Source organism: Salvia hispanica, chromosome 3 (genome assembly GCF_023119035.1).
Source record: "Salvia hispanica cultivar TCC Black 2014 chromosome 3, UniMelb_Shisp_WGS_1.0, whole genome shotgun sequence".
Classification (NCBI taxonomy): domain Eukaryota; kingdom Viridiplantae; phylum Streptophyta; class Magnoliopsida; order Lamiales; family Lamiaceae; genus Salvia; species Salvia hispanica.
Genome location: NC_062967.1, coordinates 36183500 through 36235299, shown reverse-complemented (window position 1 = coordinate 36235299; position 51800 = coordinate 36183500). Strand labels below are relative to the sequence as shown.

Genomic DNA, 51800 nt, shown 5'->3' with positions numbered 1-51800 from the left:
CAATTTCCGTTGCTTAGTATGTAACTTTTATTTTCTATTGCTTAGTATGTAATCTCCAATTTTCGTTGCTTAGTATGTAACCTTTAATTTCTGTTGCTTATGTAATTTCCAGTTTATGTGATAAGCCCTTCAATCAAAGCATGAATAGATAAAATGTGCTCACAAGTGGTGGTGGAATCAAATAGAAACTCATGTGATCACGAATAATAGAAGTATTCCTACATGACAAGTCATTTTCCACTCACAAGTGGTGGTGGAATCCATTAGAAACCCATGTGATCACGAATAATGGAAGTATGCCTACATGACAAGTCATTTTCCACTCACAAGTGGTGGTGGAATCCATTAGTAACCCATGTGATCATGAATAATGGAAGTATGCCTACATGACAAGTCATTTTCCACTCACAAGTGATGGTGGAATCCATTAGAAACCCATGTGATCACGAATAATGGAAGTATGCCTACATGACAAGTCATTTTCCACTCACAAGTGGTGGTGGAATCTAATAGTAACCCATGTGATCACGAAAATCAAAGTATGACTACATTACAAGGATTTTTTATCACAAGTGGTGGTAGAATCCAACCCATGTGCTCACAAATATCAAAGTATGACTACATGACAAGCAATTCTACATCACAAGTGGTGGTGGAATCCAATAGAAACCCATGTGATCACGAAAATCAAAGTATGACTACATTACAAGTCAGATTTTTTATCACAAGTGGTGGTAGAATCCAAGGAAAACCCATGTGCTCACAAATATCAAAGTATGACTACATGACAAGCAATTCTACATCACAAGTGGTGGTGGAATCCAATAGAAACCCATGTGATCACGAAAATCAAAGTATGACTACATTACAAGTCAGATTTTTTATCACAAGTGGTGGTAGAATCCAAGGAAAACCCATGTGCTCACAAATGATAGTAGTGGAAGCCTATGCTCAACAAATAACTTCTATATATTTACCTATATGCTTCACGAAAATTACACACAAATCCTCTCACAATTATTGAGCCAACTCTCCCTAAAAAATGTCAACAAGTTCTAATTTTGAAGCTTCCAATCTTCTTGAAGACAATGAATGAGAAGAAAAAATTGTTGAACAAAATCAGCAACTCGATCAACTAATCCAGGATATAGCTATGTGGCCAACAACCCTGTCTTCACAACCTACAACCCAGACGGTTAGAGCTAGAAGGAGATACATTGAAAGGAAACGCGAGGAGGGTCATGATATTATTTTCGAGCAGTACTTTGCTGAAGATCCAATCTATCCTCCAGATTTTTTCCGAACAAGGTATCGCATGCGAAAACCTTTGTTCGAAAAAATAATGAACAAGCTCGTCGAGACCGACAACTTTTTTATGCAAAAGCGTGATGCTACTGGTCGGCTTGGTATGTCTGCCATTCAGAAATGTACAGCAGCGATGAGGGTGTTGGCCTACGGGACGGCGGCCGACTTGCACGACGAATATTTGAGAATGAGCGCACAACTCATTCGCAAATCTCTCATCAAGTTCGTTGAAGGTGTAATTTCTAACTTCGGCGATGAGTACTTGCGAAAGCCCACCGAAGAAGACTTGGCAAGACTTCTGCATATTGGAGAACAACGTGGGTTTCCAGGCATGTTGGGTAGTATTGACTGCATGCATTGGGAATGGAAAAATTGTCCCACTTCATGGGCTGGACAATATGCCGGAAGAAGCGGGAGTCCGACAATCATCTTGGAAGCAGTAGCATCTCAAGATCTGTGGATCTGGCATGCTTTTTTTGGAACTCCAGGTTCGAGAAATGATATTAATGTCCTTGATCAATCTCCTGTTTTTGATGATATTTTGGAAGGTCGAGCACCGAAGGTCAATTACATAGTAAATGGCCACGAAAAAAATATGGGGTATTATCTTACTGATGGCATATATCCTCAATGGGCGGCATTTGTCAAATCTATTCCAGGTCCACAAACGATGAAGCACAAGTTGTTTGCTCGACATCAAGAGTCCGCGCGAAAAGATGTTGAGCGAGCTTTTGGTGTTTTGCAGGCTCGTTTTGCTTTTATCAAATGCCCATGTCTTATTTGGGATCTGTGGTCATTAGGTGCTATCACTCTAATGCTATATAGGAGATTTTTGTTCGGATACTGCAATCATTCCACTAAATACTCCCTCCGTCCACAAAAGATAGAGCACAATTACCATTTTTGACCGTCCATAAAAAATAGAGCACATTCATTTATGTAAAGTTTTCAACAAATAATAATCCTACACATCATTCCACTAACACTACTTCTCACTTTTTTCTCATTCTCTCTTACTTTTTTCCCTCTTCTCTTATTTTACCAATTCTATATTAAAACTCGTGTCATACACAAATTACTCTATTTTTTTTGGACGGAGAGAGTATTTATTTAATTTAAGTTGGCTAAGTAAGAGACTTAAGTGAGACGAAATCACTATTCACTACAATATAGATTACATGGATTTATGTACACAATTATAATTATATAGTAGTATTATAATTGATCAAGATATAATTGTTCAAAATAAAAAAACAAACCTTGTATATCCATCCGCCATTAAATGTCTCATTTTTCCTTTTACCGCCTGTCCGCTAATAATTATTTCATTTCACTTACTATATTCCTTAAGGGGATCCTACATTAAACTTACTCATTCCACTCAAATTTTATTATAAAACCAATATAAAAGTAGGTCACACATTCCATTATCTTTTTCTACTCATTTTACTTTATAAAATTAAACAATTTCTTAAAACCGTGCCGGTCAGATACGGGACATTAAACAGTGCGGGCTTGCCAACAAAACTTAGGCCTACCAGAATTAAATCATGGAAGCTGAACATAAGAATTTGAACAAAAATGGGCCAAAACATGGCATATATGGAACACTGAATAGGCCTTTAGAGTTACGAATATATGAGTAGCTAGGGAGAATTTTTTTATTGCATGACAATGACACAATGCTCTTAATAATAATAATACAAACAAAGACGTACATCTACTTCAACCCCTTGGCTACAATCGCTTCATTCATACTCCATCCATCCCATATTACAACACTTTTCATTTTAGGTCGTTAATTTAGAATTAATTTTTTAATATATTTAAATTAGTATTTTAAATGTAAGGAGAGATCACTTAAATATTATACTACTATGATAGAGATAGAAATGCTAGATTATACAAAGTAGACTATATACGTGATGGATTATGTATTTGCTACAAGTTTCATCATCATCACTTAGTAAATTAGTCTTTAGAAAAAGCTAGAGTTAAATTGAAAAGGAAAAAAAACAACTCCATGTAAATTGCAATCCAATACTACAATGGAAAATGAAAGTTTCGGAAATTTTGATTGTATTCATTGAATAGTCCAGGCATTGACCTGGAAGACTTTGACTTTTATGATTTTCACTCATTAATATATGATGCTTGCAAGTTGTATATAGAGTGATATTAGAGGTATGAGTAGATGATTAAGAAGAAGAATCATACATATACAAACCAGACAATATAAATGATGGGTGTTGTCTTTGTTACTAATGCTATGATCATTGTGAGCATCTGCATATTATTGATCAATAATGTAGTTGCATCTAATGTTTCAGAATCGAACAGAGAAATGAAGGCGTTGATGGATTTCAAGTGGCCTTATATCAACTCCACAGCTCATCACTGCAACTGGAAAGGCCTCACTTGTGATGATCATGGCCGCATTGCAGAGTTAAGCCTCAAATCTCGAGTAAGATGCAATACGAGTAAAGCTTGGTGCCACGATGTTGGCTATTTGGATCCGCTTGTTTTCACGTCACTCACTAGCATTCATCTCACCTCATGCGGTCTCTATGGATTTATCCCAGAAGAAATAGGTTCCCTCTCCAACCTATCTTATCTCAATTTCTCGAATAATCAACTCAATTCCCGACTGCCTCTTTCTCGAATAATCAACTCAAATCTGAGTGAGTTACGTGTTCTAGACATTTCTGATAACCGTTTCATTTATGGTTTCATGCCACCTGATATAGGAAGCTTATCCAAACTTACTTATCTCAATTTGTCCTACAATCGTTTAGAGGGCCAGATTCCACCCACACTGTGGCGTAAATTTGGGATGGAATCGTTCATCGGGAATCCCAAGTTACTAGAATCAATTGATTCTGAAGGAGAAAGCAAACATATAGATAAGTCAGTTATAATCTATGTGGCAATAGTATTTGGCTGTGTGTTTCTGCCTTCAATTTTACTTGGAATCTGTTTCATAAGAAAGAGAGCACCAGCATCAAACAGTCCTGATCTAAGACATGATCTAAGACATGGTGACATATTCAAGATATGGAACTATGATGGCAACATTGCATATCAGCACATCATTGAAGCAACATCAGACTTCGACTTCAGATACTGCATTGGAACTGGGGCTTATGGGAGTGTCTACAAAGCTCTACTGCCCACTGGAAGAGTTGTTGCGGTTAAGAAGCTTCACAGATTTGAAGGAGAGAACCCTACTTTTGACTCCTCTTTTAGGAATGAAGCCAAGTTTCTCTCTCAGATTCGGCATCGCCATATTGTCAAGCTTTTTGGATTTTGTCTACACCAACGGAGCATGTTTCTCATCTATGACTACATGGAAGAGGAAGCCTCTTTAGCGTGTTGAAGTATGATGATGAAGCCGTGGAGCTGACCTGGAAGAAGAGGGTAAATGTGGTGAAAGGCATTGCCAATGCGTTGTCTTACATGCATCACGATTGCAGCCCTCCTATTTTACACAGAGACGTATCGAGCAGCAACATACTCTTGGATTCAGAGTAACTGTTTTCAAGACGACGACATGTTTGTTGGCTGCAGAGTTGGCCTTCACAATGGTGGTTACAGAAAAATGTGACGTATACAGCTTCGGAGTGTTGGCATTGGAAGTCATGTTTGGAGATCATCCGGGGGATTTCCTTTCCTCCATAACGATGACAAAGAGATGCACGCAGTTTGCTCAAAACATGATGGTGCAACAACTCATGGACAAGAGGCTACCATCTCCAGGTGAAGATGTTAGAATGTCGAGGGAAGTGGCTGGAGTGATCAAAACAGCTCTGAAATGCATAAGCTCTGATCCAAAGTTGCGACCATGTATGAAGGAGGTGTCTCAAGAACTCGCTAAGCACCCACCACGGTTGACTATGCCATTTCGCTCATATCAGTGCTTCATCTCATGCATTCAAACTGAGCTTATGTCATGATGTTGCTATTACGTCGTGTTCTATCTTCTCCCATTTTGTTAGTGTTTTTCCGATAATAATCAGTTTCTCATGTCAAACAAAGCATAAAGATCTCTATCAATCAAATCAAGTCACCTCTGTTTATAGAAGAGCTTCTAACCAAAATGTGGAGTGTTAAGGCTTTTCCTATCCTAACATTTGTCTATTTCATTCAGTATTATGATCAGAAGATTGTGAGTTTTTGCTTCAATTAAAAGAAGGTAAAAACAAAAATTACTAGCAAGGACTTCTCTATTAAGTTCGTGGTAAAATCCTAAATACGGCAATAATTCATAAACCCTTTCATCATATTAATTTCCTCACCACATAAATTTCAGCCTCAAGAGCTACCAAATTCCAGAAATCGATGCTTAGATTCAAAGCTTGAACTTATAAACATACCTCTTATCAGCAGCCAGCCATGGATGATGCTTCAGAGCCTCTAAGAGAAGACAAGGTCGCATCAATTCGCAGACGCAACAAAATCCTAATCGCAGCTTTCTTTTCCCTAATCATCCTACTAGCATTGATCACCGGCCGCACAAATCACAATCACCTCCTTCCTTCAAAACCTCAACTCCAAATCAATCGAATCGAGCGGTTATCGAATTCTGCTACACTTCCGAATTCCAATCCGACTGCCTCGATTCCATATCCTCCGCCAATCAATCACTTCGCCGCCGTGAATTCGCAGCTCCGGTGGGGGAGGAGAATTTAGTTACATTGATTTTAATATTTAGTGTTGATTTTCTTATTTTGCTTGCTTTTACGAATTTATTAAAAAAATGTTTCTTTTTTGCATTTATTATTGTGTATCAATTTTAGTAGTAATTGGTATACATTTATATTTAGCAAAAAGCGTGATTTTTTTATAATAATATAGGCTAAATCATGAGTGTACTTAAAAAATAACTCAAATTAGAATCACGATATCCTTCCAGCTGTATGCTGCCACGTGGTTATATAAGTAATAAAACAACGTTATTAAGCAACAAAACTAGTGAATGTCTTTTATCAGTTTATGCAATTCGAGGTCATTCTTATATGTCATCCTTTGTTACTTAATATCGATACCTGCCACATGGCAGCACGTGGTTGAAAGAATGTTGTGACTTTAAGGATGAAAGGACACTAGTGTTCCCCGGCTAAAACTTATACGTATTGATATTTTTCAATTCATATACTACCTCCGTCCCTGAAAGTTTGACACAGTTTATCATTTCGGTGTTCCCTGAAAGTTTGACACACTTCACTTTTACTATTTTTGATAGTGAACCACATATTTCACTAACTCATTTCTACTCACATTTTATTATAAAATTAATACTTTAAAAGTATGACTCACATCCCACCAACTTTTTGAACTCACTTTTCCTTGCATTTCTTAAAACTCATGCTGGGCAAAGTGTGTTAATATTTAGGAACGGAGGTAGTAGTGAGCATCCGCAATGGTGCTTCGGCCAGCCCATTCTCTCCCCTGCCACGTCAGCAACACTAAAAAAACCACCTGCCACGTCAGATTTAGGTCGGCCATAGGCCAGGCCCTTAATAAAAACAATTCAAAATATACTACATTTACGGAATTAAAATTGTGATATACGGAATTTAAATTTACGACACATATACGGGAAAAATAATCCATTCCATTAAAAAAAAGTACAAAGATTTAAAAAAAAAAGTACATGATTTTTTTTTTTAAAAAAATGGCTTCAACACACGAGTTCCGCCACTCTCTACTCCTCATCGCCGTCGCCATCGTCCTCGTCGTCGCCGCCGCCGCTGCCGCCACCCGTGGTATCTGAGCCCACGTCGGAACCCCCAGCCGTGACCTCGCGATCTCTAAATCGGCACGCATGCTCTCGAGCATCTCGTAAAGAAACCTCTTCTCCGTGGGGTCGGTGGCGTTCTTCCACTCTCGGAAGACCTGTAACATCTGAGCCCGCGTTTGGTTACGCGAATGGAGAGTGTACTCGAGTGGGGCGGGGTGGGAGGGCGGAGGACCCGGACCTCGCGGGGCGATAGGGGGATCCGCCCCTCGCAGCCCGCTGCGCCCGCTGCCGTCCAGCCGGGCGGGGGCGACGGATGCTCTTAGTATTCACGCTAAATGATTCAACTAAATTTTATCGTCTTTCACAATTAAATTGCAAAGCGTTAGCAATTTAATTGTGAAAATAAAAGTAGACATTGTATCACGGTGGTTCATTAAAATAGCATATTCCTCAAGGAGATCATAGCTAGGATATAAAACCAAAACAAACTGTTCTTTTTTTTATAAATTTAAGGATTGTATTAAAAAAAAATTGTAGTACATGTTGCCAACTAACAGTGAGATCAAAATAATTTGTCTTTTACAAAATAAATGCGGAGGGCGTACCGCTAATATTGACTATATAGTCTGTGTGTAAAATGTTTTATTTTTTCTAAGATTACAATTTATATACACTCACAAGTGACAATCATGCCTTACCGACTTTACTTAGTAGCTTGATTAAGGGAAAATTATCAGCTAAAACACAGCATGATTAGGGCCTAAGTTCTCTAATTTACACTTGATTATAAATTAAGTTCCATCATTGGAGATAATATATAGTAGTGATATACTCTATATAACACCATATTGCACAATTTGCAATCTCTCAAGTAATATATATGTCTGATATTTGGATTTAACTGTGATATTTCTATGCTATATTTATATCCATAAATTATCGCTAGCTATACTTGAATTTATTAATATTCACTATGAATCAAGATTGTTCAGATGGTCATCAAATTTCAAATTAGTGAATCAAGATTGTTCAGATGGTCATCAAATTTCAAATTCATGATAGTGAATTAACTAATACTCTCTCCATCCCACGTTACTTACTTGAGTCATTGTTTTAGCATTCATTTTGGAAAATGATAATAAATAGTTAAATTAAAGTGGGAAGATATATAGTAAAGTAAGAGAGAGGATAATATATAGGAGAGTCTTCTCATTTATATTTTTCTCTTACTTTACTCTCTCTTCACTTTGACTACTTATTAATTTTTTCAAAACGAGTGCAAAAAATAAATAACTCAAATGACGTTGGGACAGATTGAGTATATAAGGACTATTGGTCTTTCTAATACGAATTATTCTTTGTTTCAATATTCCTTTTATACATTATTTTATAAATTGAGGAACAAATTGGCGGCGGATTAGCTAGATTATTCATGTAAATCTTTTGAAATGTATTAGAGATTGTAGTCAACTAATAGTGACAAGAAAATCCAAGGCATCAAATTTTGTTGGCTATACAATTCTAACTTTATACATGTTGGTCCCAAAAATCAATTATCATTATATATTTTGCTAGGGAAAAGACCAACTGTATGTCCATAAACAGTAGTGACATTGAAAAGAAATAAATAAACCAAATTGAAATACATTATATTCATATCCATGTATTATTAACTAATGCTATCTATAGCTTCATCAAAACCCTATTAATATTGTTACTTATATATGCATCCTCCATTTCAATTTTTGTGTTACATCTCATATTTAATTTGAAAAGATATCTGAAAATACGAGATATAAACAAACACTCTACAAATTTAATGTCGGAGGAGTGCCCTAATAGTATCTTCATCCACATTTCCAGAAGCAAGAAGCTGAGAGAGTCTCTCACTTAGATCATCCACCTCTTTGTGCAGTTTCTTGAGGTAATTGCATGTCTCCTTCAAAATCTTTGCTGCTGAAACCTATTTTTAATGAACAAGAAAAAAAATTTACAAATTTATTTTATTTCAAACTTCAAAACACATGCATGAATATGTAGTGCCTAAATGTTCATATTTAGCTAGTGAAGGTCACCATATCAACTTTTTTTATTTAAAATTTCTCTTATTTTTCATTTCTCCAATAGTTTAGAAATATGATGATGGGTCTCTTTTGACCTATTTCCAATTGTCTCTTTCATATCTTGAGGTTTGGTTAAAGAAAATCTTTATGTGAATATTAGCTCTTTCTTTTTTGTCTGAACCTTGTGTGTCTATATATCATAAAATCAATGTTTCTATGAAGATGAAATGCATAGATGGGGTGGTCTTAAGTTTATGGAAAAAATTTCTTTCTTGGGAAAAATTTATATTAAAATTCAGAACATTAATTTAATTAAGGTAATACTTCATATTTAGAACTTAATTACCTTTGTGTTACACCTTGAACTTGAATCTGGCAACAATGGATGCAGCTTCAAGATGAGATCATTGATCTCATCTTCTGTAATTCTTGAACTTCTTTCTCTTCTGTTTGTCATAATCTCTCTCTCTCTCTCTCTCTCTCTCTCTCTCTCTCTCTCTATCGCTCTTGTTTGTGTGGAGAAGTGGGAAGATGAAAGGAGAGGAAATGAAGGTCTTAAAAAGGAAATGAAAAATAGTGAGGGTTAGTTAGAAAAGGGAATAGACAGTTGAAATAATACAAAGAAAATTATTGCTATTTGCCCTTATGCAAAGATAGAAATTAGAAAAAGAATATCTATATTTTCAATCAAGTTAATTCTATTTAATTTCGGTTGCTACTATGTTTATTACCTTGGGAATATATTATGCTCATCTATGTAAATTAATTCGCAGCCAAATTTTATGAGAGATGCAAATTAAGCTTATATTTATAGGGAAAGTTAGGTATACTCTATAAAATTCAGTTACATGTCACCTCAAATTGCAGCAAAAAATAACTTGCAAATAACAAATAAAATCATAGCTAGTTACAAATTTTCACACTTTTTTATTTGGCGAAGTAAATTAAAGTCTATATATCTTGGATGTTCACTTTAAGGATTCAATTTAAAATCATATTTGAACCTAATTTACAAAAGCATTAATAATATGTATTATAACCCGACAGTATAAGAGAAGATCCTAGAGGAAATAGAACACGTGTATGCATTGGATTGGTTAAACAGGATTGCACCAAATAGATTCCTTGTTTGTTTCTCATTTTCTTGCTGTAGTTGGGATTGGATTTGGGAATAGGATTTCTTGTCCTTTTTGTTGACATCTCTCTCCCTGTGATATTGATATTGTCTCTTTTTTTATGTTTATTACAGACTTAAAGTTGAGATAATGGCACTTGAGCTTATTTTAAACATATACTCCCTCCATTTCTTCATATTTGAGTCATTTTTTCATTTCGAAATATTTTTTAATAGGTGAGTCATTTTCATATATGGTAACTTTTTTCTCTTTCTTACTTTACTCTTTCTTACTTTATTCTCTCTACTTTATTCACTTTATACTTTATTCTCTCTATCTTTTCCTCTCTCTTACTTTTTTACCTATTTATTTAACACACCCAACAAATTTCTAAAACTCCATGCCCAAAAGTTCCGCCTCAACTATGAAGAAACAGAGGAAGTACCAAGTAAGAAACTAAACGTTGTTTGGACAAAATGTCACTATTATATTTAATTTTGACATATTAGTTTCAATTTTTTTTTATTATTTTTGGGACAATTAAGAAAAATTAAAAAAATTATGATTTTATTTCTATTTTATATTATAGTTTCAAAACTTACAGGACTGATCCGAAGTTAATCAAAAGTTGTGATATAAATACAATAAACATCTCATTAATAATTACTCCCTTCGTCCACGAATAAGTTACAGGACTGATCCGAAGTTAATATTGTGATATAAATACTATAAACATCTCATTAATAATTACTCCCTCCATCCACGAATAGGAGTCTCATTTCTTTTCGGCACGGGTTTTAAAAAATATTAAGAAAAGTGGGTGGAAAAAAATTAGTGGAATATGGATCTTACTTGTACATATTAATTTTAAATGATATGTGAGTGGAATGAGTTAATAGAATGTGGGACATTTTTACTATTCATGGTAATTATGAACCGGAACTCCTATTCGTGGACGGACTAAAATTGAAAAACGGGACTCCTATTCATGAACAGAGATTCATGAACAGAGGGAGTATTTACTAAGTGCTTGTATTATGAATTAATTGAGCTTATTATTTACACTTTTTTTTGTTCGTCTTAGGCATGATTACCGGATATAAAAAGCAATAAAATTATTGGACCTCGGCAGCATTCACCAACCAAGAAATTTGGCCCTAATTTTTGGGAGTTCTCTAGTTTGGTACATTTAATTTTGCATTTTTCAAACTTGCACAGAGCATAACTACCCAGTATTACTATATAAGTGCTGTTGCAATAGAAATTAATTAGCTGCCAATACAAATTTTACGTACATATCCATTGAACCAAGTGTTTTGTTTTCTGTCCATCAGTTAAAGTCCTTATTTTATTAGGGATGATTAGGAATTGTCTTATAAAACGTGTACAAACTTTCTTGATAGTTATTTTATTGTAAAGATTAGAACTTTGTTCTATCAATTAAACATATAATTTCGTATTGGGTACAAGAATAACTATAATTTCAATGTTAATTTATATGATAAACCAATAAATTACATGATTTGACACTCACCTAACACAGCTAATTACCCCCAATTTTTATGTCATGAAAATATTTACTGAGCGTAGAAGAAAATTTAAAAAAACCTGTAGAAAAGAGCTGATAAACTTAGGAAACATGCTAGGCATTACTGCTTGCAGAGCCAGTGTAGTTCGTGTGGCGCCTCCGGCCTTCCAGTTTCGAGAATGTTCCTTTCGTCCGGTATATCCTGTAGCAAGGCTACAATTAGCATGAAGTTATGAAAGAGTATCCATATACTCTAAATTTGCCTAATCAATCTATACTCATATAGTAAAAATCAAACGTTACCGGTTTAGGCTCCCTCTCATTGTGTGAAGACAGCTTGCAGATCTCTTCATGCTTCTGTATGCCAGTTTGTTTACCAATAATCTTTACAAGAACAGCTTCCATCTTGGAAATGATGGAAGCGGTAGGCATCCCGTACAACGATAGGCCGATCGACCACCTTTGAGATAAACTTAATCCAGTTATGGCAATCATTACAGACGCGAAGATTCTTCATGACATGCAAGGGGATGATATCAGGAAGGCTTAGAAGTCCAAAAGCAACAGCCAACTTTTCGCTGTGAATTTGTGCAGTCGGGTCCTTCTGCCTAAGCTCCGCCTCGTTCCATAGGCTACTTTGATCTGGTACATAACCAATTGCAGCCACTTTCTTGGTTAGTTCATCCAAGTAGTTGTATATCTCGTCTGCAAGAGGATGGAGTCTATCACCGACAAAGAATGCATGGACTGAATTTTTCACTTCAATCCAACTACGACCAGCCTCTTTCTTCACGCCTCTGTCTCTCATGAGGAGTCTTGTGCGATCCCGATGACCCCATTCACCGGTAACAGCATACATGTTTGACATGAGGACATAAGTAGCAGAATGGTCAGGTTCAAGCTCCAAGAGATTCTTCGCTGCAACTTCACCAAATTCTCTGTTTTTGTGGACCGTGCAAGCACTTAAGAAGGTCCTCCAGATCATAGCGTCTGGTTTGATTGGCATAGACTGCACAAATGCTTTTGCACGACTGAGCTGACCTGCCCTTCCAAGAATATCGACCACACAGGCATAATGTTCCTGTTTAGGTATTAAACCATGTTGTTTACTCATGGATTTGAAGTAACTAAGCCCCTCCTCCACCAATCCTACATGGCTACAAGCAGTCAAAACTCCAATATACGTTATATGATTTGGCTTCAGCTCGAGCATATTCATATCGTCAAAGAGCTCAATAGCTTTTCTACCGTGTCCATGTTGAGAATAACCGGTGATCATTGAATTCCATGAAATTTCATTCTTCTGAGGCATCTCAATAAACACCCTCTTGGCATCATTAAGGCATCCACACTTTGCATACAATGTTACTAAGACATTGCACACTTCAGTCTCACTATTATGTCCTGTATGAATTGTCCTTCCGTGAATTTGCTTACCTAGTTTAACATGTGCCAAATTTGCAGCAGCACTAATAGCAGAGCCATAGGTGTACATATTAGCCTCCTCTCCAGCTTGTGTCATATGAGTGAAGACCTTCATTGCTTCTTCGTGGTTTCCACTCTGTGAAAATCCTGATATCAAACCATTCCATGTAACGTTATCTCTAGAATGCATTTTCTCAAATGTCAAGTGTGCTTCTTGTATACAACCACATCTAGCATAGAGACATACAAGTGCATTTCCAACTGATATATCTGAAGAGAAGCCGGAGACAATAGACTGACTATGAATTTGACGTCCTTGTTTTAGAGCTAGAATTCCAGCACATGCACTGATAGCACTTGCTAATCCTATATTATCTGATTGAATCCCTTGTTCTTGCATTTCCTCAAAAAGTTTAATAGCTTCAGCAAACATGTCATGTTGAGTATAGCCGGAGATCATAGCTGTCCAAGAAACTATATCATCTTCATTAAGACATCTCAAAATTTTCAAGGCAGTTTCAAGTTCACCATTTTTGGCGTACATATCTATAAGCACACTACAGACATACACATTTGGCTGAAATCCAGTTTTTATAGCCTGGGTATGAACTTGTTGTCCTAGATCAAGTTCTCCGACAGAAGTGCACGTTCTTAAAATGCTAGGGTATGTGTATTGGTTAGGTTTCAACCCCTTAATTTGCATACAAGAAAAAAGGTTAAAAGACTCATGGAGATCTCCTAGCTGCCCATACGCCACTAGCATCATATTCCATAGCACCACATTATCTGTTTGCATTGCAAGGAAGAGCTTATGAGCTGTTTTAACATCAGAACATTTTACATAAAGGTCTAGCAGAGAACCCTCGATAATGATATCCGCACATATTCCAGCCTTGATTGCATACGAATGCAATTGCATTCCCTTATAAAGATTCCCCATTGAAGCACAGCTACCCAGCAGACTCGCAACCGTAACACTATCTGGTTTTAAGGACTCAGTCTGCATTTTCTCAAACAATTCAACGGACTTACCAACTGATCCTTGCATAGAGAACCCTGATATAAGAGTGTTATATGAAACTTTATCCCTTTGCTTCATTTCACTAAAAACTAGTTCAGCAGATGTTATGTATCCACATCTAGAATAAAGCGAAAGAAGAGAGTTGCACACATATACTTGTGACGAGAACCCCCACTTGCATACTAGAGCATGAAGTTGCTGACCTACTCTATACAAGCTTATCTTAGTGCAAGCACTTAATATGCTTGAAAAAACGTATGGAGTTGGATATACTCCTATCCTTCGCATCTCACAATAAAGTTGAATACTCTCTAATTCATGACAATTACGAGACAAGCCTGATATCATGGCAACCCAAGACACACTATCCCTCGCACGCAAAAGTTTAAATACGCGAACTGCAGAATCTACACATTCATTCTTCAGGTATAAGTCAATCAGAGGATTGCAAACATGAGGAATTTTACTTGAACCACAGCAGATGATCTTAGCATGAAGCAGTTGGATAAAGTGCAAAGAAACTTTAGCACCGATGCAAGCCTGCAGAATATTAAACACGGCGTCATCCTCTAGAGTAGCAATCTTGTCGAGCTCTCGTGAAATAGTGAATACTTCCCTGTGTGAATCCCTCCCAACATAAAACGATCCTGTTTTCTCGTAGAAGCTCAAATTTCTACATTCCGAAACTTCATCATTTTCACACAGCTCGGTTTTCAATTTCCCTCCTTCAATCTTATTTCCATCTATCGAGTCTATGATATCCAGACACTGCTCTAGAGCACCTACATTGTAAGTTCGATGAATTTTACGAATTTCCTGCAGCAAGCCAAGAGGCACAACCTGTTAGATTTCTTTTTTTTTTTTTTTATCCTAATCTGCACCAACTTCCATCAGCTGAATTTTGTGATCATCACAAAAATTGATCAATACATAAACTTCTACAAAGGATTTAACGTCTGATGCAATTCAAATACTTTTACATACAGCTCAATACAGCTACCCTAGTTTACAAAAATGAAGCAACGAGTTAAAACGAACCTTGTTGAGGAAGTTCACTGAAGCTACTAACTGCAATCGCTGCAAGGAGAAGTGCGCAAAGTAGCCACGTCGAGCTAGCAACATCCAACCACTCTCTACTCCCTTGAGAAATGTAGTTAACGAAACGTAGAAACATAGATGAGGAGGAGGAACTTAATCATTAATAGAAGGAATGCGGAGGCGGCGGTGTCGACGGACTGTATCGGCGACTTGCCGGATTCCGATAAGGAAATCAAATTTGCAGATTGGGGATTTTGGAGAGAGAAAGGAATCGATTGTTAGAGAGAAGGAGATTGGGCTCTTTCAAAAATGTTATTGGGCTTTGCTAATTATAATATATTAGGCTAAATTTGATGATGATTATGGCCTTGTTTTAAAGTAATTAATTTTGGGCTGCATAATTTTAAAATTATTTTTTAACTAAATGTTGGACAGAAAATAAACCGATTATGGGACCAAATTGAGAATTAATTTAAATTATGGTTAATTAGATTAATCATGTAAAATTTTTGGAATTAGATGGAATTAATAATCATTCAAGCTAATTGGACCAGTTAATTCAACCTTTAAGTTAATTCCATCACTGAATAAATGTTACTCCAGAAAGTATGACTTGCCCCAAGCCTGACGTATGTCTTCGAGAAGCGTATTTTGTCCTCACGTCACACTTTACCTAATATTACATTCACATTCTATCATGAAATCAATATATAAAAATAAGGCTCGTATTGCATTAACTTTACCTGTTCATTTTATTTTTCGAAATTAAATAATTTCTTAAAATCTACGCTATCATTATATAACTTTAAATTGTAAACGGAAAAAGTACTTTTTTTTATATGGAGAGCTATAGTAAATAAAAAGAGGAATGCGAATAGAATCACCTCTTAATTATGGGGATATGTTCACGGTCGATACCTTATAGGATGGGATCCTCTTTTGTGCAAAAATGCACAGCAAGAAATCGGGGACGGATCCAACATGTATCAAGAAAGGGCAAATGCCCCTTCTCCATTTTCCTCACGTATATATAATTTATATAATATAAAATTTATTTAATATAATATAAAATTTATTTAGTTTAATTTCTCACTAATTGCCCCATCTAAAATACTTGAATTTTGCTTATATATATTTTTGCCCCTCCCAGTATAAATTCCTGACTCCGTCCCTGCAAGGAATGATGTGCATTTTTTAACAGAGGATCACGATCGATACCTTATAGCTTTAAACTACTACGATTGATAGTTTTCGAGCACTTCAATGCGATTTGCAGCATCATCTAAGATAAAAGCATAGAGAATTTAGCTAATTTAGCAAGTGATACCTAAGATTGAGGCATCACACGCCTAAAATGAACTGACTCGTTAATCTAAGGAAACAATTAAGACCGAAGTAAGCTGCAATTGTCGCTAATTTAAACAAGTAATTAAATAGAAACAGATAACAATAATGTAGTAGTACTAATTTGCAAACCGTAACTAAATCAAAATCCTAAATTGCGTTAATCAAACATTTTCGAAAATTTAAATGCATACTATACTGCGCTAGTAGCTCAATAATTAATTCAAATTGAAATGACCCCATTTACATAAACTAATGAACTTCTCGATGCTAGAAAAAACCAAAACCGTGAATGGCATCACATACACATTATTATTCTTCTATTCGTAGAGCCAAAATATCATGTTAAATTATGACACAATCCAAGATACTAATTGATAATTAATTTATTTTAAATATATCATCAACTTGCTAAAAAGTTTAATTAATCCCCAATAACTAATTAGCCTTCATTCGCTGTTAATTATGGCCATATGACATGTTCTTGGTTAAGGATGAACGAGATGAATGTCTCCACGTATGAAGCAAGTACCAATTGATTCTGTTTATACATTTATTACTGCAAATTTGCAGCCACCAATCGTCATTTAGAATGTCAGAGAAACTATATATATCAAGTTGTATTATAGTAGGAAATTTGATTGCAACTTGATTTATGTGACAGAGTCACAGAATACTTAATTCAATGCAAAAGCTTGTTTATTAAGTTAGTAGTACTAGTTAATTCCAATCCCATGGAAATGAAAATATTCGTCAAGAGAAAAAAATTGAATTTACGTTTACATATAGACAAAGTTTTAACTAAATATAGTGTAACAAAATTTCATAGAGATTACTAATATTTAAACATGAATATTAATTTCTTTGTGTTAGATGCATATATACATCTTAATACTATATGGGACTATACAACACAACTTAGGTGGCGTTCGGTTGTCATGACTAATAATCATGAGACTATCCATCTAGGATTAAGTTGTGTGATTATTTTAGTTGGAGGGGGAGGCTATGACTAATTATCATGAGACTATCCATCTTGGATTAAGTTGAGGGGATCAATCTTATGAACCAAACAAGATACATATTTTATCATGGGATTTAGTCTTGCCAACCGAACACCCTAGGACATTTATCTATCATTCTAAGGGTCAGGTCAATTTACTACTTTAATGAACGCTTTACTTTTTTTAAGTTTGGGTCTATTTAATAATTCTAAATTTCAAGAAAAATCATGAAGTGTGATTAAATTTTGATTAGTTCTTCGACTTTGAAAATCAGAAATAAAAATCATAAAGTTTGGATTTGTAGTTGATTATCTGATGGTGAAAAATTATGGTTGCTAATGTTTAATATAATTTCATATTTTCAACCAAACTGTGTTGCTTATGTTTAATATACAGTAATCCTTGTTTAACTCAATATTCGACTGTGATATTTGATACTAACTTTTCCAAAAAAATAAAATTATAGATAATTGAGAACAAATCAAAATTGGAGTATGATCTTTCCGGCTGATAAATAGTTATATGATGGATCAGAATTTGACCAAATTCCATAAGTTTCTAGCAATATAATTTGATATTTTATTAATCACTAATTCACTAGTTCATGTTAAGCCATGAGTATAATTCAATTTTGTACATCCATATTATTCAGTAGTCTACAATCTAGAATTGATACAACAAACTAGAGTATGATTTTTCCGGCTAATAAATAGTTATACGATGGATCAGAATTTGACCAAACTCCATAAATTCCCAGCAATATAATTTGATATTTTATTAATCACTAACTCACTAGTTCATGTTAAGACATGAATATAATTCAATTTTGTACATCCATATTATTCAGTAGTCTACAATCTAGAATTGATACAACAAACTAAATTAGAAATTACTTCTATGTGATTCGACCATTCTTTCCCCACTTGAGCAAGAGCTACTTGTATGTGTGGGATGAATTTTTAATACGCATAATTTAACGATTGGGGACACTAATTTAGAAATGATCATATTGTCCTAATACTACAACATATAAATAATTTTTATGTTATTACCATTGTTAATTAGTAATATGATATGATGTGGTCATGAACCACCTGGGAACTTGTGAATTCATATTGTCTCAAGCTTCAACAGAATAAATAATTGGAATCTACAGAGAGATAAGAGTCAGAGATTGATTCAAATTATACACAAATCTATATTAGAATATAAAACTCTCCATAAATTGATTAACCAATCGTTATTTCTACTGTGAAAAGCTTGGAAAGAAGAAAACAAGAAGATGCTAAATTAAAGCCAGTCACATGCTTCACTAATTATTCAACTCTTGTGGCCAAAACAAGCTTTTGTTTTACTACTTCATTTTCATAATTAATTTATGTAGCACATGAAGAAGAGAGAATTACCTGCTTTGGATTCCTTTGTAACAATCTCTCTCTCTCTCTAATTAAATTCTTCATTAGGTTTTTATTATTATTTATTAATTCTTAATTGAAGTCTACTAATTACGAAATAACCAAAATTTAATTGCAGTGATGGCCCTTCCATATAAAGACAAGTGTGTGTGAAAAGCATAGTACCACAATAAACCGATGTTTACTCAATTATAAATGTCATATTTTGAAATTTTATTTCATTCAAATTTTTAAGAGTAAAATTATGTTAAGCTCACACATTGCAATTCCACCACCCTTGTCTTAAAATTATGAAAATAATAAAAACTTGAGCACTGAAAGATGGTGTCTTAAAATTACAAAAAATTAATCAGGGAAACAGAAGCAAAAATTAATTGTTTATTTTTGTATGTATTATTTTGCATTGGTATAACACTTATTAATATTTGAAGGCATAGGCGCATGTTAGGCCATCCGCAACGCTGTCTCTTATCCGTCTCTTAACCGTCTCATCTCTTAACTATTCATGGGCCCCACTGTACTTTTCAGCTCATCTCTTAACTAAGAGACAACACCTGCATCCCTCCATCTCTTAACCATCTCTTATCCATCTCTTAACTATTCATTCAATTTCATTTTTTAATTTTTATTTCCAACAAATTCAATTAATAAATACACACTTAATTAAATAAAATAAAATCACAATTTAAAGGCCTAAAAAATTATAAAATACATAATTAAAAAATAATATAATTAAATAAAATAAAAATTACAATTTAAAGGCCTAAAAAATTTAAAAATGCATGATTAAAAAATACATAATTAAAAATACATAATTAAATATTAAAATTTACAAAAAAAAATTTCGAATTTTCAATTTTTTTTTAAAAAAAATAAATTTATGACGTCATAATTCCGACGCCCACTCGCGGGCCGGCGAGTGGGCGTCACGCCATCGCTTAGCGCGCGCCACGTGGCCGCGCGCGTCGTCTCGCCAGCTCGAGGCCGGCCTCTTCCGAACGCGTCGGGCGTCGAGACATCTCGTCTCGTCGAGACGAGACGGGAGCCGCAACGCTGTCTCGATGCCGTCTCGTCTCGTCGGGACGAGACCGAGACCGCAACGAGGCAGCGTTGCGGATGCTCTTATTTTGCGTGGATATTACACTATTTTGTGTAGGTATAACATTTATTTAAAGAGATAGAAAGTATCTAAAATTATTAGGGAGAATAGCCTTAAATATCATGAATTTTTCTAAAAATTCGGTATTTCTCATGAACTTTAAAAGTGATGGAAAATTCGCACATCTATCAAAGTTTATGGTATTTTCCACCACTTTTAGAATTCGTGGTAAATACCAAATATTTGGAAAAATTCATGATTTTTAGGGTTCTCCTTATTACTCTACGTACATGCTATTTTGCGTATTTAAGTGGCTAACTCTGCTAACTCATCAATACAGTGTATTAAAAATGTCAACATGATGACATCAAAGCATAATATCAACACATTATATTGAAGTTCAACAAAATTATGCATTGACATTTTAATATCATCGTGTTTAACATTTTTAATACACTGCATTGATGAGTTAGGAAATTAGCAACTTAAGAAAGTTAATCGATTACAATTGATAATGTGAAATCTCTTTGTGAATATACATGGAGAAAATATCAAATGATCACTTTACATTGGATATAACTTACACATGCCTATGAAATAATCTAGGTATCCTAATTCAGTTATGTCAGTTGAGATGTATGTTGGAATTGACATATTTTTATCTCCTATAAAATTACAGAAAATTAGATAAAATCATATGCATTTATGTAGAAATATGGTTTTGTTGATGCAATTACAAACATTCTAATATGATCTAAAAAGTTTAAGGTGGGCTAATTCGTGATTAATTTATTTCCATCTTTAATTAGGGATTAATTAGCACATGTGGTCGGTAATGACGGTTTACAATGGCAGTTAAAACTTTGTTTTTATGTCCGTTTTTCTAGGCTACATTTTCACCGACGATAATAATAATATAATATAATATAATGTGCTAGTAATTAAAATAAAATATAATCTGACATATGATAAAATTAATTACTGTCACATAACAAACCAAAATGTCCTTAGCAATAAACAATAAGATTAATCAGAGCACAGCATATGCTTAGGAGATTATCAAATATCTTTCTTGGACTCTAAAAAACAATTACAAAAAATCAATTGGATTTGGATTAAAATATAATTTAATTAATACGAAATTAATGTTCCTCGTGACCTCGAATGGAGTCCTGGCTGGCCATTGGATCAAAGTCATGTGCCCCGGGATGCACGCTGCAATTTCTCTAATTTTTATTTAGGAGTTTTTATTTCAATTAAATTAATTAAAAGAAATAGGACAAAATAAACAAACAATTTTTTTTCCTAATAGATCCTTCTAATGACGAATTAAAGGGGATCCTTTTTCTAGTTGAACCATACGCATTTCCAAGAGGTTTTACTATATTATATTCTATGGTAGGATACGGTTGTCATGACTAATTATTATTATATGATAATTCATCTTAAATTGAGTTATGAGATTATTTTAAATAAAGTCGTAGTTATAACTAATTTTCATATAATTATTCATTTAGGATGAAGTTGTGAGAATCAATCTTATGAAACCAAACACAATACATATTTAATCCCAAGGTATAATTTTGTAAACCGAACGACCTCTAACATTTTAGGTGAATAAATTAAGTATCGTCTAATTATAAACCGAAACTAACAAATATATTAATAGACATCTAATCTATCATGCAGTTGTAAATCAAAGAGCCTCATAGGGATGAAATCAGCAACAAAATAAGTTTTATTTTCAATGCATGTGATGGATTATCACTGAATCGAAATCCTTCAATAAACCACGCATCATGAGAACTATTGCCCTACAACTAATGGATACCACAAGACATCCCATAATCATAAATACTGCGATAAAACTATCACTCTCCACCTCAAATTTCTGAAAGTCCAAGATTTTTGCTAACTCTCAGTGATTGAATTTTTTTTTCTTCATTCTTTGAGTTGACTGCATGTAAATGTGTTATTTCAACAGTGTGAACTCAATATTCAGTGTATCAGCTTTATCGAGTAATTCGTTGGAAAAAGTTGGCAGAAAGATTTAAAGTTGTTAAGTGAATCAAAACATCAGTTATTTAAAAATTTGGTATTAACTTTTTCTAAATGAATTAAACAAGTGTTAAATTAATGAGTTAAAAATGGCTGCCCCTGAGTTCTTTATTTAAGCTGGCAAAAGATTTGTTTTGTCAATGTTCACCTTTTGCTATTGATGACCGCAGTTAGAGAGATATTATTAATTCGTTATTTAATTGAAATAAGTAATTTACAAATTTTAGTTTAGATTGTATAGTTCTATAACAACACAAATAAGTTAGTATGATTTAGAAATGATGTCCCTTTTATAAGTTTGTGATAGATAACTATTTCCTAAGTATGCAACAAGATCTTCCAACAACAACAACAACGTCGTACGAGTCAGCGAATTCCTTTTTTAGCAGGCGAATTCTGACCCCATAAATTCCGTTTCTTTGATCCATTTACACAATTTCGTGCAAAATACAGAACACTGGGATCAATCGACGGTTTTAAAATGATATTTGGAAAATAGTCGTTTAATTATGATTACTAAAAATATATATAGTGGAGTAGTAGTAATTTTTAAAGCACGCAAAATCTCTCAAGATTGATCTGAAATTAAAAATTATTTTTTAAATAACTTCTTACACACATTTTTTCCCTTTTTATTTCCTGAAAGCTTGTTTGTGGTCCAAGCTTTATTGCAATAAATTAAATGGCAATAATTGTTTGCTGATAAATATCAATATATAATTGGGTTGAATAAATTTAAAATATATCAGGTAATTTTGACCAATCAAAAAGATTTTTGAATGATCAAATCATATTTACAATTATTGGAGCTCTCAACCATTGGATGCCCTTCTATGCACGTGTTATGATCTTAATTCTGCCAAAATAGAAATAAAATATAAACATGAAAAATAATACCTCATAAAAATAATAAAATTAGCATAAATAGTACATTTAGCTAACAGCACACCATGTTAATATGCCAACCAATAAGAAACCAAACTTAATTTGTTAGTACTATTTTAAAGTGAGAGATCAAATGTTAATAATTCCAGTAATGAATTTAGATTCTTTATAGTCTTTTTCTGTCAACAATATCATGTATTATTGTTGAGATATGGAATAGCATTCCTAATGTGGACAAAAAGCATGATTAGTAATTTTTTAACCTAGGGAAGCTTCATTTAAAAAGTAAACCACTAAGTAAGTTAGTAGAAATTTTTTTATATTAACAATGTCGAAATTTACATTTTACTTTCGTACTTAAATTAGGTGCCCAAACTACCCCTCAATGAGTCGAACGAATGAAGAATATAGTGACAATAATGATTTGAATGAAAATTTATGACAAGATTCAGAGATAAACTTGATTGATGCAAGTGAATCGTCTTTTTTCTTCTCATCCAGTCCCAGTTGGTACAACATCTGCATGTACTATGTTAGTTTGATAGGGATCGCTATGTCTGGAAGAGGACGCCAACTTGAATTGACGTAAGCTTACTTTATTTTTGACTTTGTCTCTGTTGCTGTTTGGTTTACACTTTATTTTCATCGTCTGAGGGATGTTTGACTCGCCACTTTGATGGTTTGAGCATTTTCTCTTTATTAGAAAAAATACTAATGAAACTTACTAATGTCCTAGAACTTGAGTTGTAACCTCACAAGCCTCAACACATTTATGATCACAATGTACATAACCTCTAGAAGTGACATTTTGATTCTTCACTCCCCCCACCCCACCCCACCCAACCCCACCAACCCCAACAAAAATGAAAACCCTATTTAAAGACAAGCCTGTGCATTGCACACTCTCATGCAATTGTCTTCCTCACTCCCAGACACAACTGTTTGTTTCAACTCAACTACAAACCTAGTACTGTGTTTTTACTCCACTTTCCTATACTCTCTAGCTACCTACATCTCTTCCTTTTCAGTTCCATTTGATTTTTTTTCAACTTATTCATCATACTAACTAAATAGGGCCTAATTTTATCAAATCATAGTGTTGCATTTCACATTTCACTTATACATAAAATGTCGAGCCGAAGATCAAGATCAAGGCACTCTGGATCCTCGAGGGTCACCGATGATCAAATCAACGATCTCGTCTCCAAGCTTCAGCAACTCCTCCCCGAGATGCACAATAGGCGCTCAGACAAGGTACTTTTTTTAGAAAGTTACAATTCACATATGTTTTAATCAGATAACTGTTGTACACTAGTTATGCAATGTTTTTAGATTTTATGGCTTACGACCCCAAAAAAAGAATATAGTAGTAACTTATTTAGTTTCAATATCATCACAATCCCCAAAGTTTAAGTTTCAGGGTTTTGAAGATAAGTTTGATGCTAATACAAAATATTTTTTTGTGACATATTCTTGAACATGAAAAGTACCCAACCCACCACCATTTGTATGTCTTTTTTTTTATAATTTAGATGTCAGAACAAGCTCACAATGCATGTGCAAGGAAAAATTTAATATAACTAGTACTTTGAAATATTAACAAATTTTATGCAACTACACTTTAATATTTTCTTACTTTTTTTTATATATTTTGCAGAAGTCAGCAACCAAAGTGTTGCAGGAGACATGCAACTACATTAGAAGCTTGCACAGAGAAGTTGATGACTTGAGTGAGAGACTGTCTGAATTGCTTGAAAATGCAGACACAACTCAAGCTGATCTTATTAGAAGCTTAATTATGCAGTAGTTTTTTTTAAAAAAATTCGATTTTGAATTTTACTATTTCTTGCTGCAATCATCTACTGTATTTTGTTTCCGGAGTTTTCATGGTACGTAGACGAGGATTTAATGTAATAAAATTAATTTTCGGATCATCTTTTTATTATTAGCTACTCCCTTCGTCCGCGAATAGGAGTCCTGTTTTTTTATTTAAGTCTATCCGTGAATAGGAGTCCCGGTTCACTTTTACTATAAATTAATTTTCGGATCATCTTTTATATAAGGTTTCACCTTCCACTAACTCATTTCACTCACATTTCATTTAAAACTAATATATACAAGTGGGACCTCTATTCCACTAACTTTTTTCCACCCACTTTTCTTAACATTTCTTACAACCCGTGCCACCAAGAAATGAGAATGACGGATGGAGGAAGTACTTTTTTTACTACACTTAACTTCCCAAATTATATTGTATGTACAGTAATTACAAGATTTGTACTCCCTCCGTCCCATGTTACTTGCACTTTTACTTTTCGGCACGTCACAAACTCCTTACATTTTTTATAGTTTAAGTTAGAATTAATGCATTTAATTAATATGTTAGTTTAAGTTAAGAGGTCATTTATTAAGTGACGTCTCATTACACTTAAAATTCTAATTTAATTACACAAAAAAATCAATCTCAAATTTACTGCCTAAAATGAAAAGTGCGAGTAGCATGGGACGGAGGGAGTATATTTTATAAATTATCATACTAAATAGATAAAATCCAAATGTAATTTCAGTTTTTAAATGTATCTATAGATTGATAATTTTATTAAACTGTATCAGATCTCAAAATCTCATGATTAATATATCAACCAAATTAATCAGATTAATTTTACAAATCTGCGTAATTAAATGGGACATAATTCGTCTAGATAATATGTTGATTTAAGAACTCAATATTGACCAAAGCATTTTCGAATTCCTAACTATTGAAGTTGCACACCTTTTTTTTGAAATCTTATTGATTTTTTGACATGCTATTTTGTCGTAGTAAATTAAAGCATTGGGCACTAAATTGCAATGTTGTACATACAATTTTCTCCAAACATGAAAAAAATCTTTATTAGAAGGTGAAGAAAATCATAAAATAAATCAAGAACAACTTCATAGTTCAGTTTCGAAAGAGATAGATTATGATTAAAAGAATATTTTTTTATCTCCTATATGTTTAATTCATCAGTCATATATGCTTATAGGTTTGTGTTAAAATGACAACCCCTCTTAAAGTGATCCGTGACACTACTTATACAACAATATTATAAACGCTACACAACAATATTATAAACGCTATACAACAATCTATAGATTGCTGTATAGCGTGTTGGATATTGCTGGCCAAGAAAAATTACTGTACAGTGTACAAAATATTACTGATCGTCCTTTTCAGATTTTTTTTTTGCCACGTGACAACTTATTATTCGTCCACGTGTACAAATGATTGACTAGGAATGACGGTATGATATTATTTTAAGAGGTGGTGGCACCCTAACACTACCCTATGATTATATTTAGAAAGAATTATTTATAATTTTAATTATTTCTTTTGATAGAAAAGTCGTGGGTTAAGATAGAGCTACGATGAAACCGTTAAATAATTTGACGAGTATAAATTGAGTTTATTTCTTTTCTCATTTATAAATTGAGTTTATTTCTTGCTCTCTTTCCCGCCAATTAATGGTTCTCTGTTTGCCGCTAATGCCGATTCTCAGTGTTTGGTAATGTTCTCGAAAAGCTTCTGTATAATGTTTGCAATTGTGATTTTCTATGCTGCTTTAACTTGATTAATTGCTTGCTTATCTGAATTATTCAGCTTCTTGTGTTGATCGAGCTATTGATTTGTCATGAGTTAGTTCTTGCTGTTTCTCTGATAAATTCTTAGAATTATGGTTTATGCTTCGAGATCCGGTTTAAATTGTTTCAGTTTTAGAGCTCCTTTACTGTTTTTCATTGCTCAATCACAATCTAATGCTCTGATTACTACAAATCCTAGGGTTTTTTGGGGGATTGCTTTGCATTGGTATTCAGATTCAGGCGTTTGAGCTGAATCTCATAATAATTGTGAATTTAGGTATGAATGTTTCCAGGCAAGTTGTTTATCCTACGATTCGTAGTGTGGAAAAGATTTCATCGAGTGTTTTTGGACTTGTCTTCCTGTTTCAAGTTACTTGTTTGCTTTGTGTTGTGTTTTTTACAGTAGAAAATGACATTTATTGATAAGCAATAACAGATCTAGTCTAATTTAATCATAAGCATAAGAAAGGAAGATGGAAATGGCCTCTCTATGGAAGCTTTTAAAACTCGATCTGTTGTATCCCTTTAAACAGCTTTAAATATGCATTCTAAACATGCATATGTTTTCTTATTTATGTTACTAGATAAGAAAGTGATCGTAATCTTTTCGTCTTTCATGTGCTTGTCCGTAGGAAGCAGTGCATCTACTGCACCAACTTGCGAGACTTACTGATCATTTTGGCATAGAAGAAGAGTTTGGGAGATTAGCAGCCTTAAATATTGAAGAATCAATTACCAAGGAAGGTCCCTCTTCCTTGAGTTGTTTGTGCTTGGTCAAGCCCAAATACAAATAGATAAGCAAAACCATTGTATTGGTCTGGCTATTTGACTTTACCTGTACCGGTCTAATCAAGTGAAAGATTCACTGAGGAAGGATGTTCCCAAAACAGGTCTCAATCTTGTTTTAATCTTAAACATTCTTGGAAGGCTGGTATATGTAGAGGCTGTTCAATTGAGCTATCTGTAATTTTGTTTTAAGTACTCTAATAGATATGGTTTGCTTTAAGTCTAATTGAAGTTACCTGTTTGATTTTAGCTCTTATCACAATTTTTTTACTCACCCTCGCCTTCGGTTATACCTTTTCTTTTGTGCTAGTTTGACAATGAACTTCTGTTTTGTATGAATAATAATTTCATTATGATACTTATGCATTGGCCCCTCCATTTCCTTTGCAGGTTGTATCTGCTCTTCCATTAGAACAGCAGCTCTTAAGACAATGTGAGATAAGCATTACTTGATTTTCATCTCAACCATCACTGCATCTATTGTTCTCTTTTGTTTCTCCAAATCTTATACTCCATTTGAAATATTATAGAAAGCCACTGTACAGTCTGTGCTAGGTATCAAACTCACGCATGAAAACTTGTAACATTCATAACTAGTAAAATACAGTCCGAAACAACGGAAACACAAAATATTAAGTAACTAAGATAAGCATCCTAGTCATGGAAAATCAAGACTAGTTCCTCTCTTCAATCCTCACTGGAAAACCACCCTTCATTTTAGCTGTGATGTCTGCTATGTATACTGGCTCTGTTTCTGCTGCTGCCACCACCCTAAACTGCTGCAACACACCAGCAATCACCCTCTTCATCTGCAAGAAAGCCATCTCTTTCCCAAGGCAAATTCTCGGTCCAGCCTGAAAAACTGGGTATGTAAAGCTATCCCTGTTTACAAAACTCCATTTTCCATCACCATCTGCCACCCTCTCCAACCACCGTGTCGGGCGGAACTCTGCCCAATCTTTACCCCACACTTTCTCAACTCTCCCCATAGCATATGGATGATAGAGCACTCTCATGCCCTTCTTTACAACTGTTCCATCAGGCAAAATATCATCGCCCATAGCTTCTTTACTATCCGTAGGAACCGGAGGATAAAGCCTCATGCTTTCGCAAATTGTAGCATGAGTGTATACCATGTCCTTCACCTCATCATAAACTGATGAAGCTTCTGATGTTCCATTGATCTCTCTCAGAATCTCATTCTCCACTTCTCCATGATCTGAAAGTAGCCAGAAACACCACGTCAGTGCTGCAGAAGTCGTGTCTCGGCCTGCTAGAATGAAACTTATCACTATATCAGTGATGAAGTCTTCATCGGAATGTCCTGAGCTCAAGAATCTCGAAAGGAGATCAACTGATTCCAGAGATGATTTATGCTCAAGTTCTTTCTTTTTCTCCCGGATTATTTTCTTAGCAAAGTTGTGTATTTCGCCAATAGCTATCTTAAGCTGCTTCTCTGATCCTACGTTAATGGCCTTCTTGATTTTCCAGATCAAAGGGGTAAACGAGATGAACCTCTCAATGGAGTGCTTCACAGCCATTTCAAAAGCAACCGCGAACTTCTCCTTGGGTAGAGACGGCGACAGGTATCCGGGATCATAACCGAATGCAATCTTGCAAATATTGTCAAAAGCAAATCTCTGCAAAATGTCCTGAAAGTCAATGACAGTTTTCTCCACCGCTGCCTTTCTCAAGATGGGAATGAGGCGTTCGGAGAGCTCAGAGTCCACCACGTTGACGACGAACTTGCGTAGGGATTTGGTGTTGAACTCATGGATGGCAACCTGCCTCTGGAACTTCCATGTCTGGCCATCGGAGTTGAATATTCCATCACCGAGAAAATCTCTCAAATTCACTTTAAAGAAGTTCCCCTTCTCGTAGTTGTGGAAGTTATCCTTGAGAAGATGCTGCACGTTGGCAGGGTTGGCTGTGTAGATGATCCAATGGCCTTGGCCGCGGTGGAGGGGAAAGGTTAAGTCGGGTGTGGATATCACTACCTCTGATGACCACTGAACGAACCTATCTCTGTTCTTAACGATTGCGAAGAATGAACCGAAGACAGGATATGATTTTGGTAGCTTAGTTGAGGTTTTGGATGTGGTCTTGGATTTGGTGAAGATGAAGAGAGAGAGGGGGACAAGTATGCTGAAGATGAGAGTGGTTAACAAGGTGAAGTCCATTTTTTTGAGAAATTTGAATCGATCTGTATTGAGTATTTATCCAGGAGAAAAATCATATGATCGTATGAATCTTTGCATTCAATTGAACAGGCAATATATTTTGTTTCTCTAATAGTCAAATTTGATGATGGGAAATCTCACCAATTCTGCCATTGCAAGTACTACGAAAAAGGTTGGTGGTTTCTTTTTTTAATACTTTTTCTTTATGTTTTTAATGATCACATATATTTGGGTTTCGATGTGTGTCATTCTCCACAGATATCAGTGCGTATTATAGAAATACTTTTAGTTGACTGACATTAAATTAATCAAGTGAGATAAGAGTTTGTTAGGGTGCATCTGTGATCAGACTATTTTTTTTTTCTAATTGTTTTTCATGGTTTAGTTTTGGTACTAATTTGGTCAGTTGATTTGTACACGGGACTTCTCAAATCTTATTTGCATAATAAAAAGGAGAATTATTCTCTCTTCTAAATGACAAAGTTTAAGAACTTTCATACTCCGACAAAACAGAAAAGTATGATCAGTGCAGTTGGGCCACTTCCTGAAAATTGCTCAAACCTTATTTTGCATGAAAATTATTCACCATTGATTAGTTAGTTGTTTGCTTGTCTAAATTATTCAGCTAAACATACATAAGTACCTGATTAAATTTTTGAATCTGAAACTTTCATCCCTTATGTGCTTGTTTATGGGAAGCAGTGCTTCTACCGCACCAAAGATTTGCGAGACTTCTCGATCATATTGGCATGGAAGAAGAGTTTGGGAATTTAGCTGTGGTCCTCTTCTTTGCGTTGTTTGTGCTTGGTCAGCCCAAATGGAGAAGGAAAAACTTTGAATCGGCTTGGTTATTCGATTTTACCTATACCAATCTAATTGAGTGGAAGATTCATTAAGAATGTAAGTTACAGAAACAGGATGAGTCTTTGTTTCATCCAAGTCAAACTCCAGATTTAGGTATCTGAGTCTGTTGGCAGGTCTCAATCTTGTTTGAATTCTTAAACTTTCTTGAAAGGCTATGTGGGCTATTCAATGGAACTTAGAAAGTCCAGGTGCCACTTTATGTTTAATCTGATATGCATGTTTGATTTTGGTCCTTTTCACAATTTCCTACTTACCATCGCCTTTGCTTGGACTGTTTCTTAGTTTGACAATGAACTTCTGATTTGTACAAATAAAAATCTAATTATGATACTTGTGCATTGGCCTCTCCACTTCCTTTGCAGGTCGCCTCTTCTCTTCCGTTATAAGCAGCAGATCTTTAGACAATGTAAGGTAAGAATGCTTTGATTTTCATCTCATTGATCACTGCATCTTTTGTTTCGCCAAAATCTTGTTTTCTGGTATATGATTATGACTAAGATTGCTATTTTTCTACACTTAGAGTTAGGTCTATATCATAATTTTATTTGAAATATTATAGAAAGCCACTGTTTTAAGTCTCAAAGGTCCAAATCAAAGGAAACACAAAACATTAAGCAACTAGGATAACCAAGACTAGTTCCTCTCTTCAATCCTCACTGGAAAACCACCCTTCATTTTAGCTGTGATGACTGCTATGTATACTGGCTCTGTTTCTGCTGCCGCCACCACCCTAAACTGCTGCAACACACCAGCAATCACCCTCTTCATCTGCAAGAAAGCCATCTCTTTCCCAAGGCAAATCCTCGGCCCAGCCTGAAACACCGGGTATGTATAGTTATCCCTGTTTACGAAACTCCATTTTTCACCACCGCCTTCCTCCCTCTCCAGCCACCGCGTCGGGCGGAAATCCGCCCAGTCTTTCCCCCACACCTTCTCAACTCTCCCCATAGCATACGGATGATAGGCCACTCTCATGCCCTTCTTCACAGCTGTTCCATCTGGCAAAACATCATCACCCATAGCTTCTTTACCATCTATAGGAACCGGAGGATAAAGCCTCATGCTTTCGCAAATCGAAGCGTGAGTGTACACCATGTCCTTCACCTCAACATACGCTGATGCACCTTCTGATGCTGTTCCATTGATCTCTCTCAGAATCTCATCCTCCACTTCTTTATGATCCGAAAGCAGCCAGAAAAACCATGTGAGAGCTGCAGAAGTCGTGTCTCGCCCTGCTTGAATGAAGCTTATCACTATATCCATGATGAAGTCTTCATCCGAATGGCCTGAGCTCAAGAATCTCGAAAGAAGATCGACTGACTCCAGAGACGACTTGTGCTCGAGCTCTCTCTTCTTCTCCCGGATTAATTCCTTAGCGAAGTTTCGTATATCGCCTATAGCCTTCTTGAGCTTCTTTTCCGATCCGATATTCATCCCCTTCTTGATTTTCCACATCAACGGGATGAAAGAGCTGAACCGCTCACTTGACAGCTTCTCGGCCGCTTCAAAAGCGACCGCTAACTTCTCCTTAGGCAGGGACGGCGACAGGTATCCGGGATCATAACCGAACGCGATCTTGCAAACGTTGTCGAAAGCAAACCTCTTCAGAATCTCCTGAAAATCTATAACAGTTTTTTCCGCCGCCACCTTTCTCAAGATGGGGATGAGGCGCTCGGAGAGCTCGGAGTCCACCACGTTCGCGATGAACTTGCGCAGGGACTTTGTGTTGAATTCATGACTTGCAACCTGCCTCTGAAACTTCCATGTCTGGCCATCGGAGTTGAATATGCCATCGCCGAGAAAGTCTCTCAGGGTGACCTTGAAGAAGTCCCCCTTCTCGTAGTTGTGGAAGTTGTCCTTGAGGAGATGCTGCATGTTGGCCGGGTTGGCCGTGAAGATGATCCAACGGCCGAGGCTGCGGTGGATGGAGAAGGTTAAGTTCGGGGAGTTTGTGACTATCTCTGATGACCATTGCACAAACCTATCTTTGTTCTTCACAAATGTGAAGAAAGAACCGAAGATTGGATATGATTTTGGTGGCTTTGGTGAGTTATTTTTGGAGGTGGTCTTGGATCTGGTGAAGATGAACAGGGAGAGAGGGATTAGTATCAACAAGATGAGTGTGGTTGAGATGGTGAAGTCCATTTTTTATGAGAAACTTGGTATGAATTGGAATTGATTTGAAATTGAATGGAATATTTATTAAGGTATTTTGCCATGTGTGACCTCAAAGGATAAAAAAGTGTGGTTGGCTCCAAAATCAAGATTTCTTGTCAAACAGGTGACGAAAAAGTCTATTTTAAATCAAGTAGAAACTTTGCATTCAATAGAACATGCTACTTATTTTGTTGTGGAAAACACACTGAGTCTGCTATTGGAGAAAAAGTTAGGGTATGGGCTGTTTCTTTACTTAATCTATTTTCAAAAGTTGGATAATTAGATATTAGGGATGTGATCAAACCCTTTTACTATTATGTCTAGTCGAGATGTGGGGCCCTAAAGTGAGGGATTCGCCTTTGGTGTATAATAAGGGGAAAAAGTTTGGTAGTTTCTTTACTTAATCTATTTTCAAAAGTTGGATAAATAGATAATAGGGATTTGATCAAACTCTTTTACTTTTATGTCTAGTCGAGATGTGGGGCTCTAGAGTGAGGGATTCGCCTTTGGTGTATAATAAGGGGAAAAAGTTTGGTAGTTTCTTTACTTAATCTATTTTCAAAAGTTGGATAATTTGATAAATAAGAATGTGATCAAATGCAAACTTTAAATACTCTACCAATTTTAAACTATGATTTAAACTGTAAAAAATATTAATATATGACAAAATAATAGAAAAAGAAAATATAAACCCTAAACCCTAAATACAAGAAATTAGTACCCGTGATTTCAATATAAGGAGTAATTTTTGACGCTTTGAGTGGGTGATTTTGCGGATATTAGTGTTTATTATAAAATTAGTTTTTGGTGTCTCTGACTTTATATTTAAAAAAGTGAGATAAAAGTTTGATAGGTGTAATTCTGATTCAACTGTGTCTATTTTATTTTTCTGATTGAGTATTTCATGGTTGGGTTTGATGTTAGCAGTTTAGCAGATGTGGCATTTTATTAATATGGTGTAGTTGATTTGTAAACTAGAGTTGTCATCAAAAATCTTATTTGCATATATAGAAAGTAGAATTCTCTTTCTCTCTTTTCTTAATGACAGAGAAAGTTCAAACTCAATGAATGAAATAGAAAAGTAACAAATGCAGTTTGAGTGTCCATAGTGGTGCGAAATAGCCAAGCCACAGTCACAAAAACACTTGTATAGCCACAAAAACTTATCCAGTCCAATAACAAGCATGCCACAGCCATAAATTACATTATTTTATTGATTGTTGTTATATTTTAGTTGGACTATAATAAAAATTATCGGACGAAAATAATTAAAACAAAAGACCACATTTATCAATTTTTATTTATAAAAATAATAAAGAAAATTACAAAAAAAATGTTGCTCCCCCAGCTCCCTCTGGTCCAGCAGTGGGCCGTGGCGGCGGTTCCCCATTTCGTGAAATATTCAGTAACCTTATTTTACATCAAAATTATTCACCATCGATTAATCTTTAAAGAAACATTAATTTATGCTTCATAATGGCTAAATTAAGTATATTTCTTAATTCAAAAAATAGTAGTTAATTCATTAATTGCTAATCATTTTCACCTTAAAAAACAGTCATTTTAATATCTTGTACTACTCCCTCCGTCCCGGCTCGGAAGGGATCAGCTAAGGCATTTCATAAGACATTTAGTGCTACACCAATAATAAATTTACATGTGTATACTCTTTGAAAAAATGAAAAATAAATTAAATCCTATATGGCATCTCTTCTTCCTCTCACTTAGAATTCAACATTCATTTCATCTTCCCCACAACTCTCCACCTTTTGAACATCATATTGCCGCCGGTAGAAAGCTAAAGCACCACCTCTGCCTCTCTCTGCGGACAAATAAAAAGAGAGAGAAAAAAAAGTTGAGATTTTGTATGTATAAACGGAAATGGGAGTTTGCACTTCTAGACCCAAACCCTCTCAAGAGAGCTCAATAGCCATTCATCAGGTGAAATTGGCGATAATTATGCCCCAAATCATAATAACGATTAGCACCAAGCTCCGGCGAAGAACAAGCTCGAGAATGGGAGAACTTCTGGAAGCTTCGAGAAGAACAAGAGCGAGGAAAAAGTCAAAGCAGGAAAAAGGTCTCCGTTTTTCCCCTTCTACAGCCCGAGCCTGGCTCATTACCTCTTCTCCAAGAAGTCTCCAGCGAGATCTCCGGCGCCAGGGAGCGGCACGCCGAGGAGGTTTTTCAAGAGGCCGTTTCCGCCGCCGTCTCCGGCAAAGCACATCAAAGCCGTGTTGGTGCGGCGGCACGGCTCCGTGAAGCCGAATGAGGCGGCGATACCGGAGGGGAAGGAGGTGGAAGGGGGGGCGGGTTTGGATAAAAGCTTCGACTTTTCGAAGAATTTCTACAGCAAATATGAGTTTGTGAAGTTCAATTGGGAAAGACTTTGTAAGGAAGATGCATAGGGAGTTGCAGGGGAAGATGAAATGAATGTTGAATTCTGAGTGAGAGGAAGAAGAGATGCCAGGTAGGATTTAATTTATTTTTCATTTTTTCAAAGAGTATACACATGTAAATTTATTATTGGTGTAGCACCAAATGTCTTATGAAATGTCTTAGCTGATCCCTTCCGGTCCCGGCTAAGATGACACATTCCTTATCGGCACGGGGTTTTAGGAGTAATTGGTTAATGTGTTTAATTGGAGAGAGAAAAGGTGGGTGGAAGTATTAAAATAGAGAGAGAAAGAAAGGTGAATATTTTAATAGGGGTGAGAAAAAGTGGTTGAGTGAATTAATTGGAGAGATAAAGTTTCCAAATAAGGAAATGTGTCATCTTGGTTGGGACAAACTAAAAAGGAAAACGTGTCATCTTAAGCGGGACGGATGGAGTAATAAACTATAAATATCTTAATAATTAGCATTGTCCTTGCTATCGCAAATATTACTACTATCTTTTCTCTTTTATAAATTGAGTTTATTTCTGTGCTCCCTTTCCCGCCAATTAATGGTTCTTCTCTGTTTGCCGCTAAATACCGATTCTCATTGTTCGGTAAAGTTCTCGAAAAGCTTCTGTATAATGTTTGCGATTGTGATTTTCTATGCTGCTTTAACTTGATTAATTGCTTGCTTATCGAGTTATCGGAATTATTCAGCTTCTTGTGTTGATCGAGCTATTCATTTGTCATGAGGTAGTTCTTTCTGTTTCTCTAATTGATTGGTTTATGCTTCGAAATCCGGCTTAAATTGTTTCAGTTTTAGAGCTCATCCACTGTTTTTCATTGCTCAATCACAATCTCATGTTTTGATTACTACAAATGTTAGGGTTTTTGGGGGATTGCTTTGCGTTGGTGTTCAGATTCAGGCGTTTGAACTGAATCTCATAATAATTGTGAATTTAGGTAGGAATTTTTCCAGGAAAGTTGTTTATCCTAGATTCGCAGTGTGGAAAAGATATCATCTCCTCAAGTGTTTGCATCGAGTGTTTTTGGACTTGCTTCCTGTTTCAAGTTACTTGTTTGCTCAGTAGAAAATGACATTTATTGATAAGCAATAACATATCTAGTCTAATGTAATCATAAGCATAAGAGAAGGAGATGAAAATGGCCTCTCCGTGGAGCTTTGAAAATTTGATGTGTCGCATCCCTTTAAACATCTTTAAAAATGCAGTCTAAACATGCATATGTTTTCTTATTGGTGTTACTAGATAAAAAAGTGGTCATAATCTTTACGTCTTCCATGTGCTTGTTCGTAGGAAGCAGTGCATCTACTGAACCAAAGATTTGTGAGACTTATTGATCATTTTTGGCATAGAAGTAGCTGCCTTAAATCAGGGAAGAATCAATTACCATGGAAGGCCTTGAGTTGTTTGTGCTTGGTCAGCCCAAATACAAATAGAAAAGCAAAACTGCTGTATTGGCCTGGCTGTTCGACTTTAACTGTAACAATCTAATCATTGAGTAAAGAAGTTCTAGAAACATGTCTCAGTCTTGTTTTAAATCTTAAACTTTCTTGGAAGCTGGTTATGTAGGGACTGTTCAATGGAGCTATCAGAGTTTCCAATTTTCATAAACTTGGAACATTAGAAACTGCAGGTGCCATAATTTTGTTTTAAAACACTAATAGATTTGATTTGCTTTAAGTCTAACTGAAGATGCCTGTTTGATTTTGGCTTTTCTCACAATTTTTTTACTTACCCTTGCCTTCGGTTAGTCCTTATCTTTCGTGCTTAGTTTGACAATGAACTTCTGTTTTGGATGAATAATAATTTCATTATGATACTTATGCATTGGCCCCTCCATTTCCTTAGTAGGTTGTATCTGCTCTTCCATTAGAAGCAGCAGCTCTAAAGATAATGTGAGATAAGCATGTTACTTGATTTTCATCTCATCCATCACTGCATCTATTGTTCCCTTTTGTTTCTCCAAATCTTATACTCCAGTTGAAATATTATAGAAAGCCACTGTACAGTCTGTACTAGATATCAAACTCATGCCTGAAAACTTGTAACATTCGTAACTAGTAAAATACAGTCCGAAACAATGGAAACACAAAATATGAAGTAACTAAGATAAGCATCCTAGTCATGGCAAATCAAGACTAGTTCCTCTCTTCAATCCTCACTGGAAAACCACCCTTCATTTTAGCTGTCATCTCTGCAACGTATACTGGCTCTGTTTCTGCTGCTGCCACCACCCTAAACTGCTGCAACACACCAGCAATCACCCTCTTCATCTGCAAGAAAGCCATCTCTTTCCCAAGGCAAATTCTCGGTCCAGCCTGGAAAACCGGGTATGTAAAGCTATCCCTGTTTACAAAACTCCATTTTCCATCACCACCTGCTGCCCTCTCCAACCACCGTGTCGGGCGGAACTCTGCCCAATCATTACCCCACACTTTCTCAACTCTCCCCATAGCATATGGATGATAGAGCACTCTCATGCCCTTCTTTACAACTGTTCCATCAGGCAAAACATCATCACCTATAGCTTCTTTACTATCTGTAGGAACCGGAGGATAAAGCCTCATGCTTTCGCAAATTGAAGTGTGAGTGTATACCATGTCCTTCACCTCATCATAAACTGTTGAAGCTTCTGATGGTCCATTGATCTCTCTCAGAATCTCTTTCTCCACTTCTCCATGATTTGAAAGCAGCCAGAAAAACCATGTCAGTGCTGCGGAAGTCGTGTCTCGGCCTGCTAGAATGAAACTTATCACTATATCAGTGATGAAGTCTTCATCGGAATGTCCTGAGCTCAAGAATCTTGAAAGGAGATCAACTGATTCTAGAGAGGATTTATGCTCAAGTTCTTGCTTTTTCTCCCGGATTATTTTCGTAGCAAAGTTGCGTATTTCGCCTATAGCTATCTTAAGCTGCTTCTCTGATCCGAAGTTAATGGCCTTCTTGATTTTCCAGATCAAAGGGGTGAACGAGATGAACCTCTCAGTGGAGAGCTTCACAGCCGTTTCAAAAGCAACCGCGAACTTCTCCTTGGGTAGATTTGCCGACAAGTATCCGGGATCATAACCGAACGCAATCTTGCAAATATTGTCAAAAGCAAATCTCTGCAAAATGTCCTGGAAGTCAATGACAGTTTTCTCCACCGCCGCCTTTCTCAAGATGGGAATGAGGCGTTCGGAGAGCTCAGAGTCCACCACGTTGACGACGAACTTGCGTAGGGATTTGGTGTTGAACTCATGGCTGGCAACCTGCCTCTGGAACTTCCATGTCTGGCCATCGGAGTTGAATATTCCATCACCGAGAAAATCTCTCAAGTTCACTTTGAAAAAGTTCCCCTTCTCGTAGTTGTGGAAGTTATCCTTGAGAAGATGCTGCACGTTGGCAGGGTTGGCCGTGTAGATGATCCAATGGCCGTGGCCGCGGTGGAGGGGAAAGGTTAAGTTGGGTGTGGATTTCACTATCTCTGATGACCACTGCACGAACCTATCTCTGTTCTTCACAATTGCAAAGAACGAACCAAAGATAGGGTATGATTTTGGTAGCTTAGTTGAGGTTCTGGATGTGGTCTTGGATTTGATGAAGATGAAGAGAGATAGTGGGACAAGTATGCAGAAGATGAGAGTGGTTAAAAAGGTGAAGTCCATTTTTTTGAGAAATTTGAATCGATCTATATTGGGTATTTATGCAGGGATTGTGTTGTGTGTGAACTCGAAAGGAGAAAAATCATATGATCGTATGAATCTTTGGGTTTGGATGTGTGTGATTCTACAGATATCAGTGCGTAATATAGAAATACTTTTGGTTTGTCTGACATTAAATTAGTCAAGTGAGATGAGAGTTTGTTAGGGGTGATGCAGCTGTGATCAGATTAATGTTTTTTTTTTTCTAATTGTTTTTTTCATGGTTGAGTTTTATTAATTTGGTTCAGCTGATTTGTGAACGAGACTTCTCAAATCTTATTTGTATAATAAAAAAGGAGAATTATGACATAGTTTAAGAACTTTCATACTCGATGACAAAACAGAAAAGTATGATCAGTGCGTTGGGCCACTTCCCCATTTCCTGAAAATTTCTCAAACCTTATTTTACATGAAAATTATTCACCATTGACTAAACTTTTGAATCTGAAACTCTTTGATCCATACGTTGTCTTATTTGTGTTTAATAGATAGGAAAGTGATCATAAGCATGGAAGTTCTAGAAATAGGATGAGTGTATGGTCATTATCCATAACAATAGGTATCTAAGTCTGTTGGCAGGTCTCAATGGAACTAAGAAAGTCCAGGTGCCATTAATTTGTTTTAAATAATATGTATAGTTTACTTTAAGTTTAATCTGATAAGCATGTTAAGTTTTGGTCCTTTTCACAATTTCCTACTTTGCCATCACCTTTGGTTGGACCTTTTCATTCGTGCGTAGTTTGACAATGAACTTCTGTTTTGTATGAATAAAAATCTTATTATGATACTTATGCATTGTGCTCTCCACTGCCTTCGCAGGTCGTCTCTGCTCTACCATCATAAGCAGCAGCTCTTTCGACAATATAAGGTAAGAATGTTACATGATTTTCATCTTATTTGATCACTGCATCTTTGTTTCTCCAAAATCTTGTTTTCTGGTATATGTAAATGACTGTGATTGCTATTTTTCTACAGTTAGGTCTTTATCATAATTTTATTTGAAATATTAAAGAAAGCCACTGTTTTAAGTCTCAACCTTAGGAACTAGTAGTAAATTACAAAGGTCCATATCAAAGGAAACACAAAATATTAACTAACTAGGAATCTAGGATAACCAAGACTAGTTCCTCTCTTCAATCCTCACTGGAAAACCACCCTTCATCTTAGCTGTAAGGTCTGTCACGAATTCCGGCTCCGTTTCCGCCGCCGCCACCACCCTAAACTGCTGCAACACACCAGCAATCACCCTCTTCATCTGCAAGAAAGCCATCTCTTTCCCAAGGCAAATCCTCGGCCCAGCCTGAAACACTGGGTATGTATAGTTATCCCTGTTTACGAAACTCCACTTTTCACCACCACCTTCCGCCCTCTCCAGCCACCGCGTCGGGCGGAAATCCGCCCAGTCTTTCCCCCACACCTTCTCAACTCTCCCCATAGCATACGGATGATACGCCACTCTCATGCCCTTCTTCACAACAGTTCCATCAGGCAAAACATCATCACCCATAGCTTCTTTACTATCCGTAGGAACCGGAGGATAAAGCCTCATGCTTTCGCAAATCGAAGCGTGAGTGTACACCATGTCCTTCACCTCATCATAAGCCGATGCGCCTTCTGATGCTGCTCCATTGATCTCTGTCAGAATCTCATCCTCCACTTCTTTATGATCCGAAAGCAGCCAGAAAAACCACGTGAGAGCTGCGGAAGTCGTGTCTCGCCCTGCTAGAATGAAGCTTATCACAATATCGGTGATGAAGTCTTCATCTGAATGGCCTGAGCTCAAGAATCTCGAAAGGAGATCGACTGACTCCAGAGACGACTTGTGCTCGAGCTCTCTCTTCTTCTCCCGGATTAATTCCTTAGCGAAGTTTCGTACTTCGCCTATAGCCTTCTTGAGCTGCTTCTCCGATCCGATATTCATCCCCTTCTTGATTTGCCACATCAATGGGATGAACGTGCTGAACCGCTCACTTGATAGCTTCACGGCCGCTTCAAAAGCGACTGCGAACTTCTCTTTAGGCAGAGACGGCGACAGGTAACTGGGATCATAACCGAACGCGATCTTGCAAACGTTGTCGAAAGCAAACCTCTGCAGAATGTCCTGGAAATCAATAACCATTTTCTCTGCCGCCGCCTTTCTCAAGATGGGGATGAGGCGCTCGGAGAGCTCTGAGTCCACCACGTTCGCGACGAACTTGCGCAGGGACTTCGTGTTGAACTCATGACTTGCAACCTGCCTCTGAAACTTCCATGTCTGGCCATCGGAGTTGAATATGCCATCGCCGAGAAAGTCTCTCAGGGTGACCTTGAAGAAGTCCCCCTTCTCGTAGTTGTGGAAGTTGTCCTTGAGAAGATGCTGCACGTTGGCCGGGTTGGCCGTGAAGATGATCCAACGGCCGAGGCTGCGGTGGATGGGGAAGGTTAAGTTGGGGGAGTTTGTGACTATCTCTGATGACCATTGCACGAATCTATCTTTGTTCTTCACTATAGTGAAGAATGAACCGACGATTGGATATGATTTTGGGGGCTTTGGTGAGTTGTTTTTGGATGTGGTCTTGGATCTGGTGAAGATGAAGAGAGACAGGGGGATTAGTATCAAGAAGATGAGTGTGGTTGAGATGGTGAAGTCCATTTTTTATGAGAGACTTGATATGAATTGGAACTGATTTCAAATTGAATGGAATATTTATGAAGGGATTTTGCCATGTGTGAACTCGAAGGATTAAAACGTGTGGTTGGCACAAAAATCAAGATTTCTTGTCAAAGGTGTTGAAGTCTATTTTATATCATTGCATTGCTATTATTTTGCTATGGAAAACACACCGAGTCTGCTATTGGGGAAAACGTTAGGGTACGGGCCGCTTCTTTGAGGAGCGCAAACTGAGATCAAACTGTGATTTACCCTTTTACACTATTACTCCCTTCCCTCCGTCCTCGATTAAGAGTCATGCTTTGACTGGACACGAATTTTAAGGAAGTGTTTGAAAATGTAATAAATGGAGTTAGGTAGTGGAATGTGAGACCTCTTTGACTTTTTGTATAATAAATTTGTTAGATAATGACATTTTGTGTAATAAATGGAATTAGGTAATGGCATTTTATGTAAATTTTGCCAAAAATAAAGATATTTTTGATGTCTAAATATAGTAAGTAGGAAGTGTGACTCTTAATCGGGGACGGATCGAAATAGAAAAGTGTGACTCTTAATCGGGGATGGAGGGAGTATTATTTTTAAGTTTAAATAGTTCGAGTTTAATCATTGTGTGACGTGATATTTACATTAAAATAAGTTTCAATTTTTAGTGTAAAAGATTGGAGGAAAAAGTTTCTTTACTTAATTTATTTTCGAAAATAGGATAATTAGGTAAATATAGTAGCATAAATACAAGAAATCAGTCCCCAAGATTTGGATATAAATTTTTGGATTTTTTTTTAAGTACTTTGTGATTTTGTGGATATTACTGCTTATTATAAAATTACTTTTTCGGCGTGTCTGCTGACTTTATATTAGAAAAGTGAGATAAAAGGTTTGGTATTTGTGATTCTGATTCAGCCGTGACTATTTATTTTTCTGATTGGTTATTACATGGTTGAGTTTGATGTAAGCATTTTTGTTTTTGTAGATGTGGCAATTTATTAATTTGGTGTAGTAGATTTGTAAACGGGACTTATCATCTCAAATTTATTTGCATATATAGAAAGGAGAATTCTCTTTCTCTTCTCTTAATGACAAAGGTTTGGAGAACGTTGACGAAACAGAAAAGAAAAGTGATATATGCAGTTGTTTAGGGCCCTTTCGTGAAGTAGTCACTAACCTTATTTTACATAAAAATTATTCATCATTGACTAATCTTTATAGAAACATTAATTGATATCTTCATAACGACTAAATGAAATACACATCTTGATTCTTGCTTCCTCTCATCCCTGAAAATTTGTTACCTATTTCCTTCATTGTTCGTCCCTAAAATTTTGTTACTTTTTATTTTTATCATTTTTGACAGTGAACCCTATATTTCACTAATTTATTCAAACTCACATTTTATTATAAAATCAATATATAAAAGTAGGACTCATATACCATTAACTTTTTCAACCCACTTTCTATTACATTTCTTAAAACTATGTGCCAAGTCAAATGGTGACGAATTATTAGGGACGGAGAGAATAGTATATTTATTCATTAATTGTTAATCATTTTCACCTTAACAAACAGTCATTATAATAATATTTTGTACTATAAATATCTTTATAATTAGCATTTTCCTTGCTATTTTAAATTTATTTTTTAACTCAATTAAGTCTCAGTTCCCGAGAACAGTAGATAACTCTCACAGGCTGACCCAATGAATTTGTCCGATTAACATTGCATTGTAATTGAATTGATTTTAGCATTTTGAGAAGATGAACTTCCATGTTTCGAGAAAAGATGTTAACTTTAAAAAGCAAACTTTATATTTTCCAATAGAAGTTATATGGATTTGTGCATGTTTTCTTGTTTTAGAAGTTGAAGGTTACGTAGGCAATGAGGTATGTGATGTTTGACAACTGGGAAATTGAAATAAAGTAAATTTACCTTTCAATAATGTTAGGCGGGCCAAATCAAATTTCATTTTACTCTCTCAGTCCCATAAAATTATACACTTTTAATTTGACACATTTTAATGAACAAAAATAAAAAAGAAATAAAAAGAAAAAATAATTAAAATATTATTAGTGGAAAAAACAATTTCAAAATTAAAAAGTGTATGCTCTTTTACAGGAGAGATTAAAAAGAAAAGAGTTCATACTTTTGTAGAACGAAGGGAGTATATTACCCAAACGCAGACTATTTTTCATAGATGAAACAATACTTCTTTCGTCTAAAGGTGAGTGGCTCGTATTTATTATTCGAACGTCCCAAGTTAAACGACACATGTTTTTTACAAATAATAACTCTTACTCTCTATTTAACTCAACAAACACAACTTTCTTAATTCTCGTGCCAAACTGAAATGCATCACTAAAGTCGGGACATAAAATTTTACATGAAGCAAAATGATAGGCAGTAATTCAAATAACATTGCAAAATAAGATTGATGTTCCAAGTAATACATTCATTACAATTTTCCAGTCACGCAGTGGCCATTGAAATTCGAAAATTTACATGGATATAATGCAGCAGTCTTGGCATGATTTATAAGCTAAATAGCTTTAATCCAACTCAAAGAGAGAAACACCAATACATACGCCTCGACCCACTCACCGACCATTTGGGAAGGCTTAGTCGGCCGTCCAGCTCTGCTCGACGATCTCCCTCACTCTGCGGTTGTATTCTCTCTTATTCTCGCTGAACATCCGAGCAGCTTCAGAATTTGCAGGGGAATTTGGATTCGGATCACACAGCAATGACTGCAAAGTTCAAAACGGGATGTCAACTTTTTCCATTGATAAACAACATATCATTGTTCATGAATATCACAAGTATTTCATGCGTATAGAAAACGAAAATAAGGCCAAATTGCAGCAAAAAATCTCCAAAAGCCTTACTTTGTTGTTTCTTGCAGTATTGCTATTCCTACAACATTAAACAATCCCAAGCCGCAGAGGGTTATAGAGAGTCGAACGTAGCAGCCTAATTACGTGTCTAATAATGAGGATTCACCCAATCTTTTTATACGGACGGTTTTCTTTAGTTGTAAGGATTAGATGAACATAACGAAACTACTAGCTATGAGGCTAATTAATCGTATGTAGATGCAGCAGATTGTCAAGAAAAATTAGGAAAAACAGATATTCAGCATGAACCATGATTGCATGTGTGTGTGTGAGAGAGAGAGAAAGATATAGAGAGAGACAGAGAGAGAGCTATGCTTACAAAAACAATACGCGAAACAAAAATTGAAGCAATGTGTGATGATATTAAGAAGCCAAATCAACGCCTATCAAATATGAGAAGGGAAATTTCTTATAACTGATACTATCACTGCTTTCCCGAGTATATAAAGAAGTATCAAATTGTTCGTTTTATCAAGATTATAAGCAACGGGATACCATTCTATCTATCAGTTCTCCAACTTAGACATTTTAGCTAACATTATAACATGTCCAACGCAACAAAGAGCAGAGTATTACCTGGATTGAAGTCAGTATAGCTGCAACATCATAAATAGGACTCCACTGATTTTGAAGAATGTCCAAACATATACTCCCATCCGCATAAACTGAATGAAATTAATAAATTTAAGTATGGGATAAACTAATATATGACATTATTGAACCCTCGTAGAGTGGCTTACTATTTGGGTGGAACATTCTTGAAACAAATCGAACTGTTGGTGGCTTGTTTGGATAGTCTTCTGTGAACTGAAGGGTCAACTTGAACGTACCTGTCGAATTTAAAGCATGGCCAAGGCATTTAAGCCGCACAAATATCATGAATAACAAGTAGGATGAAAGAAAAAACATATTAAAGCACGCAATCTTAAGTATCATTACATTAAAAAGCTTTATGGATGCCCTTATATTCTGAGATTCTGAATATCATAACAATATTTAATTTTCCTTGTAAATTTCTAAATTAAATTTAAACTACATATGATTATAATGATATATTTCAAAGTTAATTTATATAAATTCCATGTTAATGAGATGTATGGAAGTATTTAACAAAATAAATTAGAGTTAAAATACTTCAAAAACGTGTCTTGAGTGTCACAATTTATGTACTCCCTCCGTCCCACCGAAGATGGCCTACTTTCCTTTTTAGTTTGTCCCAACCAAGATGACTCATTACTAAAAATAGAAACACTTTTATCTTTATTTTATCCCCCTCTCTTATCTTATTTTCTTCACTCAACACACAAAATTAATTTGCATAAAATCCCGTGCCACCCAAGGAAGAGGTCATCTTCCTTTTGTAATTATTGGATGATATGAAAATATGCATTATAACAGTGATGACAGAGAGTAATTTTCTACAATAGGGTTATCTAGCTTGATCTACAAAAGCCCACACAGTGGACCACTTTACCATTTGTCGCCATCTACATATTGCATGAATACTAGATCATAAATAAATAAGTGTACAATTTTGCAAGGCGAATGTTTTGATAATCAGACAACCTAAAAATATTGACTCACCGCTATCATAAATTGGTTCATATATCATTCATTTCCACTAGAGGCCAAATGATCATCATAATGAGATTTATAAAGACAACCTTTTTTCTTAAAATCTAAGGTATTTAATCATCTTAATATCGGAAGCATCTTTTATATATCCCATTTAAGTGGCTCGCAATCCTTTTTGGGGCACCCCGCTATTAGTGGCTCATTCCATAAAAAACAACCTTCTTTAAGCACAAAAAGTGGCTCAAAGCTTGTAGGACCGCATTACTTTAAACACAAACACAAAATACAACTTTCTAATCTACATGCCAAAAGTAACAAGTCACTTAAAATGGGATGGATAGTATCAAATATGCAAGTGAATCACGTAAGGAAAGATAGAAGGGTAGGTTTCGGTATATCACTGACCTCCATCCCACGGCGTATCATCAGGACTGCAATCCAAACAACAAAAGAAACCACGAATTAGCATATCCGACCACACTCATACGAGCTACATAGGCAAACAAATACAATCACCTGCTCAATCGCAGAGAAATAAGTTTCAAAGCAACAATAAAGCGACATAATTCTTTAGGAATGAACTTCCTGCTAGACTAAAGCGCACTAATCAACGAACTAACCCGAATATAACAGCATTCCACAGCATAATGTTGTTGTCCTGCGGCGCCCCACTGATGCCAGCAGGCGGGTCGTGCTGCAACCTCTTGAAGTCCCTCATCAGTCTCTTTCGAGACGGAGTCGACATATTATTCCCTGCAGAAGCACCGCGGCTTATCTACTATATCCCAACGAACAATCAATCCGATTCAGCAAGTAACACAGCCTCAAAAGCAAATCCTTTTTAGACAGTATCCATCCACAATCCAAAATTGACTCGATCACAAGCATGAATTCAGCTCACAATCACATCAATTCATCACAATCGAAGCCAAAGACAAGTGAAATTAACATCTAACAAAGGCAATTTTGTAGATTAGAACAATTAGGGCACAAAAAAGGCAGTAATCAATCGAATTTTTGAAAATCATAGAGATTAGGGTTAATCAGCCCCAAATATGAGGATCCAACAGCTCAATTAAATTCACCCCATCAAAATCAAAATTTCGCAACAAAAAAGATCTAATTAACGATTGATTCATCAAATTCAGAGAGGGGAGAGTTGTATGAACATAATACCCGAGTGAGGTCTTGATGGCGAGCAGGGATGGAGCTGGAGTGAAGAAAGGGAAGGGAAAGAGGAAAAATCGAATCTCTATATTTGTACATATGGCGTGTAAATATGTACGTATTTTGTATTTTATACGTATACTGATGTGTATATAATGGCTCAAAGAGGTGGCCCCCACCTTCTCACTGGCAATCACCATTAATGGTCTCTCTCAGCTGGGGCCTTCTTTGATAGGAATAAATCTTGATATTTTTTTTCCATTTTTTCATAATTAAATATGATTAATTATGGTATAATATTGATTTTTATATAGTTTGTTGGTGTAAAATTGGAATAGAATAAAGTACGTAAAAGATAATATTTCCTCTTTCCTCGAATAATAATCTTATTTTTTTCAAGTCTGTCCTACAAAATTAATCATCGTAACTCTTTGCAAATAATATTGCACTCAATTTTTCTTTTTTATCTTTCTCATATTTTACTAATTCGTAGTAGTATTGAAATTCGTATCGTCTATAAAATTTTTATAATTTTATTTTTAGAGGACAACAAGGAATAACGTTTTTCCTTTTATAAAATAAATCATCTTTCATTGGGATAAATTAAAAAAACAATACTTCATCCGTCCCAAAAAACTAAAGATATTTGACATGACACGAGAATTAATACTCCATCTGTCCCATTAGAAATGCAACATTTTTCTTATTGGATTGTCCAAAAAAAAAATGAAACGTTTCCTAAAATGGAAACAATCTTATCTCTACTTTTTCTTCTCTCTTACTTTGCTCTCTCCTCATTAACTCACAAAACAACACTGCATAAAATCATGTGCCGGAAACCAAATGTTGCATATCTATTGGAACGGAGGGAGTATATAATTAGTAAAGTAAGAGAAATGAGGAGAAAGATAGTTAAAATAGTGTTAGAGGATAGTGGAATCCACATTTTATTATATAAAATGAGACCAATATTCTACTAATTTTTTTAACTCATTTTTCTTTTTACATTTCTTAAAATTAGTATCAGAATCAAAGGACACAGCTATTGAGGATTGGAGGGAATAGTTAGTATCTGATGACGGCCCCACAACTTAATTACTCCATATATACATAATTTATTTTCCAACTAATCAAACTTTTATCATACCATCGTTTATGTCGACAAAACTATTTGCCATTATTATTGAAGAGTTTGTACTGTGTACTATGTCTTATAAATGTGACAGTTAACTTAGACTTATATTAGGAGTGTAAACATATTAAATGAATTAGTTAGTTTGGCACATCTATGAATGAGAACAATTGAAATTTGGTTTGAGTATGACTTGCTTTAAATTGAATCGAGCAAAAAGAGGAGTCATGATCAAACCAACTTGAAGTTTTATTGAACTAGTGTTAGCCCACGCGCTATGCGCGACACATAATATTTTTGTTCTATTAATTGGACATTGCGAATAAACTAAATAAAATAAAAAATAAACATCATTAAATAAGATTTAAAAATAAAAAAAATATAGTACTCTATAGTAACAATATGTTAAATAATTTTAGATATGAAATTGTAGAAATTTTAAAGTAAACCAACATGAAAATATTTGTTAATTTCGATACTTATGTCTCTACAACAAAGAAAAATATCATCATTACGACATACATACTTCAATACTAAAATACTATCAATATTAAATAAGTATCTAATATACAAATAAAAAGTACAATAAGGACAATAATATCGTCATAAAAATATAAAATGATGTACAATACAAATAAAAAACATATACATATAAAAATTGAATGCATAAACTAATGGAAATAGAGATCAGTAAACTAAAGAGAAAAAAAAATCTCCAACCACAAAACAGCTGAGAGAGCGAAATGATGGCTCAAAATAAAATTCAATAGTAATACACAAAGGGAAAATCATCATATAGAGAGGAATGGAAAAAACAGGTAGCGAATGAGTGGATTATATAAGCTATCAAATCTCCTATATTTATAGTCCAAAAAATAGAATTATAGGAGACTCTTTCAAAAACTTTCACTTTCTCCACTAACAATTTAAATTTATAATCCTTATAACTTCCCTAATATTAAAATCGACAAATCGGACAAATAGGTTAATACTATTAAATTTAAAATTTATATGATAGCCTCATTGTACCTCAAGTAACGCACACTTTACACCAATTTTGGGCACTAAATGCATAATAATTATTGAGCATTCAATTATTTACTGTATTAATTATGTGTATAATATTTTTGTGAAAGAAAATGAGAGCAATTTCAAGTACCATCTCACAATTTATTTTACATAACTTTTCAATTACTTGACTGCATTAAAAATTGAAACTTTATTATCAATTGTGGATGGCGGAGGTTACATAACTTTCATCCATATTAATAACGTTCAAGAAGAAATTATCTAATACTCCTTCATAATTAATAAATATTTAAAAGTATGCCAAAAATTTATGAATATTCAAAATTATGCCTAAAACTCGCCTTTTATATATTTATAGATTTGATTTTTATATCGATCAAATCAAGTTGAGGAATGTTAATCCGGACACCACCATCAAATATTGAATTAGATAATTGTTACGGAGTATTTCAGATCCAATATTAGTAGTAGTTCACTTCCAATCCAAACTACAAGTGGCATATTCAATCATTTACTATTAGAGACCATGTTTATTCTTATATCTTGTTCGATTATTTTTCTCTCAAAATTTGGCACGAGACAATGTATCTCAGCTTGTTGCCAACGTGCTAAGCTTGCATGTGTTTCTCGATTATTCATCTAACTTCCATTCATGTGACATATTGAATTCAAGATAAAGTCTATTTTAACTTATCTCATATTATATCTCAATGTCTTATCTAGCATGTCAAACATATGTACTCCATATCTTGAATCTTATATTTGAACATCCAATATATCAATACAATCACCACGTAGAGGTAAAGAAAACTATTGTATTAAGATGAATCTTATCCCTCAAGAAAAAGAGGATAAAACTTACTAATTCTTTTATATAAAAATGCATTGTGATCCAAGCAAGGAATTCTTGATGAATTTGCATGGTGATACTTAAGAAAATAAACCCACCCTTACCAATGAATAAGTAAAGAACCTTTCCATACCAAGATAAAGCAAAGTCTCCTAATGTTATGAGATAATTCTTCTTACAACCAACTTTTCAGACAACTATATATAAATTGCATCACATAACACAACATATCTGCAATATATATCAACATATACACACAAATATCAGTGAAAACACAGACAAAAATGGAGAAGGCAGTGAGAAATCTAGAAAAGAAAGATTCAAGCTTGATGTTCAGAGAGATTTCACCGCCACACAAATGGGATCAAGATTTGGATTTTCATTACCTGCGTTTGACTCTTCCCGGTATCATATAATTCATTCATTTATCCATTCAATTTGCAGGTTAAATTATCAAAAAAATCACAAATTTTAGTTAATTTCTGGTCAATCTCAATTATATCATAACTTTGATACTTTTTTCATTCGTCTTGTAGTGAAAATTTGTGGCGTGCTACGTGTTAGAATTTATTGATGTTGCTCGCACACGTTTAAAAATTCAAAACGTAGTAGTTGACTAGGTGTAGCATAGTTTATGTAGCCAAACATTTATTCTACATAGTACTATTTTCCGTTTGTCACATCATCCCAAATTTTGAGATTATGTGACAATTGTGAAAAATGTATATTAATGGATAATTATTTAAGTTGTGAGATTGACCAAAATCGACCAAAATTGGTGATTTTCCCAAAATCCCTAATTTGTACTACTAAAATATTTGGGAATTATAATTTTTTGATTGATCACATGTTTGACGAAGATATTAATATTTGAATTATCATTCTTCACATCAATAGGTTTTATATCAGCCGACATCACTCTGCACATGGACAAATACGGTCATCTAGTGGTGCGTGGGAGCCACAATATAACAGAACACAAGTACTTGAGTTTCGAGGAGACGTTCGATGTTCCTGATGGGGCCAACCTCGAGCTCGCCGAGGGAATATTCGAAGACGAACAAATATATTGTGTGACCATCCCCAAGAGCAACAAATTAGGACAACAAGTCTCCGGCTCCGACTCCAAAAGGGTAAAATTTGACGATCACGATCAGAACAAATACAAGAAAAATGACCTTAATGAACGACCGCGTCCATCCTCAGTTATTGAGACACAAAATTCTATGAAGAAAATTGCATTTCTAATTGCAATATTAGTTGCGATATATGCTGCTTGGCTTAATCGTTAACTTAGTTAATGATTGAGAAAATAATTAAACAATTGTTTGTATAATGTTAAATAAGCATGTAAGTGCATAATGTTCGATCTATAAAACTGATCAATTGCAAAATAATTTGTATTTTTTTCTTTTTCTTAGTATTAATTGCAGAAATAAAATAGCAGTATCGGGTGGATTGAGATATGTATTTGTAGTCTAGAGAAAAGTGGGCAGCCCGGCCCGACTCCAGACCCAAATCAGCCCGGTGGGCTTGCGCTAGGTAGCTTAGTTATAATTTTGGAGAAAATAACAATTTAGATCACATATTTGTTTAAATTGTTATCAGTTCTGGTATGACTTGAAAGTGGAAGGCTTTAATTTTGGCGGTTGTCTTCTCATTGCGCAAAACATCGTATATTGAATTATTCCATGCATAATTATTTGTGAGTGAATCAATGAGAGTATACTGTTATAATATGAAAAGATATTAGTGGTTTGGAATCCAAGAAAAGGTTTAT

The 51800-nt window shown here is 35.3% G+C and overlaps 10 protein-coding genes and 1 long non-coding RNA gene across 13 annotated transcripts in view; 3 read left to right on the top strand and 8 right to left on the bottom strand.

The window, feature by feature from the left end:
- Nucleotides 1–6009, bottom strand: part of LOC125217114 — an 11417-nt gene extending 5408 nt beyond the window's left edge. The window contains exons 1-2 of one of the 2 annotated variants that reach the window (XR_007175564.1): nucleotides 5679–6009; nucleotides 914–1181 (exon numbers count right to left, since the gene is read on the bottom strand). Coding sequence is in view for 1 of the 2 variants with exons in the window: in XM_048118940.1 (XP_047974897.1) it covers nucleotides 5679–5740 (62 nt within the window). In the remaining variant the exon portion in view is untranslated. Of the gene's footprint in view, nucleotides 1–913; nucleotides 1182–5678 lie in introns of those variants that run through there. The other variant, XM_048118940.1, reaches the window with a different exon arrangement.
- Nucleotides 6010–8703: 2694 nt separating this feature from the next.
- Nucleotides 8704–10061, bottom strand: LOC125215645 (transcription factor PRE3-like). The gene is made up of 2 exons (XM_048117128.1): nucleotides 9455–10061; nucleotides 8704–9008 (listed from the first exon to the last, which is right to left on the bottom strand). Exons 1-2 carry the CDS (start codon nucleotides 9563–9565, stop codon nucleotides 8862–8864), a joined length of 258 nt encoding a protein of 85 aa, XP_047973085.1. The 5' UTR covers nucleotides 9566–10061; the 3' UTR covers nucleotides 8704–8861.
- Nucleotides 10062–11695: 1634 nt separating this feature from the next.
- On the bottom strand, nucleotides 11696–15521 carry LOC125215644 (pentatricopeptide repeat-containing protein At4g13650). Its single transcript, XM_048117127.1, has 3 exons — nucleotides 15236–15521; nucleotides 12055–15013; nucleotides 11696–11953 (listed from the first exon to the last, which is right to left on the bottom strand). The coding sequence occupies exons 1-2, from the start codon at nucleotides 15317–15319 to the stop codon at nucleotides 12125–12127; spliced, it is 2973 nt and encodes a 990-aa protein (XP_047973084.1). The 5' UTR covers nucleotides 15320–15521; the 3' UTR covers nucleotides 11696–11953; nucleotides 12055–12124.
- Nucleotides 15522–23958: 8437 nt separating this feature from the next.
- On the top strand, nucleotides 23959–24974 carry LOC125216376 (transcription factor PRE3-like). The gene is made up of 2 exons (XM_048118067.1): nucleotides 23959–24294; nucleotides 24698–24974. The coding sequence occupies exons 1-2, from the start codon at nucleotides 24169–24171 to the stop codon at nucleotides 24845–24847; spliced, it is 276 nt and encodes a 91-aa protein (XP_047974024.1). The 5' UTR covers nucleotides 23959–24168; the 3' UTR covers nucleotides 24848–24974.
- A 2926-nt stretch (nucleotides 24975–27900) lies between these two features.
- LOC125215225 (cytochrome P450 94A2-like) lies at nucleotides 27901–29703 on the bottom strand. Its single transcript, XM_048116586.1, has one exon. The coding sequence runs from the start codon at nucleotides 29625–29627 to the stop codon at nucleotides 28122–28124; it is 1506 nt and encodes a 501-aa protein (XP_047972543.1). The 5' UTR covers nucleotides 29628–29703; the 3' UTR covers nucleotides 27901–28121.
- A 1310-nt stretch (nucleotides 29704–31013) lies between these two features.
- On the bottom strand, nucleotides 31014–32636 carry LOC125215223 (cytochrome P450 94A1-like). The gene has a single exon (XM_048116584.1). It carries the CDS (start codon nucleotides 32634–32636, stop codon nucleotides 31125–31127), a length of 1512 nt encoding a protein of 503 aa, XP_047972541.1. The 3' UTR covers nucleotides 31014–31124.
- Nucleotides 32637–34412: 1776 nt separating this feature from the next.
- On the top strand, nucleotides 34413–39695 carry LOC125215226. Its single transcript, XR_007175233.1, has 2 exons — nucleotides 34413–35118; nucleotides 39549–39695. It is a non-coding gene; the product is annotated as an uncharacterized LOC125215226 (long non-coding RNA).
- Nucleotides 37052–38998, bottom strand: LOC125215224 (cytochrome P450 94A2-like). The gene has a single exon (XM_048116585.1). The coding sequence runs from the start codon at nucleotides 38691–38693 to the stop codon at nucleotides 37188–37190; it is 1506 nt and encodes a 501-aa protein (XP_047972542.1). The 5' UTR covers nucleotides 38694–38998; the 3' UTR covers nucleotides 37052–37187.
- A 40-nt stretch (nucleotides 39696–39735) lies between the features above and the next one.
- On the bottom strand, nucleotides 39736–41411 carry LOC125215222 (cytochrome P450 94A1-like). Its single transcript, XM_048116583.1, has one exon. The coding sequence runs from the start codon at nucleotides 41359–41361 to the stop codon at nucleotides 39850–39852; it is 1512 nt and encodes a 503-aa protein (XP_047972540.1). The 5' UTR covers nucleotides 41362–41411; the 3' UTR covers nucleotides 39736–39849.
- Nucleotides 41412–43770: 2359 nt separating this feature from the next.
- Nucleotides 43771–47158, bottom strand: LOC125214708 (ubiquitin-conjugating enzyme E2 2). Of its 2 annotated transcripts, XM_048115838.1 has the most exons (6): nucleotides 47019–47158; nucleotides 46463–46595; nucleotides 46248–46273; nucleotides 45008–45097; nucleotides 44844–44932; nucleotides 43771–44120 (listed from the first exon to the last, which is right to left on the bottom strand). In XM_048115838.1, exons 2-6 carry the CDS (start codon nucleotides 46585–46587, stop codon nucleotides 43992–43994), a joined length of 459 nt encoding a protein of 152 aa, XP_047971795.1. In that variant the 5' UTR covers nucleotides 46588–46595; nucleotides 47019–47158; the 3' UTR covers nucleotides 43771–43991. The 2 variants fall into 2 exon arrangements, with proteins under 2 accessions (XP_047971795.1, XP_047971796.1); XM_048115839.1 differs by lacking the exon at nucleotides 47019–47158 and having other exon boundaries at nucleotides 46463–46614.
- Nucleotides 47159–50241: 3083 nt separating this feature from the next.
- On the top strand, nucleotides 50242–51417 carry LOC125216520. Its single transcript, XM_048118257.1, has 2 exons — nucleotides 50242–50425; nucleotides 50918–51417. The coding sequence occupies exons 1-2, from the start codon at nucleotides 50305–50307 to the stop codon at nucleotides 51310–51312; spliced, it is 516 nt and encodes a 171-aa protein (XP_047974214.1). The 5' UTR covers nucleotides 50242–50304; the 3' UTR covers nucleotides 51313–51417.
- The last annotated feature ends 383 nt before the right edge of the window (nucleotides 51418–51800 follow it).

What these genes read in the sequence shown, in the direction of transcription:
- LOC125215225 (XM_048116586.1), bottom strand. Translation starts at nt 29,627, where the DNA reads ATGGACTTCACCTTGTTAACCACTCTCATCTTCAGCATACTTGTCCCC.
- LOC125216520 (XM_048118257.1), top strand. Translation starts at nt 50,305, where the DNA reads ATGGAGAAGGCAGTGAGAAATCTAGAAAAGAAAGATTCAAGCTTGATG. An exon ending in CCTGCGTTTGACTCTTCCCG is followed by an intron (nt 50,426 to 50,917) that starts GTATCATATAAT and finishes TCACATCAATAG; the next exon opens with GTTTTATATCAGCCGACATC.
- LOC125215224 (XM_048116585.1), bottom strand. Translation starts at nt 38,693, where the DNA reads ATGGACTTCACCTTTTTAACCACTCTCATCTTCTGCATACTTGTCCCA.
- LOC125216376 (XM_048118067.1), top strand. Translation starts at nt 24,169, where the DNA reads ATGTCGAGCCGAAGATCAAGATCAAGGCACTCTGGATCCTCGAGGGTC. An exon ending in ACAATAGGCGCTCAGACAAG is followed by an intron (nt 24,295 to 24,697) that starts GTACTTTTTTTA and finishes TATATTTTGCAG; the next exon opens with AAGTCAGCAACCAAAGTGTT.
- LOC125215644 (XM_048117127.1), bottom strand. Translation starts at nt 15,319, where the DNA reads ATGTTGCTAGCTCGACGTGGCTACTTTGCGCACTTCTCCTTGCAGCGA. An exon ending in CAGTGAACTTCCTCAACAAG is followed by an intron (nt 15,014 to 15,235) that starts GTTCGTTTTAAC and finishes GGCTTGCTGCAG; the next exon opens with GAAATTCGTAAAATTCATCG.
- LOC125215222 (XM_048116583.1), bottom strand. Translation starts at nt 41,361, where the DNA reads ATGGACTTCACCATCTCAACCACACTCATCTTCTTGATACTAATCCCC.
- LOC125215645 (XM_048117128.1), bottom strand. Translation starts at nt 9,565, where the DNA reads ATGACAAACAGAAGAGAAAGAAGTTCAAGAATTACAGAAGATGAGATC. An exon ending in GTTCAAGGTGTAACACAAAG is followed by an intron (nt 9,009 to 9,454) that starts GTAATTAAGTTC and finishes CATTAAAAATAG; the next exon opens with GTTTCAGCAGCAAAGATTTT.
- LOC125214708 (XM_048115838.1), bottom strand. Translation starts at nt 46,587, where the DNA reads ATGTCGACTCCGTCTCGAAAGAGACTGATGAGGGACTTCAAGAGGTTG. An exon ending in TGATACGCCGTGGGATGGAG is followed by an intron (nt 45,098 to 46,247) that starts GTCAGTGATATA and finishes TAAATTCGACAG; the next exon opens with GTACGTTCAAGTTGACCCTT. An exon ending in CTATACTGACTTCAATCCAG is followed by an intron (nt 44,121 to 44,843) that starts GTAATACTCTGC and finishes TGAACTTTGCAG; the next exon opens with TCATTGCTGTGTGATCCGAA.
- LOC125215223 (XM_048116584.1), bottom strand. Translation starts at nt 32,636, where the DNA reads ATGGACTTCACCATCTCAACCACACTCATCTTGTTGATACTAATCCCT.